The sequence below is a fragment of the Benincasa hispida genome, chromosome 3 (genome assembly GCF_009727055.1).
Source record: "Benincasa hispida cultivar B227 chromosome 3, ASM972705v1, whole genome shotgun sequence".
Classification (NCBI taxonomy): Eukaryota; Viridiplantae; Streptophyta; class Magnoliopsida; order Cucurbitales; family Cucurbitaceae; genus Benincasa; species Benincasa hispida.
The window spans coordinates 58,103,084-58,175,172 of record NC_052351.1 but is presented as its reverse complement, the minus strand read 5'-3'; the positions used below and the strand labels follow the sequence as shown (position 1 = coordinate 58,175,172).

Sequence of the window (72,089 nt, the reverse complement as noted above, 5' to 3'; positions counted from 1 at the left end):
GGCTCTCACGAGTACAGTGTTTGAGGGTCACCTTTAGAGCATGGGTCTATGGGACCGCCCGCGGCTGGACTAGGGAAAGTGGAAAATATTTTGTACTGGGCCTTAGTGCCCTAGTTATTGTTTTGTAATAGTTTTATGTACCCCTACTTGCTTTGGGACAAGTGGAAGATTATTGGGGCGATGCCCTAAACTCTCCTGTTCAATAGTTTGTAAACAGAGTTTTGAACAAACGCTTGTGATGTATAATATATGATATTTTCTTCACTTTTGTCTATGAACATTAGATGCTTTATTTGCTTTACCACAAACCAATAAACTATGATCCTTGGTTGTCATTTGTAACTTAAGCATGTATATGGAGACATATAGGTGGATCATGTCTTAAGTGATAACCAAAATGGTCTGTAGTATATGGATACAGAAGGAAAACCTTATCCTGGTAATGCTACAGATACGGCCTGCTTTGTAGAATAATTACAAGTGTCGTGACTTGCTACAGATGGTTTGATCCTGATCATTCATGTGGAGACATGCGAGCGGGGGAATGTTCGGACAACCGTTGGGGCAGCTTAAGCATGAGGCTCTGAAATGCATCTTCAACTTCGAAATGGAGGAAAAAACCTCTATTCGTGAACTTGTGCTGAATATGATGGTCCACTTTTAATGTGGTGGAGATGAATGGGTCATGCAACAATAAGGGCAGCCAAGTTAGCATAATCCTGCATTTGTTGCCAGATAGCTTCCTGCACTTTGTCAGCAATGCGATTCTGAACAAAGTGGACTATACCCTTACAACTCTCCTCAATGAGATGCAGACATTCCAATCCTTGCTGAAAAGTAAGGAGAAGAAGGTTGGTGTGGCAAATGTTTCCTCGTCAATAAAGAAGTTTCATAAGGGTTCAACCTCAGGAACAAAGTTTGCACCTTCTACTTCTAACACTTCCAAGTGGAAGAAGAAGAAGGCTGGTATAGGGAAGGGGAAGGCGCCTGCTAACCTACAGCCTGTCGCGTAGCGAGGAAGGCAACTAGCGCTGGTGACAAAGGAAAGTGTTTCCATTGTAACCAGGATGGGCACTGGAAGCGAAACTGTCCACGATGGATCAAGGAGAAGAAGAAGGCTAAGGTGAAACAAGGTAAATATGATTTACTGGTTTTGGAAACTTGTTTAGTGGAGAATGATGATTCTGCCTGGATTATTGACTCTGGGGCTACTAATCATGTTTTTTCTTCTTTTCAGGGGATTAGATCCTAGCAGCAGCTAGAGGCTGGAGAGATGATGATGCGAGTAGGCACCGAGCACGTCGTCTCAGCTGTGGTAGTGGGAGGGGTCCAGTTGACTTTACAGAAGAAGTTTATCATTTTGTATGATGTTTATGTAGTTTCCAAATTAAAGAGGAACTTGATTTCTGTAAAGTGTCTGATATAGTGTAATTATACTCTTAACTTTCAATTGAATAAAGTGTTTATTCATAAAGATGGAGTTGAAATCTATTCAGCAAATCTGGAAAATAATTTGTATGTGCTAATGCCGTTAGCAACGAGTTCCCTCCAGAACATTGAGATGTTTAAAACTGTCGTAACTCAAAATAAACGACAAAAGATTTCTCCAAAAGAAAATGCCCAACTTTGGCACTTTCGATTAGGGCACAATAATCTCAATAGGATTGAGAGGTTGGTGAAGAATGGACTTCTAAGTGAGTTAGAGGAAAATTCTTTACCGGTGTGCGAATATTGCCTTGAGGACAGAATGACTAAAAGACCTTCTACTGGAAAAGGTTATCGAGCCAAAGAGCCTCTAAAGTTAGTGCATTCTGACATTTGTGGTCTGATGAATGTGCGAGCCAAGGTAGATTATAAGTATTTCATCACTTTTAAGAATTATTACTCTCGGTATGGATATGTTTATTTAATGCAACAGAAGTCTAAACCCTTTGAAAAGTTCAGAGAGTTCAAGGCTGAACTTGAAAACACATTGGATAGACGGATTAAAACACTTCGATCGGATCGAGGTGGAGAGCTTTTGCATTCGGGGTTCCAAAACTAATGATAAAACATGGCATCGTTTCATAACTCTCAGTGTCGGGTACACCTTAGCAGAATGGTGTAGCGGATTGGAGAAACAGAACCTTGTTGGACATGGTTCGGTCGATGATGAGTTATGCTTCCTTACCAGATGTTTTGGGGTTTTGCAGTGGAGACTTTAGTGTATATTCTCGACTGTGTTCCTTCCAAGAGTGTTGCGAGAACATCTGTGGAGTTGTGGAACAGGCGTAAAGCTAGTTTGCGTCACTTTCGTATTCGGGGTTGCCCAACATATGTGCTTGAGGCTAATCCAAAGAAATTAGAACCACGGTCAAGGTTGTGCCTCTTTGTAGGCTACTCCAAAGGTACACGAGGGGGTTACTTTTATGATCCTACTGAAAACAGAGTGTTTATGTCTACGAATGCTACCTACCTAGAGGAGGATCATATGAGGAAGCGCAGTCCACGTAGTAAGATCTTGTTACATGATCTTTCCAACGAAACTACTGAAACTTCAACAAGAGTTGTTAAAGGGCCTACTTCATCAGCAAGAGTTGTTGATGATAGTTCATCTGGTAGGTCAGTTCCACCTCAAGAGTTGAAGGAACCTCGACTTAGTGGGAGGGTTGCAAACCCACCTGTTCGCTATATGGGTTTCACGGAAATCTTGGCTATAGTAGCCAATGGCGACATTGAGGGATTTGTTATCTTGTCAGAATACAATGGAGGATGTTGACCAGGATGAATGGCTCAAAGCCATGGATCTTGAGATGGAGTCGATGTACTTCAACTCAGTATGGGATCTTGTAGATCAACCAGATGGGGTAAAACCTATAGTTCGTAAATGGATCTACAAGAGGAAACGAGATGTCGATGGGAAGGTGCAAACCTTCAAGGCTAGACTTGTGGCAAAGGGTTATACCCAGGTGGAGGGAATTGACTATAAGGAGACTTTCTCGCCTGTTGCCATGTTGAAGTCTATTAGCATCCTCCTGTACATTGCCGCTTATTATAACTATGAGATATGGAAAATGGTTTTCAAGACTGCCTTTCTGAATGGTAATCTTGAGGGGATCATTTATATGGTGCAGAACAAGGGATTCATAGCCTAAGGTCAAGAGCAAAAGGTTTGCAAACTGAATTGATCCATTTATGGACTGAAACAGGCGTTTCGATCTTGGAACATTCGGTTTGATACTGCAATCAAATCGTACGGCTTTGACCAAAACATTGATGAGCCTTGTGTCTAAAAGAAAATCATCAACGGGACAGTATTTTTCCTAGTGTTGTATATAGACGATATCCTACTCATTGGGAATGATGTTGAACTATTGACCGCAGTTACGAACTGGCTAGTAACCTAATTCCAAATGAAAGATTTGGGAGAGGCTCAGTTTGTTCTTAGTATATAGATCTTTCGGGATCGGAAGAACAAAGTGCTAGCACTGTCTCAAACATCGTACATTGACAAGATGTTGCTCAAGTACTCAATGCAGAACTCTAAAAGGCCTACTGCTTTTCGGGCATGGAGTTATATTGTCTAAGGAAATGTGTTCTTAGATGCCTCAAGAGATTGAGGAGATGATACGAGTCCCCTATGCATCTGCCATTGGCAGTTTGATGTATGTGATTCTTTGTACTAGACCAGACATCTACTACGTTGTGGGGATAGTCAGTAGGTATCAGTTTAATCCAAGATAGGGTCACTGAACCGCAGTCAAGAACATCCTCAAGTATCTTCGTAGAACGAGGGACTATATGCTCGTGTATGGAACTAAGGATTTGATCCTTACTGGATACACGGATTCTGATTTTCAGACTAATATTTATTCTCAGAAATCCACTTCAGGGTCAGTTTTCACTCTTAACGGAGGAGCTGTAGTATGGCAAAGCATTAAGCAGTGGTGCATCATCGACTCCACGATGGAGGCTGAGTATGTCTGTCTCTTATACACATCTAGATGTGTATAAGAGACAGTGTAGCGGCTTGTGAAGCTGCTAAGGAGGCCATTTGGCTCAGGAAGTTCATGACTAATCTAGAAGTTGTTCCAAATATGTCTAGGCCCATCACCCTCTATTGTGACAATAGTGGAGCTTTGGCGAACTTCAAGGAGCCCAAGAGTCACAAGCGCAACAAACATATAGAGTATCATCTCATTTGCAAGATAGTTCCTCGAGGGGACGTGATAGTCACAAAGATCGCTTCGGAGCACAACGTTGTTGACCCATTTACGATGGCTCTCATGGCTACAGATTTTTAGGGTCAACTTCAGAGCATGGGTCTACGGGACTGCCCGCGGCTAGACTAAGGCAAGTGGGAGATTTTTTGTACTTTGCCTTAGTGCCCTAGTTTATTTTTTTGTGCTAGTTGTTTGTACACCCCACTCACTTTAGGACAAGTGGGAGATTGTTGGGGTCGATGCCCTAAACTCTCGTTGGGTCCTATAGTTTGTAAATACTGTATTGAAGAAATGCTTGTGATGTAATAACATATGATATTTTCTTCACTCTTGTCTATGAAACATGGGATGTTTTATTTGCTTTACTACAAACCAATAAACATGTATATAAAGACATACAGGTGGATCATGTCTTAAGTGATAACCAAAATGGTCTGTAGTATATGGATATAGGAGGGAAACCTTATCTTAGTGACACTACAGATGCAGCCCGCTTTATAGAATAGTTAAAAAGTGTTATGACTTGCTACATACGGTCTAATCCTGATCATTCATGTGGAGACATGCGAGCAGGGGCGTCCTATACAAAGAAGTTTGTATAAGACCGGACCACGAAGTGTTATAGTCTCATTATATAATGTCGTTCATGACAGAGACTTCACTTCATTAGGATGACCATAGGTAACACGACCTTAATCCTGAGTGAGTTGGGGACTCTTGCCTTTGAGGGTGGTCCTTTGATTTGCATGGGTGCAAGTGGCCAGATTTCCAACTCAAACCTACCACTTTGGGGATTCGTCTGCTTCAGGAGCTAGGAACTCAACTACACAAGATGGAATTCACTCCATCCCCAAAGTAGGGGTAAGTAGATAGATTGCTCCCTTAAGGGTTAATTTCAGGGCTTGAACAATGTCGTGCCATACACCTTCTCATGGCTCGAGAGGTGTCCATACATAGTAGGACTATGTTGTATTGTTCATTAGAGGGATCAGTCGTACTTAAGGAGTTAGATGTAACTACAGGGGCAAAATGGTAAATTGGCTCAGTTGTACTTATGAGTATATGTGAAGGGTTATCGTATTGTTGATTGGTTATATCCGATGGACACAGAAATATATCTAAGGTTAAAAGAGTGCAGCTATCGATCTTTAGTGGAGTGCCTGGCAGTTAACGGATGGTGGATCTCGTGGCTCAAGGGTTTATTCAACTATTCACGTACAATTGGAGCTTCAAGCCACAGGTTCATAAGGTCCCCTTGGTATCTTGATGACATGCAGAAATGCACGTCATCTTAGGCCTTTTATTTAGAATTATGAGGGCGGTTAAGCAGAATATGCGAAAATTATGTTAGGAATTCATAAGAAAATGAGTTTGCATTGTTCAGCATTGAGAACCTCATCTAACCCACTATTATGCGTTATTATGCGTTCAATTGTGTATTTTTGTAGCTAATGCAGGAAGTGGATGCAAACGCGGAAGACGGGTTACCACATAAACGACCGCATACGAAGAAACTCTCCATCGCAAAGGCGAGCGCATACGATCAACGCATGGGTGTTGTGGTAATCAACCGCATGCATCCATCGCATAGGAGTTGCGATCTTCAAGCAATTGCGGTCATCGTGTAGAAGTTGTGGTAATCAAGCAAATGCGGTCACTGCATGATTGCGGCTACACGATAAACCATAATAGTGGGATGAATGCAAGGTTGGTGGAATGAACGCATCAATGCATATCTCGAGAAAATCAAAAGATGATGTTGACATTTCACCTACCATGTCGTTAGCAGCAGAGATTCAGAAAATGACTAATACGCCGCGAATGTCAAAATCAGAGCAGTCCATTAATGTTGTTGGCGATCAAGCTCTATAAATAGAAGCCGCCGAGCATAATTTCAAATCATCCAGAGTTTTCACCCAAGGTTTCCTACCTTCTGGTGGATCCTTATGATCCAGACGAATGCGTTAGAAGAAAGCTTGAGAGTTCTTCATCTCCTTCATCCATTCCGAGTGACGACCGGAGCCTTCGACGGAGTTAGATCTCGAGAGAGTCAGCTCCACCGCCCTTCCATGGCACCACCGACAGCCTTGACACACATCTGCTGGAAGCAAGATATTGCTTCCAGCTGGTTTTTTTATTTTCTCTTCTTTTCTTATATTGTATTGTATTATATTTTGGATTAAGAAATTAATACGGATGCAATATCCTCTCCGAAGGTGCATACGTTGTGTAATAATAAACGAAGCTTATTCCTAAGTTACCCATTCTTGCTTATGCGTTCCAATCCGCTCTCTCGAGTCTTAGATTTGGTTTTTAGACTACTCTTCTGTTGGGAATGTCCTAGAACTCGCAGTTCGTGTTAAGCATTCTATTTAATCAATAACAATGACTTGTTGATTTTGCATCTTATTATGAAAATCCAATAAACGCATCCTTGGCTATAGTCTGAATGTTATAACTTTATGTCGTGACATAAACAGGATCAAGTTGACAGTATATAGCCTAAATGGTCTAATAAGTATATGGATGAAATTGGGTATCTCATCCTTGTAACACTATTGGATGCTGCCCACTCTGTAGTTGTTACAAGAAGTTGTAAGATGCTACAAATGATGTGATCCACAAATCGTTCATGTTGAGACATGAGAGTGGGGGTATCCTATGCAATGAGTTTGCATATAGACTGGACCACGAAAATAGTCACTTTTCTTTCTAAACGACCGTTTATTGTTAAAACTGACTATTTCATTTATTATATAACCTAGGTTAACTCGATCTTAATCCTGAGCTAGCTATGAAATCCTTTTTGTTCGGGATTATCCTTTGATCTGTAAACGGTGAGAGTAGTCCAACGGCAATGCTCAATAAGCTTACCATTTTGGGGATAAGACTGGATGAATGGATGGGGACATAGCCTTGCAAGATGGAATTCACTCCTACCCTATTTAAGGTTAGCAGATAGATTTTTCTCTTAAGTACTGACTCCAGGTCTTGAACAATCAGGGCCCCACCTTCTCATGATAAAGAAAGGATTTGATTCATAGAGATTATGAATCAGAATTGTTCATTAGAGGATCAGTAGGAACATAAGGAACAAGATGTAGTCACCAAGGTAAAACGTAATTTTAACCTAGCTGTGATTACGAACAACCTGTGAAGGATCGACTTACTGATTATGGTTATTAAGTGGACATAATATATCTACAGTGAGGGGAGTTCAACTATGGGCTATAGTGGAGTGTCCCATTAGTTAACGAATGAGGGTTAGATCGGACTAATGAGTTTAGTCAATTAATCTCGAATCGTTGGAGCCCATGATCTGTAGGTCTGCGAGGTCCCCCTACTAGCTCGTAAATGGATAAGCTTTAAGGTAGCTTTTGAGATTAATTTGAAACATTCAAATTAAACGGAACGAGAGAATAAATATTTAAATATGATTTAAATATAAAGATGATTATTGTGCAAAACTTAATTTAATATTTGATATTAAATTAATTAATTTTTTAAGTTAATTTATGAAATTAGTTTAAGAAAATTAAATTTTGTATTAAAATGATTTAAGATAATTTTTGTTTTAAAAAGAAAATGAAAAAATCATTTTGCATGTTGCACAAAAATGGAAAATCAAATGGAAAATGGGTATTTTCCATTACCATCATCTTTATGCTCACACACAAACCATGATCTTCTCTACTTTGATTCTCCAAGCATGAGCTGCAAGCCATGCACTCCATCTCTTTGCATGTTCATCCTAGTATATAAAGTAGAACGGAGTTATTGGAGAGGAGGATAATGAACAGAATTTTGAAAGAATTTTCTCTGAAGAAGAAGTTGTCTTCTTCAGTTGTGTTGTTGTGTGTTTCTCTGTTTTTTTACATCTTCAAGTTGTTCTTGAGTCCTACAACTCTGCCTAAAGCTCCAAGAGCATATTAGGGAAGGATTTGAGGTTGTTCACATTGATAACAAGCAAGGACAGCAGTTGGACAGGCATTATCTTGAAGAGTTCATTAGAGGTATGTTCAGAAAACCCATTTTTTAGAAGAGCATGCTTTAGTTTTTGCTAAAATTAGTGAATTAGAAAGCTTATGGATCCTTGATACTTCCGCTGCATGTTGTTTTACTCTTTCATCTTCCAAGTATGCCTAATTGATGAATGATGCGCTCATAAGACAAGGTAACCGTATAAACTTGGCTGACATAAGATTATTCCTATCTCTAGTGAATACTTGTTTACATTGCTTAATGCGACCAACCACTTACCCTCTCGGGCAGTTAGTTGTTACTGACTTTACTCATAGAGAAGCGTTGCATCCGCCTATAGACAGGCGTTGCTACAGCTTCACACTAAACAAATAAGGTTTTCTCACACACTCGCACAACACACACCTTCCGGTGGTTTACTACATGCTTCATATCTCTAATCCGCATGACTAAGTATGCGATACTCTAGCAATCTTACTAAGTGATGCAATGAGAGCTAAGGATGCTAAGTAAAGAAAGATGGAGATGGAATCGAAGAAAACACAGAAATGCATTGAACACACAATGTATTCATTTCTTAATCCAAAATGTAATATAATACAATATATGAAAACAAGGGAAAATGAAAAGACTAGCTGGAAGCAATGTCTTGCTTCCAGCGGATTTGTGTCAAGGCTGCCGGTAGTGCCATGGAAGGGCGAAGGAGCTGACTCTCTCGAGATCTAACTCCATCGAAGGCTCCAGTCGTCACTCGGAATGGATAAAGGAGATGAAGAACTCTCAAGCTTTCTTCTAATGCGTTCGTCTGGATCACAAGGATCCACTCGAAGGTAGGAAACCTTGGATGAAAACCATGGATGATTTGAAATTATGCTTGGCGGCTTCTATTTATAGAGCTTGATCGCCAATAGCATTAATGGACTGCTCTAATTCTGACATTCACGGAGCGTTAGTCCTTTTCTGAATCTCTGCTGTTAACGGCGTGGTATGTGAAATGTGAACATCATCTTTTGATTTTCCCGAGATATGCGTTGATGCATTCATTCCACCAACCTTGCGGTCATCCCACTATTATGGTTTATCATGTAGCCACAATCGTGCAGTGACCACATTCAATTGATTACCGTAACTTCTACACGATGGCTGCAATCGCTTGACGATCGCACCTCCTATGCGATGGATGCATACGGTTGATTACCGCAACACCCATGCGTTGATCGTATGCGCTCGCCTTTGCGATGGAGAGTTTCTCCGTATGTGGTTGTCTATGCGATAGCCCCGCTTCCGCGTTTGTTTCCACTTTCTGCGTTACCTACAAAAATACACAATTGAACACATAATAACGCATAATAGTGGGTTAGCCAAGATTCTCAATGCTGAACAACGCAAACTCATTTTCGTATGAATTCCTAATATAATTTTCGCATATTCTGCTTAACAGCCCTCATAATTCTAAATAAAAGGCCTAAGATGACGTGCATTTCTGTATGTCATCATAGCTCAATGGTGTTGGCTTTTTAGCCCTTAATCTCAAATTAATTAATTTCAATTAATTAATTAATCAATGTTTTGATGATAACAAACTCAATTTTTAATTACTGAAATCTTAGTATTTTAATATGTCCATAGCGTAGAGCTCGGAACAACGATTCCAACACCTCTTGAATCACTCAAATCGGAGCTAAAACGAAGACGATATGACCGAAACAAGTCTATAGAGAAAATACCGTGGTGGATGACGTGGCATAACCAGACCATTTGCATGTAGACATGTGGCAGCATATTGGTTGAATGGTGGATCATTAAGAGATTAACATATGATGGACTTTTGATTTTTGGATTGATTTAAAATAAAAAAAATGAAACTAAAAAGAAATTTAAAAGGAAAATAAATTTAATATTATTTTATGTTTGTGTCTAACAGCTAGTTTTTTACACATGGTATGTTTTTTATTTTTGGATTGACTTTAAAAAGAAAATGAATTAAAAGAAAAATGAATTTAATATTATTTTATGTTTGTGTCTAACGGCTAGTTTTTGACACATGGTATGTTTTTTTATTTTTTCGATTAATTTTAAAAAGAAAATGAAGTTCAAAAGAAAAGAAATTTAATATTATATTTTGTTTGTATCTAACGACTAGTTTAGTTTAAAATCTCCACAATTGATTTTTCTTTTCCAAAATCCAAGTGTCCAAATTAATTGTGGTTTCTAAAAATTTGTCCATCTCTATATAAACCATCTTCCTCTCTAATTTTTAAATCAACAAATTTTATATTTCATAATCCTCTAAAACTCAAAAGTTCCATTGTTGCTCTCTCTAAGTTCCCAATTTTCTTTTCTTTTCATCTTATTCTTGAGAGAGTGTTATTGTATTGTGAGGATAAACTTGTTGAGTGCTTAAACTTGTAAATCCACTCTAGTGATAGTTGTATTGTGTTCTTCAAAAATTCCAACATTTGTAATGGTTTGATCCTAAACTGTGGAAAGGATCAGGTTTGCTCTTGAACCCGTAAAAGGAGCGGTGATGTAACGGTTGGGCTCTAATCCGTGGAAAGAGTCGGAAAGATTTTATTCAAATTTCCAAGAAGCACTTGGGGAGTGCAGTAGGTCGAGTTTGACCAAACCACTATAAAAATTACGGTGTCTTCTTCTCTAACTCTTTCTTTTTTATTTTTTTTAATTAATTTAAGAAATTTATTATGTTTTAGTTTGTTCTTATTTATTTGCTAAAATTTGATAGTATTAAATTATCACATTTTTTGTCATCTTATTTGTTGCATAGTTTGAATTTTTCTTATTATTTATAAAAAGTGTATTAATTAGTTTAATTGGGTTAATTTAGAAAAAAAAAATTAATTAAATCCTATTCACCCCCCTCATCTAGGGTTGCCATATCGATCCAACAAATGGATTCAAGTTGAGAATAAGTTTTTGGGTCAGTTTAAGGTGTTCAAACTGACAAGAGGGAGTTTGATTATTATGATATGATTAAACTGATCAATTATATATGATATAGTTGACATGATGTATGAGATACATTAATTGGAGAAAAAAGATATAAATATGATTAATATTTAGTGGAGGAGAAAAGGACTATGATTTATGTGTTGCTTATGATGTGATATTAAAACTGTAGGTTATAAATATAATATGATTATATTTATTTATAATTAAACAATTATGAGATAATTATTGGTAGGTTTCTCCATAACCGTACGTGAAAGTGGGAGGCTGCATTCAGTTTTCATAACTGAAGGATAAAATGAAAACAATTTTCATTTTTGCTGTGAGATCGGATAATCGCTTGAGATTTGTACACTGTCCATCGTCTAGTTAACGAGAGCATACACGATAGCTCAAGTTTTCCTAAACGATCATCTAAACGATCAACCCCTATTTACTAAAAGATCGTGCACCTTTTTCTAAACAATCAAGCATTCGTCTATACGATAAACACAAAATTTCTCCCACTTGCTTGGTCATTGAATACGATCGTATTTTCCTCCTCCCCTCTACGAAATTCAACAGAGCCCACACCTCCTAGATTCTCACTCTGAGAATACCGGGGTTACTGAGTGGTGTTGTCCTCCTTGCTGCCTGTTCGTGTAGAATACCGTTCGGTGGTGAGCAACAACGAGATTTGGTGGACGATTGGCTTGGCGTGCACAACGACAGCGAGAGTTGCTGATATTGACGAGAGCGAGAGATATAGAGAAGAAAAGTTTATCAAAGGTGAGTTCTCTTGTTCCTTTGTTATTTTTTATTAAAATCATGTTGTAATTTTTTAGTAGATGCATAACTTATTGTATGTTTGTGAGTGCGGTATTTCTGTCACAATGAATTTGGAACGATCTTACTTCCACTCATAGGTCCTCTTTGATCAAAGTTCCTTCAAAGGCAAGGGTAAATAGATAAATTGTTTCTTTAAAGGCTGATTTTGGGTCTTGAACAATGTGGCTCCACACCCTCTTTTGGCCCCAGAGGAGTTTAGTCATAGTTGAACTATGATTTATTGTTCATTAGAGAAATCAGTGGTACTTAAGGAGTTAGATGTAACTACAAGAGCAAAACCGTATTTTGACCTAGCTGTACTTACAAGCAATTTGTGAAGGATCATCGTACTGTGATTGGTTACATCCAATGGACACAGAAATATATCTGTAGTGTGAAGAGTGTAATTGTCGGTCTTTAGTGGAGTGCCCGACAGTTAATGGATAGTGAATAATGTAATTAAAGAGTTTAATTAATCATTCATGTACCGGTGTAGCTTCAAGCTAGAGGTCCATAAGGTCCCCTTGGTAACTCAATGGGATTTAGTTGAGAATCAGTTTTTGGATTAATTTGAATGGTTCAAATTAATAGAGGGATTTAATTATATATGATATAATTAAGTTGTTTCAATTATATGTGATATAATTGTCATAATGTATTTGATACACTATAACTTAATGGGAGGAAAAAAATATTTGAATCTCATTCAAATATAGTTTCTATGAATTGGATTCATAGTTATCAAATTTAATATTAATAAGATTTATATTAAATGTCATATTTAAAAGAGAAAAGAAACTATAGTTTATATTGTATGTGATACAATATTAAAACGATAGGTTATATGTTATATTTGATATAACATATAATTTAATATACATAATGTGAAAATTTAGTTATCATATTTATATTTATATTATTATTATTATTTAAATAATAAAGAAGGGAGTTACAACTCCCTTCCATTCTTTTCTCTCCACCCACGTAAATGGGTGGTGGTTATTTTGGCAAGGAGAATAAAAAGAAAAATGTTTTCTTCTTCTTCTCAAGGTGGCTACTGGTTGGACGATTCAAAAAGAAAAATACATAAGTATTTTGTGTCTTTTGTCTTGGGTTTTTTAGAGTTCTCAATCTTCCTCCTTTACATTAAGTTTTCCCTCTTAACCAAAATAGTCAGAACTCACTAATAATGGGTAGAAATGCACGTTATTATAGGCCTTTTATTTAGAATTATGAAGGCTGATAAGTAGATATGTGGTGATTATACTAAGAATTCATGAGAAAAGTGAGCTTGTGTCGATCAGCATGTAAAATCTCAGCTAACCCACGTTTATGCATTATTTTGCGTCCCATTGTCTATTTTTGTAGCTATCGCAGGAATCGATCGCATGCATTGAATTTCACCATCGCAGAGGTGATCGCATACGTTCGACGCATGGATGTTACGGCCATTAACCGCATGCGTCCATCGCATAGAGGTTGCGGCTACATAGTATAACCATAATAGAGGGAGAACGCAAGGGTGGTGTAATGCGATGATACTTTGGAAACCAAGCATGAACGCATACCTCGGGAGTATCAAAAGGTGATGTTGACATTTCACTTACCACACCGTTAGTAGTAGAGATTCAGAGCAGGTCCATCAAGCCATTAGCAGCAGAATTTCAGAGAATGACCATTAAGGGCAAATCCTTGTGATCCAGACAAAAGCGTAACAAGACATTCTCTGAGAGTTCTTCATCCCTCCAACCATTCCGAGTGAAGACCAGAGCTTCGCCGGAGATAGATCCCGAGAGAGACTACTCCACTGCCCATCCATGGCACCATCGACAGCCTTGACACACATCTGATGGAAGCAAGACATTGCTTACATCTGGCCCTCCATCTCTCTTCTATCTCTGTATTGTATTACATTTTGGCTTAAGACATTAATACATTTTGTGATCAATGCATTTCTCTATTTCCTTCGATTCGAACTTCATTTACCTCTTCTTTATTATCCTTTATTTTCATTGCAACGACTAAGTAATATTGCTAGAGTATCGCATACTTAATCATGCGGCATAGATATATGAAGTATGTAGCAAACCATCGAGAGGTGTGCATTACGCGAGTATTGTGAGAAAATCTTCTTTGCTTAGTGTGAAGTTGTAGCAACGCTTGTCTGTGAGTGGTCGCAATGCTTGTCTATGAGTTAATCAGCGCGATTAACTGCCTGATAGGGTAAGTAGTGGACCTCACTAAGCAAAGTAAGCAGTGTTCCTAGAGATAGGAATAATCTTATGCCAACCATGCTTTATATGATTACCTTGTCTTATGAGTGCATCATTCATCATTTGAGCATACTTGAGAGAGTAGTCTATAAACCAAATCTAGGCTTGAGAGAGTCAGATTGGATCGCATAAGCAAGAATAGAAGCTTAGGAATAAGTTCTATTTGCTATTACACAGCGCATGACCCTATAGATAGGATATGATAGTATGCGGTCACATCGCATACGTCCAGAAGTAGGATATGATGGTATGCAGCCACCTTGTTTATGTGTGAGAGTGCATGAGAAAGAATAGAGACTTAGACATAAGTCCTATCGACACTATCGTATATGCATCGCATGCATCTTAGTCAATTGTGTATAGCATAATCACATAACTTGCGCTGGTTGGGGTTACACTTGCAATCAAGCTTATTGATGCGGTGAAGTCATCCCCGCCATTTTGTCTGTTTTTCCCATGCATCTTATTACGCGTTAACAGTTACCATGTCTCTAACTCTCATAATCATACTTCCATTGCTTAATTTGTTTAGTTAGGAGTAGGAGTAGTGCATAGTCCTTAAACTTCAATATTCTTTTATTTTTCGCCACAAACACATTACTTCATAACATTTAGCTACAAGTCCCTGAGTTCGACCTCGAATCACCCCGAAAAACTTGCAATGTCGTTATACTTGGCGAGAGAGCAAGAAAACTTATGGCAGGAACACATGGTCATCGCATAAATTCTTAGACGCAAATTGCATATCCCTTAGTCCAATGCATGACCAGCGACGCACGGAGAACCAGGTTATAGGTTTCTAATTCCAAATTCTATTCTTATATTGAATCGTTTTACAGTATTATGGGTTTTATAATTTGCATTCTATTTATGCGATGAATGGTTGTTGATGGATTTGTTGATGGATGTTTCAGGATAGAATGCTCTGTTTAAGGCTTTCTTTAATTTAAAATTTTGGTTTGTAAAAGCCCCTACATTTTTGGGCATTAATCTTGCAATCGAGTCTGTAATTTGTAAGTTTTAGTCGCTCGTGAGTTGCAGAGCATTGGTTCGATGGAGAAGACGGAACAGAGGTTCCAGATCATGTAGCTACAATTAAACAACCGGGTAGCTCTTGCTATGCGATCAGGTAGCTTTTTCTACACGATTGTGTAGCATTTGCTAAACGATCGCATAGCTAATGCTACGCGATCGCGTAGAGTTTGCTACACGATCGTGTGGCATTTGCTACAAGATTGCATAGTTGCTTGTTGAACGATCGCACGATCTTTAGATACTCATCGCACGGTTGCTAGTTACGTGATCGCGCAGTCTTTCATGCACATCGCATAGATGCTCGTCGCATAATTCATTTTCTACACGATCAGCTGCAAGGTGGTTCTTTGAAGGGCGGCTCGATTTGAGCGGTTCAAGACCCGATTCATCTGTTTCGAACCAGTTGGCTCATTTTTTGTAATAGTTAGCCTTTTGTTTTTTTTAGAGGTCCCATCCGATTCATCAACTGTTAGAGTAAATATACATGTGATGTATATTTTATATTATATGTCAATGTATGTCATATAGTTTTAAAATTCACCATAGGTTATGCATTTATGTTCATGCATCATTTTATATTAAAGTGTTATAATATATGAATATGCATGATTTAAATTACATAAAGCATGTTCATGCATAATATAGTATAAATGTTGTAGTATATGTATGCATGCATTATAGAATATCCATGCATCATTTATATTATAAGTGATATAATATATGGTTGAATGGATGTATGGAATGTATGCTATAGCATGATTCATTTCTTAGTTATATAATTGTTATATAATAGTAATGAATGAATATTGCATGAAGCATGACATTACCTTAGGTTAATTTATAAATGTTATAATTAACTAAAGTATGACAAGCATGCACTGGTTGTTTTTAATTGTTTCATTTATAAATAATTGTTATAATTAAATGACATTAGAATTAAATTCAATAGAGTTGCATGCAAACCTTAGGCTATAATCATTTTTAAAAATTGTTTTAAAAATATGATTGAGATAGACCTAGGATCACATTTCTAGTGAGATTAGAAATAAAAGTTTAATCTTTTAATCAGTTTAATAGGATTAAATTGATTCTTAATAAAAGATTAAATATGTAACAAATGTATCTATGAGGGACTTTTTCGCTAAGGTGGGTTCTGGCTAGGCTGGGGTACTTAAGTCGGTGGAAACGTCACACCCCTACCTGGGAACCTACCTGGATAGGTGAATTAGATAGATTTGTTACATGCATGCAAGTTTGATCAAAGTCTATTAAAGAGTTTAATGAGACATCAATCAAAATTGTTTAATTATCAAAGACAAGAGTTGTTTTTTAGCAAATTAAACAAACACTTAGATAAATTCAGTAGTTGGATTTTTCCTAAGTTAATTAATCCTAAGTAAAACACTCAGTGGGAGGAAAATGAGGTATGTGATACTTCAATTTTAGCCTCTACACGTATCTCCTTAAAAGTTCACATCATGAGATCTACTTTCGGCTTCGAGGCACCATGGTTGTCACCCTACAGGTGGCATTTGGGCAAGAGAGATTGTTTGTAGTAAGTGGGAATGGGATGTGTGACAACATATCCCTCGGTCTCTCTCATTAGGTTAAATAAAGTTTCATACATCACCTCGAGGCATCATGGGTGTCCCCCTAAAGGATGGTTGTATTGCATGACGCTTTATTTGATCTCTAGAAATGGATAAGGTTGCTTTAGTTTCGTATCCTAATCGGCTTTTCCCTACAATTGGCTCATTGGGGCAGAACTCTAGAACTAAAAATGGAGGATTACACTTACACAAAATTGTTAAGGATGTTAACAAATTCTGGACCGAACAATGGTGACTATTAGTTACAGTGACAAGGAGTTGTTTCTGTCTAATGGTTGAGAATGTCTCATTTCAGTGAAGGGGCACTTGATTACCCTACGGTGACTTTTTTCCTGCCTCACTGAAACAACATTGCAAAATAGATGTCACTTAAGGTACATTAGACTATTTTACTAAAAACTGATTGGTTTTCTTAAAGTGGTTTAATGCAAGTAGACTAAAACAGTTTGTTCTTTTTCAGCAATTTCTTATAATGGCTATTGCTACTTTAAGTTTACTAGCCGTTGATAAGTTAACGAGAGAAAACTACCCTAGTTGGAAAAACACAATCAATACTATTCTGATCATTGATGATCTTCGATTTGTCCTGATGGAGAAGTGTCCTCCCATTCCACTAGCCAATGCTCCTCGAAATGTTTGGGAAGCATATGAGCGTTGGACAAGGGCAAACGAAAAGGCCCAGCATATATCTTGGCAAACATTAATGAAGTCTTGACAAAAAAGCATCAGCCCATGCTCACGGCTCATGAGATCATGGAACCCCTGAGAAGAATGTTCAGACAATCATCTACACAGCTAAGGCATGAAGCTCTGGAATACATCTTCAATGCCCGTATGCAAGAAGGGGCATCTATTCGAGAACATATCTCAACATGATGATCCACTTCAATGTGGCAGAGATGAACAGATCGAGCAACGATGAAGCCAGTCAGGTTAACATCATACTGGAACTTTACCTGAAAGTTTCCTACATTTTCGTAGCAATGCTGTTTTGAACAGAATTAACTACAACCTGACCACCCTGCTCAATGAGCTACAGACCTTCCAATCCTTGTTGAAAAGCAAGGAGAAGAAGGGTGAAGCAAAAGTTGCTTCATCTTCCAAAAGGTTCCACAAAGGTTTGACCTCTAGAACCAAGTCTGTACCTTCTTCCTCCTGCACCAAAAAGTGGATGATTAAGAATGGTGGAAAAAGGAAGGGTACTAACCCAATAATTACTGTAAATAGGGGTAAACAACCCATCAAGGCTGACAAAGGAAAGTGTTTCCACTGCAACCAAGATGGGCACTAGAAGAGGAAGTACCCCAAGCATTTGGCAGAAAAGAAGAAGGCCAAATAAATTAAATATGATTTGCTTGTATTGGAAATCTGTTTAGTGGAGAATGATGATTTTTCCTGGATTATTGATTTTGGGGCCATTAACCGTGTTTGTTCTTCATTTCAGGAAATCAGTTCTTGACAGTAACTAGATGGTGAGATGACGATGCGAGTTGGAACCGGACACGTCATCTTAGTTGTGGCAGTGGGAGGTCTCCAGTTGATTTTACAGAAAAAATCTCCTGTTTTAAAAGATGTATTTGTAGCTCCTAACTTAAAAAGGAACTTAACTTCTATAAATTGTTTGTTAGAACATTGTTATAATATCAACTTTTCTTTCAATAAAGTGTTTATTACTAAAAAAAGTGTTGATATTTTTTCTGTAAAACTAGAAAATAATTTGTATGTGCTAAGGTCGTTAGTACCAAATGCCCTCCATAACACTGAGTTGTTTAAAATTATTGTAACTGTACATAAAAAACATAGAATTTCTCCTAAGGAAAATGCGTAACTTTGGCACCTAAGACTATGACACATCAATCTCAATAGGATTGAGAGGTTGGTAAAGAATGGACTTCTAAGCGAGTTAGAAGAAAATTCTTTACCTGTATGTAAGTCATGTCTTAAAGGCAAGATGACTAAGAGACCTTTTATGGTTCGATGAATGTAAAAGCTAAGGGAGGTTATGAATATTTCATCACTTTTGTTGATGATTATTCAAGATATGTGTACATTTATTTAATGCAACATAAGTTTAAATCATTTGAAAAGTTCAAAAAAATTCAAGACTAAAGTTGAAAATGCATTAAATAGAACGATTAAAACATTTCGATCTAATTGAGGTGGAGAGTTTATGGATTTAACATTCTAGAACTATATGATAGATCATGGAATTGTACCCCAACTCTTAGCACCTGGTATACGTTAGTAAAATGGTGTATCAAAAAGGAGAAATCGAACCCTGTTGGACATGGTCGATCTATGATGAGTTATGCTTCCTTACCTGACTCATTTTAGGGTTATGTAGTAGAGGCTGCAGCATATCCTGAACTTTGTTCCTTCCAAGAGTGTTGCCAGAACACCTGGAATGGTCGTAAAGCTAGTTTACGTCATTTCAGAATCTGGGTTGCTTAGCACATGTGCTTCAGGCCAATCCTAAGAAATTGGAACCATGTTCAAGGTTATGCCTATTTATAAGCTACCCCAAATGAACGAGAGGTGGTTACTTTTTTATCTTAAAGAAAACAAAGTATTTGTATCGAAAAAGGCTACTTTTCTTGAAGAATACCACATAAGAGAGCACAAGCCTAGAAGTAAGATTGTGTTGAATGAGATTTTCAAAGAAACTACTGAATCTTCAATAAAAGTTGTTGAAGAACCTAGTACCTCAAAAAGAGTTGTTTAAGTAGGTTCATCTAGTGGGTCAAATTCACATCAAGTGTTGAGGGAACCTCGACATAGTGGGAGGGTTGCAAACCCATCTATTCGCTATATGGGTTTAACTAAAGTCCAGTAGTGATGAAATACACAAGCTTTCAACGGAAGCAAATGGAATCAATAAGCACTCTAATTACATTTAATTTGAGTTCTAAAGCATGCATTTTCAGAAAAACACAAAAAGGGTTTCAAGTTTCATACATTTAATGAATTCTTCCAATTCTAAGCTGCTCTTCACTCCAATTCAGCTCCAAATCAACCGTGAGCCACCAAGAGATCTTTTCTACTATTCTCAGCCTTAAATTTGAGTGGTGGAACTCGAATTTAAGTGAATTTGTGAAGTTATTTTTCTGGGTTTTTAGAGGAAGAAGAAGATGAGTGCAAAAACTCTTTCTTCAACTCAAAGCGGTACCTCTTCCACTTCAATTCTGAGTGTTTTATCACTCTTCAGCATGCAAGCACTTCATCAGCCATGAATACCAATAGCTTGATCAAATTCAAGTGGAAATTGATGTGTGATCTTGCATGGAGAACACCTCATGCATGGAGGTGAAAGTCGGAAAACCCAACTTTCTCCATTTTTTTTTTCAAAATTCTTAAATTTCCAATTTCTTTTAATTAATTCTAAATTAATTAAAACTTGATTTAATAAATCCATAATTTAATTAAATCAAATTCCAAATTCTCAAATAGAATTAAAATTGGAATTAATTTGAATTTATAATTAATTTAAACATATTTAATTAATTAATTAATTATCAAATATTAAATTAATCACATACCTAATTTTAAACATGAATCCTATTCATGTAATTAATATTTAAATCAATATTTAAATATTATAAACTCTCAAAATTCATTTAATTTCAATAAACTAAACGTTAATTATATCATATATAATTATACAAACCCTAATTCGAATTTGAACCTATTCAAATTCAAACACTAGTTTCAATTTGAACATTTTCAAATTGAATTTCAATTTGAACAATTCAAATTGATATCATTCCAAATTCACTCAATTTATTAATTCAAGGTGTTCATGTTTTACGAGCTAGTAGAGGGACTTTATGGATCTACAGATCACGAGCTCCAACGATTAAGATTAATTGGCTAAAACTCTTTAGACCAAATTAATCGGTATTCGTTAAGTATCGAGTCACGCCACTGTAACTCGATAGTGGCACTCTCCTCAGTGTAGATATATTTGTGTCCACATGATATAACCATAATCAGTAAGTCGACCCTTCATAGGTTATTCGTAATAACGGTTGGGTCAATATGTTGTTTTACCCCCAATATTACGTCTTATTCCTTAAGTTCCTACTGATCCTCTAATAAACAATTGGTTTATGATCCAATCACTAAACCAGATCCCTCTCGGGACAATGAGAAGGTGAGACCTCTTTTTCAAGACCTGGATTCAGTACTTAAGAGAATAACCTTTCTTCTATCCCTAAATCTGGTAAGTGTGAATTCCATCTTGCACCCTATGTCTCCAGCTATCCACTCGGTCTTACCCCTGAAATTGGAGGCTTATTGAGCCAGCGCTATTGAGCCAACCCTCATCCATGCAAATCTAATATTGGAGGTAATCCAATCACTAAATCGAGTCCCTCTCGGGCCAATGAGTGGGTGGGGCCCAAGACCCGAAGTCAGCACTTAAGGGAACAACCTCTCTACTATCTCTAAAATTGGGTAGGAGTAAATTCTTTCTTACACCCTATGTCTCCAGCTACCTACCCAATCTTACCCCTGAAATGAGAGGCTCATTGAGCCGACACTATTGAGCCAACCCTCACCCATGAAAATTTAAGGATAATCCTAAATAAACAAGAGTTCATAGTTAGCTTAGGATTAAAGTCAAGTTACTTAGGTCACCACTTTGAAATAGTCTGTCTTGAATATTAAACAATGTTATAAAGTAAGAATGACTTATTTCTTGGTCTGTTCTTATAAAAACTCTTTGCATAAAACGCCCCCACTCATATTTCTCCACATGAACGAATTATGATCACTTCGTTTGTAGCATTTTACAATAAATGTAACATCTAGTAAGTCGGTTGCATTCAATAGTGTAATCAGAATAAGGTACCCAACCTTATTCATATACTATAGACCGTTTTGGCTATTTACCTGAACTTGATCCATTTTATGTCTCTACACAAAGTCCAAGTACTCATGTAATAACTATGGATCTTAGTTTATTGGATTTAGTATATACAAGTGCAATTTACATATTCAACAATAATTTTATTGACTAACTGGTAATAACATCTTTATCGTAAATAGAATATGTTTAAAATTACAAATTGTGAGTTTTAGGACATACAAGCCAACATGTAAGGGATTCTAGCTTTATGAATATTGTGTTATCTTTTGCTTTGAGCTTAGAGTCATTCATTTGTAACAGATGATTCATTTTTATTTTGGCTTACTCGAGGATGAGCAAAGTTTAGGTTGGGGGTATTTGATAGCGCCCAAAATATGTTATCTTAGTGTCTCTAATCTTGCCTGTTTATAATATATAATGTGCTTAAATGTTTATATTTGTACAAACTCGAGTAATACATGCATTTCGAAGTATTACGGTTTTTTAGGGTTAAGTCAGAGCAATTATGAGCTACAAAGGGCATCTGAAGCTTCAAACGGGAGAGAAAATGAAAAAACTATCGTAGGCAAGAGTGTCGTGGCGCCCTACGACACTGTGGCACAATGTTCTTAATAGAATGCTTAAAAAGGGTGCGTTGCCACAACATTGTTCCATTGGACCGCGAAATTATCGCACGATTATAAAAATTGTACTTTGGTTTTTAGGTTATATCTTTTGATCCAGGTGGCCATTTTTGGGCGAATGACCACTAGTTTTCTTTTTCTTTTCTTTTTTTTTCTTTTACTCTCTATCCATCTACAATATTAGACTTTAGGTTTTCTTTCATTTATTTATGTAATCAAGCAAAAATGATGTTGGATCTAGTTTTTCCATCACCATGGGAAAGTAATATCTATGGTTTTATAGTTTAGAGGATTTTGGAGGAACCCTTTGTACTTTTTAGGAGTATTTTGATAATATGATTAGATTTCTTGTTTATGGGTTTTTCTCTGGATTTATTGATTATGAATGACATTTTCTTGTTATTGATTGACCACCAATGCTTGATGGTGCAATTCGACATTCTAGATTAATATATTATATGTGACATGTAATTATAGGTAAATCTCTAATAAGCAAAATTTTAGATGGGCTTGTGATTTGTGGTCGACAAGGAAGAGTATTGTATTGCATATCTATCCTTTATCGCTTGTGATTTGTGGTCGACAACATTTCATTTGATTGCATATCTATCCTTCTATTTTTCATGCTTCTACTTTTCCACACTTTATTTCCTATTCCACATAAAACCCCCCATTTATCGCCTTAACTAAATAATTAACTTTGAGAAACTAGTCTTCATGCATCTCTGCGGATCGACCCGGTCTTGCCACTAGTATTACTAGTAGTATAAGTAGCATTGGTCGGTATAATATAAATTTCATTTGATTCATTTCCAGATTATAGTAAAAGATTACATCATAGTACTTATCAAAAGGTTCATAAAGGCATGAAACTGTTTAAATACTTATAACACATGGTCTTTAGTCTTCAAGGTATAAACTCATATTTTTCTTGAATGGTCATCAATGAACATCACAAAATATGACACATCTTTAAATGTTTTTATTTTCATAGGACCACACACATCATAATGTACAAGTCTACTACATTTGGTTTCCTTGAATGTTGAGACGACTTAAAAGTAACTCTTGTCTGCTTTCCTACTAAACAATAAGAACACTTTTCTAGGGTTGCACTTTTTATATCAGGGAGATGATTTTTCTTGGCTACTATCTTCAAACCCTTTTCACTAATGTGTTGAGTCTATTATGTCAAAGTTCAACACTCGTTTCATCATCCACTATATTTGAATATTTGTGAAAACCCTAGACGGAAGCGAGATTGTTTCCCATTTTCAAATTTACATAGAAAAAATATAATTCAGAACACTATTATGCATTCTACAAAGAAAATTTACAACATGCTTCATAAATCAATATAGAAAAAGAATTTTGGTTTGATTTACTAACCTCTTGTAGAACCTATTATTCATGAAAATTCCTTTGAATCAATCATGAACCATCCTTAGAACACAAACTCCAAAACATAGTAATACCCAAATATAACAGTGACACCACCACAAAAGAACCTTTTGTATTCTCCTTAGGGTTGAGAATATGCAAGAGGGGTGGGTTTGCTTCAATTTTGGTAGAGGTTAAAAGATGAGAGGAAATTTTTTGGCAATTGTTCATTAGGGAGTTCATGATGTTCTATGAATATTGTTTAGGGAAGAAGACCAAAAAAGATTAACTTCCTCCAACTCCCTTCTCACAATATATTGTTGAGAGAATTAAGGGGGAGGGAGGTACATAACTCCCTCCTTCTAATGAATTCAAAAAATGAATTTAAAAAATAATTTAGTGTATATAGATATATATGATAGGGGTCTTTTTAAATATAAAAAATATTTTAAAATATTTACACTTTATAGAAAAAAGTTCCAAAAGTACAAAGCACTTTTAGAACTTTTTGCTACAAAGTGTAAAGATTTTTGAAAATTCTCTATTGATAAGAATTTCCCTATATGATAACCAACTTATCACATAGTATACATTAAACTTTATATTATATCGAATATAAGACATAACCTATAGTTTTTATATTGTATCAAATACAATATAACCTATAGTTTGAATTCTCTCAATAATATATGAAATTTAATATAAATTAAATTTATATTAAATATATGAATCCAATTCATATAATTAATATTTGAATCATATTCAAATATTTATATCCTCTCAAGTTAAACTTTATATTATAATGTATCAAATGCATTATATTAATTATATCATATATAATTAATTCCTTAATTAATTTTAAAAATTCAAACTAATCCAAAATTATCTCAATAATTCCAGTTGAGGTACAGAGAGGACCTTATGGACTTGTAGATTGAAACTCCAATGGTACTTGGATAATTAGTCAAACTCCTTTAATTAAATTACCTAACTTCTATTAACTGTCAGTCACTCCACTAAAAACCGACAGTTAAATTCTTCACACCACAGATATATTTCTGTGTCTATTGGATATAACCAGTCAATAGTGCAATGCCCCTTCACAAATTATTCGTAAGTATAGTTGGGCCAAAATTACTGTTTTGTCACTATAATTACGTTTAACAACTTAAGTACTATTGATCCCTCTAATGAACAATAAGTTATAGTCCAATTATGACCAAACCGCTCTCGAGCCAAGAGAGGGTGTGATGCCATATTTTTTCAGCCCCAGAATTAGCCTTTGAGGGAGTAATTTATCTACTTACCTCGACACAAGAAAAGGAGTGAATTTCGTCTTGTGTACTTGTGTTCCCAGCTCCTCAATCAGATGAATCCCTAAAATGGTAGGCATATTGAGTCGATGAACTAGTCACTCTCACCCATGTAAATCAAAGGACCGTCTTCATAGGTAGGCATTCACAACTCACTCAAGATTCAGGTCATGTCACCTATAGGCATCCTGGTGAAATGTAAGTCTCTACTATTAATGATGTTCTATAATGAGAATATTCATTTCGTGGTCCAATCTCATACAAACCCTTTTCTATAGAACACCCTCGCTCATATATCTCTACATGAATAATTAGGATCAGATCATTTGAAGAACTTTACAAAAATTGTAACATCCACAAAGTGGGCGTATTCAGAGTGTCACCAGGATAAGGTACTTAGCCTTATCCATCTACTACAAACCATTTAGGTTATCACTTAAACACAATCCAACTATATGTCTCTACATACATGTTTAAGCTACAGAAGATAACCTTGGATGTCTGTTTATTAGTTTTGTGGGTTAATGCTACTAAATGTCGAATAAAATACCTCAGATTTTATTTAATAAATAAATTGTTTGTACAATACAATTAAAATTACATGACCCACGAGATTAGGGCATCAACCCCAACAATCTCCCACTTTTCCTAAGTCTAGTGGGGTGTACATCATAAAAGTCATACTAATATAAAAGTACACAAAACAAGAAAGTAGGACATATACGTGCCCAGTACAAAATCTCCCACTTGTCCTAGACTATATGTGGCATGTGCTGTAGACCCATACTCTACAGGTGATCCTCAAACACCATAGTCATGAGGGCCTTTGTAAATAGATCAAGAACCTTGTGTGCCGAAGCTATCTGCATTACGATCACATCCCCTCAATGAACAATATCTCGAATGAAATGGTACTTTCACTCTATGTGCTTCCCGCATTTGTGACTCTTAGGCTCTCGGGCATTAGCCACAGCACCACTATTATCACAATAAAGAGTGATGGGCTTTGACATGTCTGGAACCACTTTTAGATCAGTTAAGAATTTCCTGAGCCACATAGCTTCCTTGCCAGCTTCACAAGTTGCTACAAACTCAGCCTCTATTGTGGAGTCAGCAATGCACTCCTTTTTGGTGCTCCTTCAAACTACAACTCCTCCGTTAAGATTAAACACTGATACTGAAGTGGATTTCCTAGAATTTTTATCAGTCTGGAAATCAGAGTCCATGTATCCTATAAGCATCAAATCCTTAGAACCATACATGAGCATGTAGTCTCTCGCTCTCTAAATATACTTAAGGATGTCCTTAACGGCGATCCAGTGATCAAATTTTGGATTAGACTGATATCTACTTACTGTATCAACTACATAGCAGATGTCAGGTCGATTACATAACATCACATACATCAAGCTACCAACAGTCGATACATAGGAGATTCGTCTCATTTCCTGAATCCTTTGAGGTGTAATAGGACACTGGTCTTTAGACAAAATAAGTTCATTCCTGAAGGGGAGCAAACCTCTCTTGGAGTTCTGCATCGAAAACTTGACAAGCATCTTGTGAATGTATGATGCCTGAGACAGGGCCAGCGTTTTGTTCTTTCAATCCCTAAAGATCTGAATGCCCAGAATAAACTGCGCTCTCCCAAATATTTCATTTGGAATTAGGTCACTAGCCAATCTTTAATTTCAGTCAGTAGACTTATATTATTCCCAATGAGGATGTCATCTACATACAACATAAGAAAAGCTACTAAACTTTTGATGATTCTCTTATATATACAAGGCTAATCAACATTTTGATCAAAGCCATAAGATTTGACCGCAGTATCAAATCTTATATTCCAAGATCGAGAAGCTTTTGTTTTAATCCATAAATAGACCAATTAAGCTTGTAAACCTTTTGCTCTTGACCTTGAGTTATGAATTCCTCAGGCTACTCCATATATAGTCTCATCAAGATTGCCATTCAGAAAAGCAGTCTTGACGTTCATTTGTCAAATCTCATAGTAATAATATGAGGCAACAGACAAGAGTATCTAGATAGGCATTAACATGGCAACAGGTGAGAAAGTCTCCTCATAGTCGACTTCTTCAACTTGGGTTTAACCCTTTGCCACAAGTCTAGCCTTAAAGGTTTACACCTTTCCATAAGCACCATGTTTTCTCTTGTAGATCCATTTGCATCCTATACAATTGACTCTATCAGGTTGATCTACAAGATCCCAAACTAAATTGAAGTACGTATACTCTATTTCGAGATCCATAGCTTTGATCCATTCATCTTTACCAACATCATGCATTGCCTTCTTGTAAGACAATGAATCCTCAACATCACCATCAGCTATAACAGCTAAGGTTTCTGTTAAACTCATATAATGTATAGGTGGGTTCGCAACCCTCCCACTACATCGAGGCTCCCTCAACATTTGAGGTAGATGAACCAACTTCAACAACTCTTGTTGAGGTATTGGGCAACTCTTGTTGAAGATTTAATAGTTTCACTGAAAAGTTCACTTAACACTATCTTACTGTGGGGCTTATGCTCCCTTATGTGGTCATCTTTTAAAGAAATGGCATTTGTCGACATAAACACTTTATTATCTTTAGGATCGTAGAAGTAACCACCTCTTGTTCCTTTGGGGGAACCTACAAATAGGCACAATTTTGAACGATGTTTCAATATCTTAAGATTTGCCTCAATGTTCCAATTTCTTAGGATTTGCCTCAAACATATGTGCTGGGCAACTCTCAATCCTGAGATGGCGTAAACTACCTTTACGGTCATTCCATGATTCCAAAGATATTCCAGTAACACTCTTGGACAGAACACGGTTCAAAATGTAGGCTGCAATTTGCATTGCATAACCCCAAAAAGAGTCTGGTAAGGAAGCATAACTCATTATAGACCGAACTATGTTCAACAGGGTTCGATTTCTCCTTTTTTATACATCATTCTGCTAAGGTGTACTAGGTGCTGAAAGTTGGGATAAAATTTCATGTTCTATCAAATAGTTTGGAATTTCAATCCGTATACTCTCTACCTCGATCATATAGAAATGTTTTAATTGTTTTATCTAATGCATTTTCAACTTTAACCTTGTACACTTTGAAGTTTTCAAGGGATTCAAACTTATGTTGCATTAAAAAAACATACCCATATATGGAATAATCATCAGTAAAAGTGATGAAATATTCAAATCCTCCTCTTGCCTTAATATTCATCGAACCACAAAGGTCTGAATGTATAAGCTCTAAGGGCTCTTTAGCTCTGTGACCTTTTACAGTAAAAGATTTTAGTCATTTTGCCTTCAAGGCATGACTGACATATAGGTAAAGAATTTTCTTCTAACTCACTCAGAAGTTCATTCTTAACTAGTCTCTCAGTCCTATTGAGATTTATGTGTCCTAATCTTAGATGTCAAAGATGGACATTTTCTTTAGGAGAAATTTTTTGTCTTTTATTCTAAGTTACCGCAATTTTAAATAGTTTAGTATTTATGAGAGCTTTAGTTGCTAACAGTCTTAACATATATAGATTATCCTCCAATTTAGTAGAACAAATATTAATTTTGTAAATAAACACTTTATTTACAGAAAAAGATAAAGTGTAATTTTGTTCAATAAGACACTTTAGTTCCTCTTTAAGTCAAGAACTACATATACATTTTCCACAAAATATAATTTTTCTATAAAGTAAGTCGGAGTCCTTCCACTGCCCTCGTAAAGACCACGTGTCCAGTTCCTACACGCATCATCATCTCACCAGGTGTCAATTGCCGCCAGGAATCAATTCCCTAAAATGAAGAACAAACGTGCTTAGTGGCGCATGAATCTATTATCCAGGCTGAATCATCATTCTCTATTAAACAAGTCTCCAATACAAGTAAATCGTATTTACATTGCTTGGCCTTCTTCTTTTCTGCCAAGTATTTGGGACAATTCCTTCTCCGATGTCCCTCTTGGTTGCAATGGAAACATATTCCCTTTGTAGCCTTGGCCTTCTTGCCTTTTTGGACAACAGCTGGTGGGTTAGCCTTTCACTTTCCACCTTTCTTCTTCTTCCACTTTTTGGTGTCGGAAGAGGAATTCACAAACTTAGTTCCAGAAGTATAACCTCTCTAGACCTTTTTGGAGGACAAGGAAATATTTGCCTCACCCTTCTGTTACTTGACTTTCATCAAGGATTGGAAGGTCTATAGCTTATTGGTTAAGCATTGTTATGGAACTGTAGGAAACTTTTAGGTAAAGTTTCTAGGATGAAGCTGACTTGACTGACCTCATCAATGACAGATTCGTTCATCTCGGTCACATTAAAGTGGACCATCATGTTCAAAACATGTTCTCGAGCAGAGGCCCCTTTTGGCATGCAAGCATTGAAGATGAATTTGAGAACAACATGCCTAAGTTGAGTAGACGGTTGTCCAAATATTCCCTGCAGGGACTCCACGATCTCACAGATGGTGAGCATGGGCTTATGCTTCTTGGCCAAGACCTCGGGCCTTTTCATTTGCCCGTACCCAACATTCATATACCTCTCGAACATTTGGAGCTGAGACTAAGGTGGCAATGGGGTCGGGACGAGGCAGGGGAGGGTTCCCCGTCCCCGTCTCTGATGGGGAATTTTATCCCCATTCTTGCCCCCATCCCCATCATTTCAAGGCGGGGACGGGGACGGGGATTCCTCGTCGGGGAAATGGGGACCCATTCCCCATTTTCCCTTTTATTTCCCCATAGGGACTTTTTTTTATTTTTTTTATTTTTTTGTAAAATTATCTTTGGTTTTGGCTTAGACGCTTTAGTTAGACTTAGATTGGGTTAAATTAAAAACTAAGCTAAATGTAAAAAGTTAAATATCTAATATATATATATATATATATATATATATATATATATATATATATAGAGAGAGAGAGAGAGAGAGAGAGAGAAAATATTAAAAAATCAATTATATAAATATAGAAATATTTAAAAACCTAATAAGGGAGGGGTCGAGGTCGGGGATGGGACGGGGCGGGGACACCCTCCCCATCCCCGCTCTGTCCTTGGTTTGGGGACCCTAAAGAGGTCCTCGGTTTGACCCCATCCCCAATCAAACTGGGGATTCCTCGCCCCGATCAGGGCGAGTCCCCGCCGGGACCCGACCCTGCGGGGAATTTTGTCAACTCTTGCTATGACGAAGGACATTCCTCCACCAGGATAAATCATAAGTCATCGATGATTAGAACTGTATTGATTGTGTTTTTCCATGTGATGTAATTATTGTCGGTTAATTTGTCGACAGCAAGCATATTAAGAGTCGCAGAAGTCATATTGATAATATCGCTTAAACATACAATTTATTTATATTAGTAATCCATGCATTACCTATTTTGGAAAAACCAATCAAATTTAGCAAAATAATATAATGCATCCTATGTGACATCTATTTTGCAATGATGTTTCAGTGAGGCAGGGTACCGTAGGGTGATCAGGTACCCTTTCACTGAAATAAGATCATCTCAACCAATAAACGGAATAATTATTTCATTTTATTATTAGTCACCATTGTTCGTTCTAGAAATTGTTAACTAACTTAATATTTTCTTTTAAGTGTAACTCCTCATTTTAGATTCTAGAGTTCCACCTCAATGAGCCAACCATAGGGAAAAATCGATAGGGGGCAAAAACTAAAGTAGTCCTATCTATTGTTGGAGTTTAAGTAAAGAGTCACGCAAATGCCACCCGTAGGGGGACACAAGCAAAGGTACCTCAAGGCCGAGCATGAAAATTTATTACAAACTAATGAGAGAGACCGTGAGATGTATTGACACACGTCCCGCTCCTACTTATTATAAACACTCTCTCCATTTACCTTGGTATTGACCACAAACATCATCCATAAGGAGGACACAAGCAAAGGTGCCTTAAGGCTAAGTATAGGTCTCATGGTGTGAACTATGAGGGAGAAACATGATAGGAACATTTTCCTCCCACGAGCGTTTTACCTAAGGTTAATTTAACTTAGGAGAAATACAAGCTACTTATTTTTACTAAGTGATTGTTTGAGGTTACCCAATAGTAACACTTACTTTGGATAGCTAAACAATTTTTATTAATGTTCATTAAATATTTTTATCAACTTTTTAATCAACAATTGCATGCTTGTTGGAAATCTATCTAATTCACCTTACAAGTCAGTTCCTAGGTAGGGTTGTTCCATTTTCGTCAGCTTAAATACCCCAGCCTACACAGAACTAACCTTAGACAAAGGTCTCTTATGTTGGGGTTGGTGCCCTAAATCTCGTAGGGTTCTATAGTTTGTAATTGTATTATACAAACATCTTATTTAACTAATAAAATATGTGATATTTTATTTGACATTTAATTGCATTAAATCCACAAACCAATAAACTAACATCCAAGGTTGTTTTGTAGTTTAAACATATATATAGAGACATACGGGTAGATCATGTTTAAGTGATAACCTAAATGATCTGTAGTAGATGGATAAGGTTGGATACTTTATCCTAGTGACACTACGAATACGGCCAGCTTTGTAGTTGTAAATTACTACAAATGATTTGATCTTGATCATTCATATGGAGACATGTGAGTGGGAATATTCTATACAAAGGAGTTTGTATAAGACCAAACCACGAAATGTTTAGTGTTATTATATAACGCCATTCATAACAGAGACTTACATTTCACCAAGATGACTATAGGAAAAAAGACCTAAATCCTGAGTGAGTTGTGAACTTCTGCCTATGAAGCAGTCCTTTGATTTGTATGGGTGAGAGTGGCCAGATCGCCGACTCAACAAGCCTACCATTTTGGGGATTTGTCTGATTGAGGAGTTGGGAACACAGCTATACAAGAAGGAAATCACTCATTTTCCAATGTTGCGAAAAGTAGATAAATTGCTCCCTTAAAGGCTGATTCTGGGGCTTGAACAATGTGACGTCACACCCTCTCGTGGCCCGAGAGGGGTTTAGTCATAGTTGGACTATGATTTTCATTGTTCATTAGAGAGATTAGTGGTACTTAAGAAGTTAGATGTAACTATAAGGGAAAACGATAGTTTTGGCCCAGCTGTAATTACAAGCAATTTATGAGGATCATCATATTGTTGATTAGTTATATCTAATGAACACATAAATATATCTGTAGTGTGAAGAGTGTAACTATCGGTCTTTAATGGAGTACACAATAGTTAACAAATAGTGAATATGTTAATTAAAGAATTTAATTAATTGTTCACATACCGTTGGAGCTTCAAGCTATAAGTCCATGAGGCCCTCAATAGCTCAACGAGAATTAATGAGAATCAATTTTTAGATTAATGTGGAGGGAGTTACATAACTCCCTCATTCATTATGTTGTTGCTAGCAAATACCACTATTTTTTTATTTTGGATCTTCCAAATCATTTCGAGAGAGGTCCGGACCCATTTTTTTTTTTATCTTCGATAAAAAGATTCATTCTCTTCATAAAAAATAGGAGGTAGAATCAACATATATTTCTTTTTCGATTCATCCCTGAAGTTGAATACCTAATTCAAGAATTGTTTTTTATCCAATCCGTAGAAATCAATAGAAAAGGAAAATCCTTATGATACACCAGATCCAACTCGGTTATTGATAGAGTGAATAGATCTGTCATTCTTAAAATCTTTCTTCCGATTCAAAATCGTGGTGTAACGTGTATCCCCTCCTATTCCGGTCATGGAATAGATGAAATAAATAAATAAATGGATTTTTGTTCAAGAATGAAATCTTATTGAAACTGTCTATATCCAGTTCATCCTTCGAAACCTAATCACATCTCGAATCTGATGAAATATGATGAATTAAACTATATCTTACATAGCCTATAATTTTTATATTATATTAAATATAATATAACCTATAGTTAAAATTCTCTCAATAATATATGAAATTTAAAATGAATTAAATTTATATTAAATATATGAATCTAATTCATATAATTAATATTTGAATCATATCCAAATATTTATATCCTCTTAAATTAAACTTTATAATATAATGTATCAAATATATTATATTAATTATATCACATATAATTAATTCCCTCAATTAGTTTGAACAATTCAAATTATTCTAAAATTAATTCTCAATAATCCTTGTTGAGCTACAGATGGGACCTTATGGACTTGTAGATTGAAGCGCCAATGGTACTTGAACAATTAATTAAACTCCTTTAATTAAATTATTCAACATCCTTTAACTCTCGGTCACTCTTCTAAAGACTGATAGCAGCACTCTTTGTACTATAAATATATTTTTGTGACCATTATATAACCAGTCAATAGCGCGATGTCCCTTAACAACTTTCTCGTAAGTATAGCTGGGTCAAAATTATCGTTTTTCCTCTATAGTTACACCAAACTTCTTAAGTACCACTGATCCATCAATGAACAAAAAGTCATAGTCCAACTATAACCAAACCTCTCTTGGGCCAAGAGAAGTTGTGGGGACACATTGTTCAAGCCTTGAAATTAGCCTTTAAGAAAGCAATTTATCTATTTACCTCGACATTAGGGAAGGAGTGAATTCCATCTTGTGTAACCGTATTTCTAGTTCCTCAATCAGATGAATCCCCAAAATGGTGGGCATATTGAGACAACAAACTGGCCACTCTCATCCATGAATCAAAGGATCGCGTTCATAGGCAGGAGTTCACAACTCACTCAAGATTCAAGTCATGTCAACTATGGTTATCCTGGTGAAATGTAAGTTTCTACTATTAACGATGTTATATAATGAGATTATTCATATCGTGGTCAGAACACCCCCGCTCACATGTCTCTACATGAATAATCAGCATCAGATCATTTGTAGAATTTTAAAATAATTTTAACATCTACAAAGCAGGTTGTATTCCTAGTATCACAAAGATAAGGTGCCCAGCATTATCTATTTACTACAAACCGTTCGAGTTATCACTTAAACACAATCCAACTGTATGCCTCTACATACATGTCAAGCTACAGAAGATAATCTTGGATGTTTTTATTGGTTTTGTGGGTTAATTCTACTAAATGTCGAATAAAATACCTCAAATTTTATTAAATAAATAAACTGTTTGTATAATACAATTACAAACTACGTGACCCACAAGGTTTAGTGTATCAACCCCAACAATATTTATATCACTCTCATTGATCTTAGCCTACATATAATATAGTGAGGAATATTTCTCTCCCTTAGCTACCACCATAGAGCCTTTATTAAGCTTTCAGTTTTCGTTATAGAAGGCATTGCAGAAAAATTCTTCATCAAGCTTACTCGCAGAAATTGAATTCATGTGAATATCAGGAATGTGTTTCACATTCTTCAAAAGCAGCTTAGAACCATTCTTGTTCTCCAAGGGTACATCTCCAATGCCAACTGGTTTAGCTGATTCGTCATTATCCATCATAACACTACCGAAATCACAAGTGTATATAATGGAAACAAATCCCTCTAAGATGTAGCATGCATTGAGGTACCACTATTAATCACCCAACTGCTCTGTTGTGTAGCAAGATTTATAACATCACCGTCGAATAAAATATAGAAATCTTTGGTGGCTATAGAAATTGTGTCGGCATCTCATTCTTTTCTTTACCTTTGTTATTTTTATTTTTCCTTTTAAATTTTCAACAATGTTTCTTTACATGCCCTTTTGCATGACTATAATATTGTAGACATAATTTGTTTCTTTAGCATGAGGACAATGTGAATGAACGAACAAGTCCAAGTCCTATTTCCATAAACTTGATGACATGAAATGAATTCTAATCTTCTTATGATCTTATGTCATACAACGCATGGATGAATGATGACTTTATTTTCTTTATGTGATACTACTTCTAGATATGCGTTATTAATGAATGCTTTTGTAGTATGCTATGCATTGTCACAAGTTTCCTTGCGTTAGAACCAAGTATAATTCCACCGCAAGTTTTTCGATGTGATCCGAGGTCAAACATAGGGATTGTTTTAGGTTAATTGTGTTACAATTGTGATATATGCGACCGGGAGTTTTTTAATTTAATAAAAGTGTAGTTTGTACATGCGATAAAGTAAATTGTACAATAAAGTAAAGGAAAGCGATAAAAATGCGATAATGAAGTAAATTGCGATAAAAGTAAAGTGCGATGAAATAAACCTAACTTATGATGATACAAGATACAGGTTACATGATACAAGATACAAGATACCGAGGTTGAGACTGACTGTGAAGATTATACAAAGGTCGTGTTATGCGATGGCAAGGCTTATGTGCGAAGCAGAAAGGGAAAGGATAATTAATATAAACATCGCAAGTTCTTTAATTGCGTTAAAGATATAAGTACGGTTCCGCTTTCCCTTGGCGTACGCCTCTTGGTGATCGGCCGCGTTTCCCACATCTCTGTGGTGAAATAGGGACGAACGTAGTGAACGCAAGGTCGCTTCCATCTCTGGAAGTACTTCTTGCTTTAGTTAACGCATTCTTCTAACCTTCTCTCCTGTCTCTTATACACATCTAGATGTGTATAAGAGACAGGTTTATTGTTATGAAAATTTTGAAAATGGTGGAATAAATATTCCTTCTGTTATGCAATCAATCCGTCGAAAATGCACAACGGTTAGTTGTACACGTGTCAAAATCCTCTGCGATTACGTTGTTCATTTGCATCTTTCGATCGTGTAGCCGCATGCGGTGTTGTTTTTTTTATTACCGCACGCAATTGAAGTTGCGTTGATCGCAAAGCTCTTGATCGATTGTCGCATGCGTCGTCATCTGTCTCTTATACACATCTAGATGTGTATAAGAGACAGATTGTCGCATGTGTCGTCATTGCGTTGATCGTCTATTCATTCCTGAATGATGGGCGCAATGCGACGTAGATGCGTTAATCTTTTTCTCTTGAGCCATGGGTGCATACGGTGACTTGATATCCTGCAAAACAGACTTGAAATATTCTTTTCTACCATCGCAATGGTATTAGTGGGTGTATTGGCGACAACTTATAATTCTTGTATTTATTAGCTAATTTCCATACAATTGACACAACTTTCCTCTTTTTTGGCCCCAATATCTAAATAAAGCAGCATAAATACTTGTATTTCTACAAGTTTTCAAATATCACTCAACATTTAAAAATCAATCACTCTTACTTTTGCTTCTGTCTTTACCTGTCGGACCTTTACTTTTGCTCCTCTTTTTTTCAATAACGAGAACATATGACTATGAAGGAGAGCCCTGCGACTTTCTTCTCATCTCCTCATTCAATATGCTACTTTATACTAAGTTCATACTACTTAGTACTTCATTTGGGGCTAAGTTCAATAAGGAAGTTTTAAATGTCTCCCACGAGTTTGGCAATGTACGAAGGATCCATAACCTATGTATTTCATCCTCAAACTTGATATTTATCTTAGATAGTTGATTAATGATACCTTGGAATGTATTCAAGTGATCTAACATGGGTGTTTCATCTTGATACTTCAACGTTACCATTTGTTTGATCAGAAACATTTTATTATTACCAATTTTAGGGGAATATAGCGACTCAAGTTTGTTCCATATAGTTCATGCATAAGTTTCTTCACCAATATGGTTTAGAAAAATATCTTCTACCCAAAAGTCTCACGATTTCACACACTTTTCTATGACATAGTTCTCATTCCTTATATGTTTTACCATCATGCTTCTCTTTTTAAAAATCTGGAAGTTACAAATCATTCACATATCAAAATATCTTCCATCTTTCTTTTCCAAACTTGATAATTTGATCCATTAAGGGTAATCATCTTAGTTAAACTAGTATCTATGTTCAATATAAGGTAAACATAATTACTTAATCAAGACTCTAATACCACTTTGTTCCCAATGTTTTGAAGAAGGATTATTGTAGCTTCAAATCTTCTAATCTTAAATGTCATGGAACATCACCGGAACTTCAGTGCATGTTGGTTTTCTTTAAGGGATTAGAGAATACGTAAGTGGAGGTTCAAATTTAGTTTTGGGTTGGTTCAATTTTAGGACAAATTAAAATTTAGTTGGTTTAATTTTATTTGTTTAGCAATTAAGATTTCGTTAGCACCCTGCATTTTGAGGAAGAATCTCTTTGGTACCATTTTGCACATTTTTTTAAAATAAATGTAATTGTTAAAGATGAGGGTATTTATGATATTTATAAATTATTAATTAATTTGCTATTTATAAAAACCTTTTCAAATGCAACTTTATAGACAGACATTTCTCTTAACCACCAAGCCAACCACGATAACCACTGGACCAATCATGAAAGTCATCAATTAACCATCATGAGAAACCAAATCGAACATAGCTCAATTGACATTCAAGTATATTAATAACCACGAGATTCGTAGTACTTTTAAAAAACCATCATGAGAAAGTAGAGCAAAAAAGTTTATGAAAAATAAAATTCTATATCCTAGTACTTTTAAAACGATCTGTCAATACAAGATCAAATTAGAAATAAAACTTCAAAATTTTCTATATATAATAAGGCTCTTGCTCCATGTTCCAATTTCAACACATTCATCTCTGCTTCAAGGGGTTTGCATATAAAGATCATTTAGACAGAAGAAAAAAAAAACTAATCCATCTGTGAAGGAAAGAGACCCCTCATCGTAGATTAATGATAATTACTCAAAACAAAAGCATCCATCCATACAAAGATCTTTCTCCCCAGAATAGCCATTATTATACCTCGATAAATCAATTGCCAATAAGAATTTTAAACATTATAATTACTGGAGTCGAGTAATTTGTCTTCTTCGGTTGGGAGATTATTCATTGTAATTTGTATGTTCGACTTCGAGTTCATCTTGTTCCTTTCATTTTCAACTCGGAAGAAAATCCATTGGAATCTTCGGAAGATCTCTAGCGCTGTGATCGTGAAGACCGTAAGGTAATTGTGGCGAAGATGAGCGGATAACTTATACGTCCATGTACACCGTAATATCAGATTACTTCCAAGCACCCAGATGTAAACCTGAAAACCATAGATAAATATAATCCTTCCATTGGATGCTGCAAAATATCATATTTCTGTTCAAGTAGTTATCTAACTTGTAGACTTCTGAATTATAACATGAAAACTTTAATCATTTTATCATCAGTAATAAGCGAGTGCAAAACAATGAAGGTCATTAACATGGCTCTGCAGTAAAAAATTGTCCAGTTTTCAAGTTTGGGTTTATGCAGCTTTTTATGTCCCATGTTAAATCAACAAGGATTTGATCATATTAGAGAACCAAGTCGATGTATTATTATGGCCAACTTGTAAAAACAATTCAAGTTTATGCATCAACAACATTACCCATTTCCGCCCATATAAGAGATGTGAGAAAAAGTGTGGTCGGTTGAACTTGAAAATCCGGGTGAAAGTGCTGTCATAAGATAAAAACATAGGTCAGAAAATCATAAGACCACACAAGCTACAATTTCTCCAGAAACTTGTAGGAAGTAAACGTACAAGCACATAAAACCTCATAAAGGAAGTACATGATTTAGTCGACCGTGATTCGGTGGCTTTGGGGCTTTGGGGCTTTGGCTCAATGAATAGCAAGTAATTTATGCTCTCATGTGATGCATCAATGTGGTTGTGCTCTTTAAACAGGCACACATTCATTTTCAACCAGGCACACAACAATAGGAGAAAAGAAAACCAGACCCCAAAAAACCAAAAAGGAAAAAGAAAACAGAGGGAATACTTGCTCCCTTCCCCCTTTTTGTACTCTTTGGATTAATGCCATTGTTTATTTTTGTAAAAACAACGTAAAGAGTAAAAATAATAGCTAGGATACCTCAAGTCCCAATCGCGTTTCACATCCCAGTAAAATGAGTATGATGAGTTTAGAACACTAGACAGCAGCCAAAGGGGCCGATAAAAGCTGGTCCATCTATCAGGGAAGACGTGGTATTTAAGGGCAGAAAGGAAAATCACCGGTACTGCGGTTGAATATTTTAAAGCTGTAATGATGAGCAGATAGAGTTACTATATCATCAAGACAAGTGACAGATTTGAAGCATAAGGGTAACAACAAATTGAATGAAAATATGTGAGAATGAAAACTGCAAAACAACAATAATCAATTAAGGAATACAGATATAAGATACTAACAGAATAAACACAAGGTATTATTGAATGAACTCAAATAAATAAATAACATTTCGAATTGTGACTTTTTTTCAAGTGTTAGATGATTACTAATAAAGATGTCTCTGCATACGCAGGGGTAAAAAGCATTTCAAAACAGAACGTCATCATCTGCACTAAATTATGGTTCTGACAAATTTTAGGTATGCCAGTATTTAAAACCTTAAATAACAAGTATAAGTGCCAAGATTTATATATCCCCTTATGAAGCTAGTTTTGGATAGTAAGGCGCTGTTTGAAATCAAATTCTTTCTTTCATGTCTTGCCGACTGGAGCTCTAGGGATAAGTTACAAAAAAATAAATAAATAAATTAAAAAAAAAAAAAAAAAAAAAAAATCTTGAATGGGCTCTTTCCCCCTAGTTGCTGAATATTTTTTATGATGAACAAACTATAGATTACATATTCCAAAAATAGTTGTGGTGTTGCACACGCTGGCTTGAACACTCGATGATATTAATTAAAAAACGACCAAAAAAACCATGTACTCCATCATTCTTTTGCAACTAAGGGTTGGTCCTTAATTTTAAAAAGGCTTGGTCTAGCTTTCTGCCTCCCTTACTAAAGATTGGCAACTGGCTTCCTGAGGACCTCTCAGGCTGGTTGTTGGTTGAAAAAGCTAAGATCTTCTGCATAAGTGCAGTTAGTCCTTTCCTGTAATTCTTGAGGATTAAGAGAAATCAAAGATTTTCCCTTTTATCAAGAGGGAACTTTTAATTGAAGATATGAAATGCTCAAAAGATGCAAACTGTGGCGTGCAAGAAAATGAAAAGACATAATTACAAAAGAAATATAAATGCTTCTCAATCCAAACAAATATCTTGTAAAGAAAATTCAAGAAAGAAATTAGAAAGAAAACACCAGAAAGAAGAAGCCTAGCTAATTCAGAACGATCAATCTAATGAAATTGTATAATTTTGAAGATCCTCTGATTATGAAAAGAATCAAAGAATTCTTTCAAGGTAAACAGAAACACAAAGCTTTTGTGAGATGTTGCAGCTTACGACTCGTTGGAGTCCATCACAGGATTTTCCTGTAATCATATTATCTCTTCTTCATTTAACTTCCAATTGGGATCTTTTAGGTTATTTCCTCACTCCTTCCCATGGTTTGCTTAAAGATATTTCTCTCATAAAATATCTATTTTACCAGAAAAAGACCAACAAACAAACAAACAAGCAAACACCAATTTTGATAGAGGCAAAGAACAGAGTCATGAGATCTCACCATTCAGAAGTGTTGGTTTTTCCCCTGTATCCTTATATTGTCGAAGGCATTGGAACAAACGAAAAAGATAAGGCAAAACAAGGACCACAGGGATTGCAACAGAGTGACTTCCACAAACAGAATCAGCTTCAAACCATGCAATAGTGGCAACCTGAATAAGTTTGAGAAATACAAACACTTCAGTCAAAAAGATCCACATCTGGGTCAAGAACCATTGTTTCTATAAAGAAAAGCAGCACAATTCAGTATCCTTCAGCAAATTTAGCTGCAAGTAAAAGACTAGAATGTCATTTTGCAATTAAGACTAACGAAGTGTCACTACTTGGAACATAATAGCATATTTTTTCAACCCCTTCCACCAGTTTTAAAAATATGCGTTATCAACATATAAAAAGAAAAGACTACCAATTAAAGACCGATTAATGGAAAAGACACCTGCAATCCACTAATTATAAATAATTAGCCTTAAAACAAAAGAAGAAAACCCACCTGTCGGTGAATCATTCGACAAACTGATCTTTCCAAATCAGAAAACACCTGCAGGCCAAATCAGTGTTAAAACCATATCATGTAATTATGACATAATAGAATATTTTGACACAAAAATGATTCAGAAAACAGTTTTTAATTATGAATTCCCAAAAAGATGAAGCAAGAAATTAAAAGGGTTAATAGGTATGTTTGACATTTACAATTATATGCTTCCTAAAAACAGAAAAATGCTCAAACTCATCCTGGATACACAAGCACAGAGAAATCCACTTGCATAATTGCATTAAGCCTTTTGTTAGGAAAATAAACCCCAGAAGATGAACAAGAACGCCTAAATCACTCAACAATTGTCTGTCTTCTCTCAATCTCCCCTCCCTCTATTCAGTGTTTTTAAATGCCCAAGGCGTCTTAAGGCGCACAATGGCCCTCTGGAGCCTAGGCGCAAGGCGCACAAAAAAGCGCGGGTTTTTTTTGTGAGGCACACTATATATAAAAATATTACATATTACGTTAAAAAGAGAGTATAATTGAAATGGAAATATGGAAAAAAGGGACTCAAAACACAAGAAATTTTGCATTTAGGTTTGGTAAACTTGATCCTTTTAGTTAATAAAGAAGGAAAATCCTTAATTATTACTATTTTTTAAAAATAATTGAAAAGCCCCAAGGCGCAAGGCTTTGATCCTTGGGGCTTCACAAAAGGCACGCGCCTAAGGCGTGCCTTATTTTGTGAGCCTCGCTTTTCCAAGGTGAGGCGCCAAATCTGTGCCGCTTTTTAAAACACTGCCTCTATTTATAACCAAATATACTAACTCTCTAAGTAATTACTCTTTTGCCCTTCCTAATACCATATTACTCCTACCCATAAACCCCTGATAGTACCCTTACACCTTTCTCTTTGGTACTACCGCTATTATAAGTTGATAACGGACTTGAAAATTGTTGATTACAGAACAGCAGGATACCAACCTTTGACATTGACGTCAATATATCAGCTACAAAAAAGTCAGCAAATGTAATTGCCTGCATTGAGAAAACATTAACAAATTAAAATCCAAGATAGCAGCCTAACTTCAACAGTTCATGTAATATAAGAGGGAAAGAGCAGTCTTCCACAAGGTTTGGGCTGGAAAAGAACATTCATAAATCTTTTAACAGGTACAGTATATGCATCATGGTTTGATTACAAGGTTCCTGGATCTTTTTAAGAAAGAATTTTTTTTGGGTAATGGAAACTTTATTAATATGAATAAGGGGGAGACCCCGAAGAATTACAACATAGCTTGCCAATTATTGACTAAAAAGGATAAACTGAAATGAGTGAAAGGGTGCTGTAATTTATGCCAAGAAAAAACAATCGATAAAACGAACTCAAAAACCGAGCAAAAGAAGAACATGTATCATGAAAAAGTTGTTGTTCCTTTCACCCCATAAGCACCAAAGGAAAGCACAGATAAAAGCCAACCAAATGACCTTCTTGGTTCCACCAAAAGGATGTCCCACTAACACTGAGGCCAAAGCATCAAAAATATCATGAGGGCAAGTGAAATGCCGACCAAAATGAGGCAAGAGAAGGTTCCAAAAGCCAGTAGCAAACGAACAATGAAAAAATAGATGAACTGACGATTCAACATGTTCATGGCACATATGACACCAAGATGGAGAAAGAGACATGTAAAGCATACAATACTGCAAACGATCAGCAGTATTAATGGCGCCCCAGCTGAGTTCCCAAAGAAAGATTTTAATCTTCTTAGGATATCTATCCTTCCAAATCACCGAATAAAGATCAATCAAGTCTGAATCCAGATCACCTTCCAAATCAACCATAAGAGACTTAACAGTAAAGCCCAAAGATGGATCAAGAGGCCACAACCAAGTATCAAGGATAGCACGCAATCGGATTGGTGTCAAGTTAATGGATAATGAGGCTCACTCAACAATCTCTAACTCAGTAAGATTACGACGTAAGTCCAAATTCCATGCAGCCATATCTGAGTTCCAAACACTAGCAACTGCAACCTTAGGATGTTGTACAAGACGAAAAAACCGTGGATAGGTGGTAGAAAGGACTCCACAACTAAGCCAAGGGTCATTCCAGAAGGACGTAGATGAACCGTCCCCAATGCGACGACTAACCCAATTAGCAATCAACTCAGAAGACAAACAAATATACCTCCATGGTGATTTGGAAGAAGCTCCATTGACAGGGGAGGGCCAAACACAATCAGTAGCCTAATACTTGGCAACAATAAGCTGCCTCCATAAAGCATCATGTTCAGTTAAAAACCACCAAGTCCATTTCGCAAGAAAAGCCAAATTCCGATGCTTAAAATTGCCAATGCCAAGACCTCCCAATAATTTTGGACGCTGAGATACCATCCAATTCACATTATGAACACCACCATCACCACGAGAGCCTTCCCAAAAGAAATCAAGAACCAATCTATCCAGGCAGTTAATAATAGAGGAAGGAGCCTTAAACAAAGACAAATAATAAGTAGGGAAGCTAGAAAGAGTAGCTTGAATAAACGTGCGACGACCCCCTTTCGAAATATAAGAATACTTCTAATTATGGAGTTTATGCTGAAACCTCTCCATCACAAGCTACCAAAACAAACCAGATTTTGAACTACCACCCAAAGGAAGCCCTAAATAAGAAGCTGGCCAATAGCCCCTTTGACAGTCAAAAGAGCGCAACAACCAGTCAAAATCAAAATCAAAGACATGAATCCCAAGAAACTCACTCTTAGCAAGATTAGTTTTACGGCCAGAAACACACTAAAAAATATGAACAATGTCAAACAAGTTCCGTATGGCAGTTCTTTCAGCAATAGAGAACAACAAAGTGTCATCAGCAAACTGTAAATGAGTCAGAGTAAAACCAGAATGGCCAATAGGATGTGCACTAATATGACCCAATATAGAGCTATGATCAATAAGACGACTCAGACAATCAGCCACTAAGATAAATAATAAAGGAGAGAGAGGATCTCCCTATCTTATGCCTCGTGAGGGAAGAATCTTGCCACGAGGGCGGCCATTAATGATGATCGAGTAATTCGTACTAGAAATGCATCCTCTAATCCAGTTATGCCAGCGGCAACAAAAACCTTTAACCTGGAGTATATAATCAAGGAATTCCCAATCAACTATGTCAAAAGCTTTCGCAAGATCCAGTTTTAAGACAACCCTTGGTTTTTCTCTGAGAGGTCCAATCATCGATGAGTTCATTCGCCATCAGGGAAGCATCAAGAATCTTTCTATTAACTACAAAAGAAAGCTGATTGGGCGAAATGGTAGAAGGAAGCAGCTTTTTAAAGCGATTTGACAAAACAGGGCAATAATTTTATAAGCACAGGGAATGAGACTAATATGCCTGTAATCAGAAATAGATCTTGGGTCAATTTTCTTGGGTATCAAACAGATATAAGTCTCATTCCTTTTCACATTAATAATCCCAGAATTGTAAAAAATCATTAATGACTAACATCATATCAGATTTTAGAGTAGGCCAAAAAAATTTAAAAATTTCAGTCGTAAAACCATCTGGCCCAGGAGATTTACTAACTCCAAGAGAGGAAACAGCAACAAATACCTCATCATCAGTAAAAGGACGCTCGAGATCAATGGCTTGAGTAGGTGAAATAGGATTCCACTGAAGGTTTAGTGGAAGGAATCATTGACCCATGTCTTTTTTGAAAAGGGTTGAATAAAAAGACAAGAATTCAGTTTCAATGTCCTGTGAAGTCAAAAGACTTGTGCCATCCCTTGAGAGAATCTCCGTAATAGAGGACTTACGGCGTCGGCAGCAACAATTTTATGGAAAAACCATGTGTTTTCATCACCCTCTAGAAGCCATTTCAGCTTACAATGCTGCTGCCAATGGATATGATCTTGAATAGTCATATTTTCAATTTGTTCACGAAGAATATAACGTCTATTAATTTGTTCCTCATTAAGGTCCCGATTGTCTTCCAGGGCATCTAAATTAGTTGATCGTTAGACAAGGGAATGAAGATTAGTAATCTCACTGCGACGATTGGTATTCCAATCCCGGATAATACCTTTCAAACCCTTAAGTTTCATCATAAAACCATGCCCAGGCCAATCGGTTAGCAGGTGGCAATTCCACCAATTTTCCACCAAGGCACAGAAAGAAGGCACTTGAAGCCAGGAATTTTCAAATCTAAAAGGGCATGGATCCCAATCAATACGTCCAGAAGATAAAGCCAAAGGAAAATGATCTAATGTAATACGATCCAAGCATTTAAGAATAAAACATAAATAATATGACAATGTTTAAGTACCATGGAACAATTTTAGACAAGAATACATGTGATACTCACTTGACCTTAAAATTATGAAAGATAGTAAAATCATTTCACAAACTTCTTGAACCGAAGAAACATATTTTACAGACATTTATTTGCATAAAAAATTCAATACTGCAAGCTTTTCCTAACATTAAACACCAAACCAACTTTCAAAGCGAGAAAAACAGTAACAAATACTTTACATTTTTAACGCACTTGATCGAAAAACTTACCTGCAAGGGGAAAACTATTCGCCAAAGAGTCCTTAATAAGAAAAATCGAGATGACAAGAAAAATATTTCAAAAGGGAAAATCAAAATCATCACAACCGCGACATATAAGAGAACCTGCATGAAAAGTAAATAAACTTAATGTCATTTCATCAACAGATAACTAAAAACAGCTATACACAGGGCAACGGCTAATGGGAATTACAAAATATAATCATAATAAAGTGTGCTAATACCCTACTCTATGAAAGACATATTCATGGGGCAAACCGCAATGCAAACTTATATGCAACAAGCATATTAGTTATGCGATGCACGTCAAAAGAAGCTCAAATTCTTCACGGATTAGGGAGAGAAAGTGGCAACACTATGAAACTATATCAAAGTGAGTATCTTATCTAAGTCAGTATCTTTAGTGTCAAAGTGATAAATAAAATGATAATTACAGATAACTTTGGCAAGGAACAAAGCATCATACAACGGAACTTGCAAAAGGCCAATTCTAACGTGTCCAAATAAACAAAGAACTTGATTGCATTTCCGACAAATTAAAATATTCATCAAATACAAATAAAAGAGGGGGCGTCTATTACACTGGTTGTGATGCAGCTAGTGATACTTCGCCATGAGAATAAAGATAGAGGTAGGCTGTCATGCTAGTTGGGACAACAATAGTCATCCACATGGCACACTGCAAAAGAGATTTAGTCAGGATTATAGATTGAAATAATATATTTTAATTAAAGTTAATGGATATAGTAGACAAAGTATGAATAGCAGAAAATATATAATTGCTTCGAGAATGATTTTGAATGTTCAAGAAAATGCATAACTAAGATTTTTTTACCTTCCAAATTTCTCGGTGAGTTAGATGGTTCTGGTCAAGTTCAAATATCTTTGCATAATTGACGTTAGACTGGGAAAAAACCCATAAGTTAATTCCCCACAGCCAAACCATCATAGTCTGCAGTACCAAAACTAAAAAGTTAGTTAGTACAAAGGTAACAATGATAATAGTCAGAAACACATTCAAAAGGTATTTAGAAAGGAGAAATGCACTCACCACCAGAAGAAGAGGATTATAATACAGAAATGCTTCGTAGAGAAATAGGTCTTGCAGGTCTGCACTCATTCTCATAACAGAATCCCAGCCAATCTGTATTTCAACAATACCAGGTAAGGAGTGCATCAAATCAACTCATCTACTACAAACTACTGTTTTCAGTTAGCCATTAAACCAGATATGATCTAATAGAACTAACCTTGCAACAAAATAAACCCCAGAAGATGAACAAGAAAACCTGGACATTAATCTGAATTAGTATTCTAAACTGTAGGGGGAAGTAAATAAATAAACAGGTGACAAACGAACATAAAGGAGGGCACTTTTCTTGTTCAACATTAAAACTTACTACATGTGAATCCAAAAAATTATGAGAAAAAAAAAACAATTTTGGTCCTTATGGATCCAAAGTATTCCTAAATTTGACAAGTGTAGAAACTCTGCTAAAATTTATTTCCATTTGTGCTTTAGAATATTATATTACATGTGGAGCTGGGAATTCAAACCTGTAACCTCTTACTGGAAATAGAATGCTTTATCCACTAAGCTATGCTCATATGGGCAAAATTTAATCCCATTCTTTAGCAATCCTATCATTAAAAAATATTACTATTTATACAAAACATTGTGTCAATGTATGCAGTTGATTTTTTTTATTTTTTGAGATCCACAAAGCAATCTGGAACTTATATACAATTAAGGACTTGGAGGTTGGCCCCATTACTTAAAATCCAATTAGGGACTTGGAACTTGGCACCATTTCTCCCTTAGCTATTTTTTTTTAGGGAAGAATAGATTTGATTACGAAGAATACAAGAAATTTATTATCACTTGTTAAATATGATGTCTTGGAAGTTAGCACCATTACTCAAAATCCAATTTGTTGTTTCCCACTGCATCCAAGATCATAATCAAGACATGATGGATACATTTTTTTAAATATGGGATCTAAAACTAAGTTCTCTTCGAAAGGAGAAATTCTTATAAGAAGAACATAACATAAAAAGCTTAATGCAATACTTTTTTTGTTAGAAAAACAACTTAAATATTATGCATAAATACAAGTGGCAGTAAAAGCAATCAAACCTTGAATCTCCATAACAAAATAGGAGATGGAACTATAGCTGCAGGATTCATTGTTAATATAGTACTCTTCAAATCATTGGCCTCCATTGAATGCAACAAAGTTTCGTTCACACCATTACCTGTCTCAGTACCAGACAAATATTCTGTAGAAAGAATGCATCGCAAACACAGATTAGACACTAGAAAATAAATGATTGGAAAAAAAAAATCACAATTACCAAAAGGTATTAAAAAGAGGTATACCCAAATCAGATACTACAGGTCTGCTTCCAGACTTTCTTAAATGTGGACTACTATTGGCAGGAACTGCCACTGGACATCCAAACATAGATTAAATGGAAAGAGTAGATGTTAATTTCACCACTCAAACCTTGTCAATAACCTGCAATCATGCACTAATGCATATATATGAGAGATCCTAAGAAAGCAATAGATGGAATTTTGCTCTAACACTGGTGAGTTCTTGAGCCATATTCTTAAAAGGAGGTTCATGGATTGGCCTAGGTTTGATTGAGATTTTTTTAACCCATTCCAAACAACCTAACTTTGCAAGTTCGGTTGGGTCACTGGTTTTAATTACCATACACAAAAAAACTAGTAAAATAAAACTTTAAAGATTGGCCATCACTCGCTTAGATATTCATAAATGAAAAAACTATAAACTACTGTTTAATTAATTCTGTCAATACTATTAAAACAAATATCTCTTATAAGTTAGAACTCCAGCAATACTACAAAACATAGTTGTCTCAAGTAATATAACCATAACCATCTTCCACCTGATATTAAGATAAGATTATTGTATCAATAAAATTTAAAATAACTAGCACTTTGAAAACACACAATCGTGATTACAGCATAAGCAAATTTCAGCACACAAAGGCCAATGCACAAACTAATTTACAGCACACAAAATTCAAAAGCACGCGCAAGCAAATATAACTCAAAGAACTCATGTATGGTTTTACCAATATTTTTCTTTAGTTTCAATTGAGTGAATAATTTCTTACATAATATCCAGTACTCTCATGCCCTAATGCTGTGTGTATTTCATACGTTAAGAATCAATGATGTTAAGAAGCCCTTACGTGTATATCCTACCATGTTTGGGTAGGGATGTGAAAAACAAAACAAAACAAAACAAAAACCAGAGCACAAGTTAGACGTGGGGATTGGAGAAACTTTGAAACGTGAGGATGGGAGTGATCTCTTGCCTCTGAAAGATCATTTAAGGAAAAGGCTCCGGTTTCTGAAGAGGAATGGCCAAAAGAACAAGGAACTATGGGATCAAAAGAATGAATGCCCTAGATTCTTGAGCTGGGGCGTGGAATTGGGGATGAGCTCAGAAGAGGAAGCCCTGCGGAACAAATTATCATTCTACTACAAGTCTTCCACAGAGATAATTGGAGTTCGCTAATCCCACTTTCAAGAACCCTTCTCAATCCCAATTTTCCTCTCTAAGACTAAATGTACATAGAATGACACAACTCTAAGCCACCATATCTATCTATATAATTGACTGATCTCGAACTGCAAGGAGAGCAAGACAACCAAACAACACAAAACTCAACAGAGGCATCTTCTTAACCAAGATTAACAAAATTTAGAGGCAAAAACTGAAAACAGCCTCCAATATAGCAATACCCAGAACAAAATGAGAAGAATTAAGCATCACAGATCTACACCCAGCTCAAAAAATCAAAGAACTTCAACAAGTACGACATGACAAATCACAAGGGAAAAAAGATTAACAAAAACAGAGTAATGGGGTTGGATCAGATCCAAAGAGACTTACGGCGAAAGATTCAATTGTTTTGTGTAATTGGATTTGAAGCAATTAAGTCAACAAAATGTAAAGCTTTTAGAGTCCTCTGGATCGCCCCCCACCAAATCTGGCGCAAAGAGTTGAAGGCGAATTAAGAATTCCTGTATTGTTTTATTGTGTTTTGTGGGGTTTGAGTGAAGATTAAGCAGAAGAGAAAGCGTGAAACGCAAAGAACAGAACGTTCTTCATGCAAATTTTGAACTCTCGGGGCCAAAGAACTGGCTTTGCAATTGCGAACGGATTTCGACTCTCAGCTGGCTTCCGTTTCTGAATTTCCTTTTCTTTTTCTGTTTTTTTTCCCCATTATTTTCCAAAGAAGGGAAGTATGAATGTTTTGCGATAACGTAATAAAATAAACATTTTGAAAACATTTTTGCTTGAGGAAATTTTTTAAAAAAATTAATAATGTTAGAATTAGAATACCATAGAGGAAACTAAAAGAAAAATAAAAATGTTTTCTTTAAAAAAAATTAAAAATTAAAAAAAATGTTAAAACACCATTTTGGTCCATATAATTTAATACTTATTCAATTTTAGTTACTTTTCAGATATTTAATTTCAGTGTTTAGATTTTTAATAAATCTTAAATTTAGTCTCAATTATTGGTTTAATATTGATTTTTGCAAAAACAATTTATTATATTAGCATTTTATAACAAATTTTGAAAACATATTCACATTTTATATCTTAGATAAAAACTATTATTATTATTTAATCAATTTCGATGGACTAAATTTGAGATTTGTTGAATCTATGGAGCATAAAATGTGACACTCAAAACTTTTAAAGTGTCTAACATATACGAAATTTTCAATTTTTTTTTATAGTAGATCCATAAATTTAAAAACATCAAATAAATCTGTAATCTTTTTCTAAAAGAAAAAAATTATGTGTTATTCAGACATTTTTAAATTAAGTGATACATTTATGTTTAAGATTGGATTTATGTATAATAGGATTAAAATTTTACATTGGTAGATAAAAAAAATTATATTTATGTAAGGTAGATAACTTTTTGTACTTTCTTACATTTACTCTATCACCATATATGGTTTCATCTCAATTGAATTATCCACAAGTTTCAAAACTATACATATCAATGAAAATATCGAAATTTCAATTTTAGGGAAATATCGATATTGATAAAAGTTTTAGAAAATTTTATGAAAATTGTTATAATTAGTTAATATTTTTTTTTTATTGTAACTAAATTATACTATAATTTATCCTTTTTAAAGTAAGACAACATTTAAATGTATATTGCAAGATATTTGTGTAAACGTCAATGCAAGAGCATAAATTTTAAAAAATAAAAAATAATTACAAGATAATATCAAATATTGAATATTAATTACAAAATTAATCAACATGAAATATTTGCATATAAAATAATTGTAAACTGTTTATTATAAAACGAAGTGGATAAAAAAAATAAAAATCATAAGAATAAATATAATACAACATAATGAAAAAGAAAAAAGGAAAAGAAAACTCTAGAAGTAAACAGAACTTGATAGAAAATAAGATGAATATTAAAGAATTTACATCAATTCTAGTCTGGGGTGAAATGATGTGAAAATTCAATGTAGATGATTTAAATGAAAATATATGATTTCTTGAAAATAAAAATTATTGATAGTAAAAGAGAAAAAAAAAAAATCATTGATCTAGCATAGCTAATTGCTAATAAAAAAAATTCAAAATTTTGACGAAATTTAATGGGAGGAAAACTGAAATTCCCCCTACCTAAATTGTAAGATTACCGAAATTTTAAACTAAGTGCAAACTAAGTTACCAATTTTTTTAATACAATTGAGACTAGGAAGATTGGAACTAGTTACCAACATAGTCAGATGTGAATTGAACTATACTCGATTTATTGTCAATTTTTTTTTAATATATAATCTTCAAATGAAAGATTATCTCCATAGTGATTTGATCATTTAATGAGTCGTTTCTATTGTGATTAATCAGGTAAAATGATTAATTTTCTTCTAACCTAATGTCCACTCTTGCTAAAATGACACCATTAATTTACCCCTAATTGTTCCTTAGGATGGTAACATTTACAACCGAAAAATCCACGGTCATTTTCACCGAAAATTTCCCTTTCTCTAACTATTATTAGAAATTTGGAAAAATTACATTTTGATCCTTAAGTTTTGGGTCTAATTTTTATTTGGTCTTTAGATATCAAAATGTTACACATTTAGCTCTTATGTTTTGATTTTGGTTTCAATTTAATCCATAAGTTTCAAAATATTTTAATCTTGCCCTTAACATTTGAGTTCTATTTTAATTTGGTCCCTGAATTTCAAAATTTTACATTTTCAACATCGATTTTGTATTAAATACCCACTTTCAATCATTGACGTCAATGTCTACTATTTAATTTAAAATAATTATGAAGTGAAATTTTGAATTTAGTTTTAAAATTGATGAAAAATAATGAAACTTAATTAATTATAATTCATTTAATTATTTTAATTTTATTTACATTAACCCTACAAACAAAAAACGAGCATTTAGTGAAAATCGAGATTAAAAATGCAAATCTTAGAATCTAGGGATTAACTTGGGGACTAAAAAATTAAAATCAAACTCAAAATTTAATAATTAAATGTGTAATAGTTTGAAATCTAGGGACCAAATAAAAATTAGACAAAAAAAACCTAACAACCAAAAAGCTATTTTTTCCTATAAACTTTTAAGTTTTTTACTTTAGCACTTACATAATTATCCTTATGGATTTCAACTTTCTCAGTTTCAATTTTCCACCCTCTAAATCTTTTCGAATCAACGTGAGTTTAATTAGCATGTTTTTAGTACAAATGAGAACATTGAGGATTTAAATCTTTCGATAACAGAAAAATACATGTCAATTACCACTAAGCTATGCTCGTTCTAATGAGTTTGACATGTCTATTACTACTAATTTGAACACCTTAAATTATAATATATTTGGACTTTGATTACATCTTCTTAACTTTAATCATAATTTTGTTTGGTTACATAAAAGTGATTCTACAAATGATAAATTGCCCTAAAAGAAAAGAGCAAAAATGAGAATCTTTAAATCTCTAATTTAGGATTGTTTGATTCAACTTTTCAAGTCTTTAATTTTTTAAGATAAGTAATTTTGGAAAAAAATTGAAATGTTTTTATCGAAGGAGTTTAAAGAAAAATGGCTTTTTAATTTTGAAAAACATTTTTTTCTCTAACCAATCCAAATAAGCCCTTTGCATAGGGTTGGCAACGAAGCTGGGGCGGGGCGTGGGGGCGGGCGGGGGCGTCCCCATCCCCAACCCCATGGGGAAATTCACCCCCATCCCCGCACCTGTCCCCGCCATTTGAAAGTAGAGACGGGGGCGAGGATTCCCCATCGGGGAACAAGGTCCCCATGGGCCACATTCCCCGTTCTCCGCAGGGATTCTCTTACTAGTTCCCCGTGGGGAATCCCCTACCATATTCAATTTACGGCCTTTTTTTAGTTTTTTAAGTTTGGACTTGGCTTCTTGGATTTAGAGTTAGAAATTGGATATTTAATACTGGGCTTCAATCTAACACTATACATTATAAACATATATATATATATATATATATATATATATATATATATATATATATATAATATATATAATTATATATATTATATATATATTTTATATATTATAGATATATATTTATAAAAATATAAATATATCAAATTGGGGTCGGGGATTAATCGAGGTCGAGGACGGGGGTGGGGATACCGCCCCCAGACGGGCCCCAAAAATTTTCTCCGATTTGACCCCATCCCCTGTCAAACCGGGGATTCTCCGTCCTGATCGGGGTGGATTCCCCTCACGAGGAATTTTGTCAACCTTACCTTTGCATCATTTGAAAAATATTTGAATTTTTTCAGGTGGAACTTGTAATCTTTTAATATGAAGAGTTGTTAGGAGTTACTTCTTTTTAAATCACATTTAAACTAATTATTGGAAAATTAATTATAACCAAATTAATTATTTCAAAAGTTGTTTTTAGTTTTTTTTTTTTTTCAGGGGTGATACACAAGAAGCCCAAACATTAGGCCATATTATCATAAATGTCCAAGGTTGATGTTTTTATCATGAGTAGATCAATGTTACTTAAGGAGTAATAGGTAATCACGATGGTAGATAAACATTTGGCTTAGATGTAATTACGAACAACTCACGAATGGTTGATTTGTTTGTAATGATTATATGCATGCATAAATTGTCTTACAAAACCTAAAAGTACAACTCTAGGCCTTTAATGAAGTAATCTATAGTTAATGAATGAAAATTGATTAATTAAAGAGTCGGATGAATTAAAGCTTATAATTTGTAAGTATATAAGGTCCCCTTACTTGCTTATACAAACAATTAAGGATCAACTTTGTCGAAGAAAAATTTAAGGCGTTCAAATTAATATTTAATGTATTTGATATATTGAATGAGAGAAAAACATATTTATTATATTTAATACATTATATAACAAATAAAATTACCAATGTATTAAAAATACATTAAATAAAATTATATATATATAATTTGAACAAGATTCAAATAAAAAAATAATATATATTAGATGAATTAAATATTTGAATGAGATTCAAATTATTTAATATGTTTATTTTAATATAAGATATATATATGGGTTGGTTGCACAAATAACAATCAGACTCAAAATAATAAAAGATGTGGAACAAGGGTAAACATATTAGGGATATAGTATAGAATTAGTGCTAGATATCATTGGTAGCAGCAATAAGTGATAGCTATATAGGCAAATGACTAAAAAACCCACACACAGCCCACCATTTCATGCTTCTTCTTCTGGTTTTCTCAAATTGAAAACTATCACTAATAGCAACTATCAATGATAACAACTAATAGTAGCTATCAATTGCTATCATTGATAGTTGCTATCAACGATAGCTTTCAATTTGAAAAATATTAATACAACCTTAAAATAAAAATACTTGAAATATCACCTTTTAATTTGCTATCAGTTTTCAATGGCTATCATTGATACACTTGATCAATTGAAATCAAACTTGAAATATTAACACCTAAGGCTATCAATGGATATCAATGATAGACTTTGATAATTAGTTATCAACTTTTGAAAGGAAACCATGATCTTTTAAAGGTTAACATTTAAAATTATAAATGATAGAAGTCTATCAACAGGAAGTCTATACGTGACTATCTCTAATTTTTACCTAAGTCATATCACCAATATCATTAATATCATTCATTTTATTGATATATACCTAAGTCATATCACTGATATACGAATATCATTGATAGGTTCAATCAGTGGCATTCATCGGTAGCTTTTAATAGTGGCTATCAATGATAAACTTTCGTCAAATGGAATTGACTTTTATATCATTGATATCATCGAATATCATTTATATCGTAGTTATCGGTGATAGCTTCTATCATTGATAACATGCTATTAGAGATAACTTATGTCATTCTTTTTTACCATCAAATAACATGTCATCGTTGATAGCTTTTATCACTAATAAACATGCTATTAGTGATAACTAATAGACATTCCACTTATCTTTAATTTGAGTTTCAATTTTATTAATTAAATTCACTAAGTTGGCTATCAATGATAAACTTCTATAAGTCACTATTAACTGTGAAAAAAATCATGAAAAAATTAAACTATCATTGATAATAATAACTGTAAAAAAAAACATTAAAAATTAAACTATCAATGATAGAAAATATTAGTGGCTATCAATAATAGACTTTCATTTACTATTTATATTTAATATTTCGTTATAATAATCAAACTTAATGATTAACTTGTTGGTGTTAAATTACTTATGAATTGTGTATTTTCAAGTTTTGGGTACGAAATGCAAAAAGCAAAAATCGGAGAAATGATAGAAAATAAAAAAGAAAAAAATAAAGGGAAGAAGAAGGAAAGGAAACAAAATAAAAATAAAATAAAATAACAAATGGAAGAAGCAAAATTCGGAGAAAGGAAAGAGAATAAAATAAAATAAGAAAGGAAAGAAGCAAAAATCAAAGAAATGAAAGAAAATTAAAAAAAAAAAAAAAAGAAAGAAGCAAAAACCAAAGAAAATATAATAAATAAAGAAAAAGATAAAAAAAAAGGAAAGAATAATGTGTGCAACAAGACAATTGGAGGGTGAAATTGGAAATTTGAAAAAACCTAGTCAACACTTCCATATTTACAAATATTTTTAATATGTGATATATTTTTAGATTTTTTTTCTTAATTTACTATTGAAAAATATCCAATACATACATACATTTTGTAGAGAGCAATTTTCTACCAAATTCTCCCAATTTTTCTTTCTCTTTTAAGGAGACTCCTACAAACCTTGGTTCTTATTCGAGTCATAGTGAGTGTAACGACCCAACTGTCTAACATATACTACTAGGACGTTACTATATGCATGCATAAGCTTAAAAATAAATCTTTTGCAACTTAAGCAAAAAGAAACAAACATTTTTATTTAAAGTAAATAATTTCGACAAATTAAAAGTTTAAATTGACAGGATGTATAAGCATGCAATAGAAGCAAACATAATCAATAAACAGTCTAATTGCATTTAATTTGTGTTCTAAAGCATGCAAAATCAAATTTTTCAGAAGAGAATTTTGAAGAATATCATACCTTTGAAGAATCCTCCAATTCCAAGCTGTTTTCCCCAAATTCTTAACTTCAAATCTATAGTGAACCACCAAGAGATCTTCTCTATTATTCTCATCTTTGAATTTGAATGGTGGAACTAAAAAATGAAGTGAGTTTTTCAAAGGATTGGAGTGGATTTTGGTGATAAGAAGAACACAACTGCATAAAACTTTTTTAGTATTCAATCTCCACTCAAATCAGTAAAATTGAAGAGTTTTATTATTTCTCTTCATGCAGGCACCCAACATTTGAGTCAATGCCATGTCAAGTTTCAAGAAGAAGTGGGCTAGGTGGGATAATTGAGAATAATCATCTCCTCCTTCAAGAAATATTGGATTTCTCCACTATGGTGATTTGATTTTCAATTTGATTTTCAATTTTAATTAATTAAATTTAAAATTTCTAAAATAAATTTCTAAAATATAAAATTAATTTGATTTTTAATTAATTAAACAAATTTTATTAATTAAATAATGATTTAATATTAGATATTAAATTAATCAAATACCAAATTTTAAACATGAATCCTATTCATGTTATTAATATTTAAATCAATATTTAAAGATTATAAAATCTCCAAATTCGTTTAATTTTGATAAATTAAACGTTTAATTATATCTAATATAACTATTCAAACTCTAAATTCAATTTGAACACTTCAAATTGATAATATTTCAAATTCACTCAATTTATTAATTCAAGGTGATCATGTTTTATGAGCTAGTAAAGAGACCTTATGGACCTACAGATCATGAGCTCCAATAATTTGAGATTAATTGGCTAAAACTCTTACCAAATTAATCGATATTTGTTAACTACTGAGTCACACCACTATACCTCGATAGTTGCACTCTCCTCACTATAGATATATTTGTGTCTACCGGATTTAACCATAATCAGTAAATCGACCATTCACAAGTTGTTCGTAATAATGGATGGATCAAATGCTATTTTACGCCTGAAATTACGCCTTTTTCCTTAAGTTCCACTGATCTTCTAATGAACAATTGGTTTGTGATCCAATCACTGAATCAGATCCCGCCAATGAGAGGGAGGGGCCCTTGTTCAAGACCTGGATTCAGCACTTAAAAGAATAGCCTTTCTCCCATCCTTAAATCGGGCAGGCGTGAATTCCATCTTGCACCCTATGTCCCAAACTATCTACCTGGTCTTACCCCTGAAATGAAAGGCTTATTAAACCGACCTGTTGAGTCAACCCTCACTAATGCAAATCTAAGGATAATTCCGAATAAACAGGATTTCAAGTTATCTCAGGATTAAGATCGAGTTACCTAGGTCATCTAAGAAAAATAGTTATTCTTAAATAGTAAATAGCATTATAAAATAAGAGTGACTTATTTTTTGGTCTGATCTTATGCAAACTCATTACATAGGACGCCTCCACTTCTCATGTCTCCACATGAATAATTTAGGATCACATCGTTTGTACTATTTGCAAAGCGGGCTGCATCCAATAGTGTTACCAGAATAAGGTACCTAACCTTATTCATATACTATAGACCATCTTGGCTATTTACTCGAACTTGATCCATTTTTATGTCTCCACATAAAATTCAAGTATTTATGTAATAGCCATGATCTTAGTTTATTGGATTTAGTCTTTACAAATACAATTTACAAAATTTAATAACAACTTTATTGAATATATGTCGAATAACATCTTTATTGATAATAGAATATATTTAACTTTACAAACTATGAGTTTTAGGACATTCAACCTAACATAAATAACATAAACCTTGGTTCGTGGTACCCCTAAACATGATTTAAAAATAAAATAAAGCAAAAAAATTAAAGAAATAAAAACATTCGTTTGCTAAAAACTGGAACATGAAAGACATGGGAAAACATATGCGGAAGCGTCGATCTAGTCTCATGGGTACGGTTACAGATTCTTCCTATCATGCGCATTTCTATCCTTGCCCTTACCTGAAAGACATAGTATAAGAAAGGATGAATATAAAATACTCAGTAAGTGACCCACTATTGGACCTAGTAGGTGAACATGTTGACTTTCCTATCTGGGCACTGATGTATATTTTATAACATAGTAGTCTGGTGATCTCAAGGGAACATAAATCAGTCATAACTTGAAGAGACACAAATCAGTCATAAGTGGTGAACTTGAAGGAACACAAATCAATTATAAATGGTGATGGAAGGGACACGAATCAGTTATAAGTGGTGAACCTGAAGAGACACAATCAGTCATAAGTGGTGAATAAGTCATAAGTGGTGAATCAGTCATAAATGGTGAACCCCAAGGATCAAAAATCAATTATAAGTGATGAATCTCAAAGGAACACAAATCAGTCATAAGTGGTGAACCCAAAGGATCATAAATCAGCCATAGGTGGTGAACCCGAGGATCACAAACCAGTCATAGATGGTGAACGCGAAGGAACACAAGCATAAAATGTACTCAGCTCGAGGACGAACCAATAGTAAGGCACTTACCTTGAAATTAGAGCCCAAGTAACAAACAAATTAACCTCCTCCCTAGCTTAGGTAAACTTTAAATCATTGTCCCTAACACAAAACAAAACATCTCAATTTTAACCTTTGGGGTCCAATTCCATTACATACAAAATTTATTCCGATGGAACTCCAAACACTTAACCACGTGTGTTGGTCCAACAATCACCTCCAAATTTAAGTCCAAAAGTGGAGTATTAAATTCAACTTTCAACTCTGCCCAACTTAAATCATACCAGAAACCACTATCCAAACCCAATAAATTATCCAACTGTAAGCACAAAACAAAGATGTAAAGATCAAGACTCAACTCCTGAAATCAATAAGTAAATGAAAAACAAACCATGACCTTAAACTCATCAATTTCCAGACCCAACCTTGCTAGAAACACAACGAATCTACTAGACAACCTCTCAAAACATTCCAACCTTCAGTCTAGCAACCAAAATACGATGGGTAATTTAAAATCCAACAAAAACCCACTTAAAAAATCAAATAAGTAACCAAATCTTGAATGAGAAAACCTTCCAACATTCAAAATACATAATATCTTACCCAAAACTAACTTTGGTGAAAACAATCGATGGCGACGAGGAGCTACATGCGGTGGCCGGTAGCATCGGACAGAACCCACACCTAATGACGAATGACGTTGGATGCAAGCAAATGCGTAACTCGTTCATGCTCAGATCTGGGGTCGCTCGATGACGCAGACGACTAGAGCTTTTTGATCGGCAGCGTAGGCTGGCTTGGTGGCGCGACCTGCAGGGTAAACGGATACTGTGCAGCAGACAGCTGGTAGTTGAGATCAAAAGAAAGGAAACACTCGACTACCCTTGAATGAGGAAGAAAGAGATGAGAATTAGGGTGCATGCGAACCACGAGATTTAATATAAACAATAAATAAATAAATATATATATGAAGGAACCATTGAAGGTTTTTTAACGGAAGCCTGGGATTAGACCAAATATCCAAAATTTACAGAATATAAGTTTTACAGCAAAAATATTCAGATTATGCATGTAAAAGATAAATCTAACATGCTTTAAAACATAGATTTCATAATAGAAAATGGGTTTACGAAACCTTACCCTTGAAGAACCCTTCTTCTTGCGATTTCTTCTCCAAATCTTGTCACGAACAATCTCGAACCCTTTAACCATCAATGAGGACACCACCACAAATGTTACTTCTGTATTCTCTGGGTGAGAATCCAGGAGTTTTGTGGGCTCTGGCTATTTTGGAAGAGATGGATGTTTAGAGAGATGAGAGGAAGTGATGAGATTCCAAAAATCTCATAACATTTCTGTGTATCTGTCTCACACTTTTGTAAAATCACATCAGAAAGAAGAAGAACCTCTTCTCATCTCCCTACTAGCATGTTTTAGAGAGAAAAGAGGAGTTACAACTCCTTCCCAAAATAGTTTTTAAAATAAAATAAGTTAGTTTTTTTTCATAAACCAATTTAATATATATTTATATGATAACTACCTTATCATATAATATATATATTAAACTATATGTTATATAACACATAATCTATAATTTCTATTCTCTCACCAATGACATTTATTATAAATCCCATTTATTCACCATCCGTTAATTGTTGGCACTCCAATAAAGACTGACAACTGCACTCTTCGCACTATAGATATATTTTTGTGTCCATTGAATATAACCAGTCAACAGTACAATGACCCTTCACAAATTTCTCGTAAGTACAGTTGGGCTAAAATTACTGTTTTGCCCTTGTAGTTACATCTAACTCCTTAAGTACTACTGATTCATCTAATGAACAATAAATCATAGTCCAACTATGACCAAGCTTCTCTCGGGCCAGGAGAAGGTGTGACACCACATTGTTCAAACCCCGAAATCAACCCTTAAGGGAGAAATTTAACTACTTACACCGACATTAGGGAAAGAGTTAATTCCTTTTTGCGTAGCTGTGTTCCTAGCTCCCCAATCAGACAAATTCCCAAAATTGTAGGCTTGTTGAGTCGGCGATCTGGTCACTCTCACCCATACAAATCAAAGGACTACCTTCATAGGCAGGAGTTCACAACTCATTCAGGATTCAGGTCATGTTACCTATGGTCATCCTGGTGAAATGAAAGTCTCTATTATGAACGACGTTATATAATGAGACTAAACATTTCGTGGTCCGATCTTATATAAATTCCTTTCTATAAAATATCCTCGCTCACATGTCCCACATGAATGATTAAGATAAAGATCATTTGTATCACTTTACAACAATTGTAACATCTACAAAGCAGGTCATACTCATAGTGTTACCAGGAGGAGGTATTCAGTCTTATCCATCTATTACAAATCATTTAGGTTATCACTTAAACATAATCCACTTGTATGTCTCTACATACATGTTTAAGCTACTTGGTTTGTGGTAATGTAACTAATTTGGAAATAAAACATCACATATTTTATTACATAAAAAAAATTTGTACAATACAATGACAAACTATAAGACCCTACGAGATTTAGGGCATCCACCCCAAAAATCTCCCACTTGACATAAAGTTAGTGGACTGTATAATGTAAAAGTCAAACTAAAATACAAAATACACAAATCAATAAACTAGGGCATAACACGCCCAGTATAAATCTTCCACTTGCCCTAGTCTAAATGTGGCTTGTCCCATAGACCCATACTCTGTAGGTGACCCTAACAAACCTTTATCATAAGGGCCTTTGTAAATGGATTAGCAACATTGTGCTCCGAAGCTATCTGTATGACAATTACGTCCCTTCGATGCACAATCTCTTGGATGAAATGATACTTCCGCTCTATGTGCTTCCTATACTTGTGACTTCTAGGCTCTCGAGAATTAGCCACGACACCACTATTATCACAATAAAGTGTGATGGGCTTTGACATGTCTGAAACAACTTTAAGATCAGTCAGAAACTTCCTAAGCTAAACAACTTCATTAGCAGGTTCACAAGCCGCTATATACTCAGCCTCCATAACATCATTGCTCAATGTGACCTGTCTCCTATAAAGCCACAAAGAAATTTTCGTATTTCTCTAGTCCCTAGTCCAGTAAGGCTATAAGATTCTTCATCTTTTGAAGAGAATCAGATAGGTCAAGTTTTGGATTTTTAATTTTGTTTGAAAAAAAGGAAAAAGAAAAATTAAAAGACTCAAGGACTGACTCAACTGAAAATAATGACTCTGAGTCAACTGACTCAACTGACTCTTGAGAATAAGAAGAACAAAACTAAAAAATATAGGATATACCAGATGACAGAACAGGGTGAGATTTTTCAACCCCTAACTCCATCACATGGAAATCGATGGGTTTAGGCTAAGATTCTCCATAGTTCTCACAAACTGGTTCTAAACATGGCATGCTATCCTCCAACTCATCCTCATGTTGACATAGATTACCTCATTGTTGCACGCCTCGGTGATGTCATAAGATGTGTGTAACAGAGGTTCCCATCCTCTCTCAACTGAATCAGAAGATTGAGTGACTGAGTCTCTCAAACTCTGAAGATATGTTCCAACCTCAGTCTGAAGTCTAAAGCTCTCCTTGAGGTCACAGATCTCCTACTCAAAACAATATTGTTAATAGCAAGTTGTCTAATCACATCTTCTAATGACATATGTGAGTCGACAATGTGACATGCATCGTCATGTCAGATGTGGCAGGGTATGAATCATAGTGGAACTAGTCCCATCCTAGGTTTCCATAGCCATAAGATTCCTCCCATCTAAGCCGATGAAAATCGTCATCCATATAATTAGGATACCCTCCCATGGAGTAGTCTCATGGCATAGGGCTCCACTGCAAACTTGGGCATGCTTGCTTAGGGTGATCAATCCTACATNGTCATCCATATAACTAGGATACCCTCCCATGGAGTAGTCTCATGGCATAGGGCTCCACTGCAAACTTGGGCATGCTTGCTTAGGGTGATCAATCCTACATGCTTGCATCTGCTACGGGTTACCTGCAACCAACTAACTAACCAAAGAAGTTAACTCAGTAAGTTGATCTCGGAGGTCAAGAACCTCGTCACTAAGTCGAGATGCTCCACTCGATTGTTCCTATCCTTGTTAATGATATTTATCCATGCTTAAAACACTGACACGAAAAAGGAAACAAATCAAAAGCAAAAGAATACTCTAACTAAAAATTTAAATAACGAAACGTTAATGGCTTCCTCAGCCATTTTTTTATTGGCCCGAAACTTACGTCGTTAATAAGCTTCAAACTTGATCAAAAGAAAATTTATATATACCAAACTACTCATATTACTACTGAAATGTAACAATAGTGGTAAGTTTGAGTCGATCCATAGGGAAGCGCGATTTGATTCGTTAAGTTAATTTCCTAACTAGAGCGGTGAATGGGGGTTTTGGTGTAAAAAAGATAAATACACGAAATTAAAATAAAAGGGGTAAATGTAATCTAGAATAAAAGTCTATCTAATTTCTAGAGCAAGAGAGACTTTCTTATGCAATTTCATTCATTAGGCATCGGTTAATTACACTGAATCTAGCAACCCCTCAACCTATTAGAAAATCTAATAGCCCAATTAGCCAAATTCGATATTAAACCAAAATATCCCTACCTCAATTTACAACTCTTCCTTCTTAGCGACATACAAGTTAAAATTGAATTGCATTACGTAAGGATTCAATTGTTGAGATATACTACAAGCCATAAAAGCCATATCTTATAGCATGATTTATTTAGAAAAGATTATATTAGCGCATACATGCATTTGGTCAGAAAAAGTCTAGGCTTTACACAAACGATCCAAATATGCTAAATCAATCAATATATGCATAGGCTATGATGACTTTGCAAACAAGAATTTCAATAAACTAATTTTTCAGATCAATTTATAAAAATTTCATTAAGATTCAATCAAATCATCTCAAAGAGTTCACAACAATTCATTTAAATTAACTAGGAATCCTTCAAAAAATTAAGCATAGAACTCTTGCTCAAAGAAATTAGATAGAAGTTACCTCTTAATTTATAGAAAAATCTGAGATACACATCCAATTTGTCGATTATAACACAAAACAAAAAGAAAAATTAACCTAAAGATACTAAAATCTAAAGGGAAAAGAAAAGGGTTGAAGCTTAACCTTGACCTCCATCAATTCAGCCCCCAAAAGTTAGCATCCTTTGACCTAAAGACGAAGGGAAGTATTTATAGAAATTATCGCAATGTTGCAACGCTCGACAAAAAAAGGCCATGAAAGTCAAGGAAATGTTGCAATGCTGCCGTTGTTGCCAACTCAAAGCATTGCAATGCTAGAAGTGGTGTTGCAATGCTCCTCTACACATCAAGCTACTTCCTTGCAACATCAGGTGAGTGTTACGGCTTCATATAAGGTGAGCGTTGCGACGCTGAAGTAGAGGTATCTTGGTCTTTTTCATTCCTTTGAAGCCTGGATACTCAAATCAACTCCAATTTGCTTCAAATTAATCTCAATCAGCTCCAAATTGCGAATTCTACCTCTTGATTGCATACAAAATAGAGAAATAAACACGTAAAATCCAATAACGAGCCTGAACTAAACTAGGAATAATAGCTATTTTTGAGAGCTATCAATACGCAATCTCGTATAAAAAACTACGCGATCTCTTAGCAAAAGCTTTCTTCCTCATCGTAGCATTGCTTTGAATTTCCTCTGAAACTCTCTGGGAACAGCACGAGCGACTTGAAACTTTAAATTACAGACTCGATCGCAAACAAATAAGCCCAAAATAGGGGTCCTTACAAATAAATTTGTAAATGAAAGTAGTAAACTAAGAGTGCCAATCCGGTACATTATCCAATAATTTCAAACACCTACATTCTTAAACATTCATCATATGAAAAAAATTACACAATGCTTAAATCCCACAAAAAACTGTAAAAATTAATCTGAAAATTTGGAAAAAATTGGGTTAAAAATGCCGCTCTGACACCAATTGAAAGATCCATGTGAAGGGTCCGCAGGGGAAGCGGATCGTCCAAATTCTAAAAAATTTACAAAATGCAATTTTACAGAGAAATAGAACAGATCATGCATTTAATTAAACAAAACATATAACATGATTGAAAAACTAAGTAAAGAAAAAAGTGAATAGAAGACCTACCCTTGAAGAATGGAATCTTCATGTTTTCTCTTCATTGTAAAAAACATGAACACCAAAAAGGGCATTACCACAAAAGCAACATTGGTATTCTCTAGATGAGAATCCAAGAGGAGTGACCTCTAACTATTTTGGTGAGGGAAGAGATTGAGAAAGGAGAAGAAAAGAAAAGCAAGAGAAAGCCTGAGATATCAGAACACCAAAAAAAAAAGATTCTTTATTTCTTTTCTTCACCACATAGAGAAGAAGAAAGTGTAACTAACCCACATACACGATCAAGAGAGAAAGAGGGGGGAGGGAGTTACAACTCCCTCCCAAATAACATTAATTAAATTAAGTTAATTAATTAATTAAATAAATTATTTATATATATCCATATGATAACTATCTTATCATATAATATATATTAAACTATATGTTATATCAAATATAACATACCTTTTTCTTACTAATGACCTTTAATATAAATCACCTTTATATTAATTTTAACCATATGAATCCAATTCATATAATTAATATTTGAATCATATTCAAATATTTATTTCCTCTCATAAATACTTAATACTATAATGTATCAAACATTATAGTAATTATACCATATATAATTAAATTAAATTAATTATATCATATATAATTAATCCCCTTGATTAATTTGAAAAATTCAAATTAATCCAAAAATTTACTCTCATTAAATCCCGTTGAGCTACCGAGGGGACCTCATGGACCTGTAGCTTGAAGCTCTAATGGTATGTGAATAATTAATTAAACTCTTTAATTTAAATATTCACCATCCATTAACTGACGGGCACTCCACTAAAGACAGTCAGTTGCACTGTTTGCACTATAAATATATTTTTGTGTCTATTGGATATAATCAATCAATAATACAATGACCCTTCATAAAATTGCTCGTAAGTGCAGCTAGGCCAAAATTACCATTTTGCCCTTATAGTTACATTTAACTCCTTAAGTACCACTGATTCCTTTAATGAATAATAAATCATAGTCCAACTATGACGAAACCCCTTTCGGGTCAAGAGAGGGTGTGGTGCCACATTATTCAAGCCTCAGAATCAACCCTTAAGGAAGCAATTTATCTACTTACTCTGACATTGGAGAAGAAGTAAATTTCTTCTTATGTAGCTGTGTTCCCAGCTTCCCAATTACACGAATCTCCAAAATGGTAGGCTTGTTGAGTCAACAATTTGGTCACTCTCACCCATACAAATCAAAAGACCACCTTCATAGGCAGGAGTCATAACTCACTCAAGATTCAGGTCATGTTACCTATAGTCATTCTAGTGAAATGTAAGTTTCTATTATGAACGACGTTATATAATGAGACTAAACATTTTATGGTTCAGTCTTATACAAACTCCTTTGTATAGAATATCCCCGCTTACATATGTCTCCATGTGAGGATTAGATCATTTGTAGGACTTTCGACAATTGTAACATCTACAAAATGGGTCATACTCGTAGTGTCACCAAGATAAGGTATCCAACCTTATCCATCTACTATAGATCATTTAGGTTATCACTTAAACATGATACACCCGTATGTCTCTACATACATGTGTATACTACAAGATAACCTTGAATGTTAGTTTATTGGTTTGTGGTTAATGCAACTAATTTTGAAATAAAACATCAAATATTTTATTACATAAATAAAATGTTTATACATTTCAATTACAAACTATAGGACCCAACGATTGTTGTAAAGTGTTGTAAAGTGCTACAAGCGGGGTATTCTATACATTTCACGTGGAGACATGCAAGCGGGGTATTCTATACAAAGAGTTTGTATAAGACCGGACTACGAGATGATTAGTCTCTTTATATAAAGTCGTTGATAATTGAGACTTACATTTCACTAGAATGACCATGGGTAACATGACCTCAATCCTGAGTGAGTTGAGAACTCCTGCTCAAGAGAGCAGTCATTTGATTAGTATGGGTGAGAGTGGCCAGATTGTCAACTCAACAAGCCAACATTTTTGGGGATTCGTCTGATTGGGGAGCTGGAAAGTCAGCTACACAAGACGAAATTCACTCCTTTCCCGAAGCAAGGTAAGTAGATAAATTGCTCCCTTAAGGACTGATTCCAGATCTTGAATATAGTGGTCACACCCTCTATTTGGAAGAGAGAACTCAGTCATAGTAGGATTATGACTTATTGTTCATTAGAGGAATCAATGGTACTTAAGGAGTTAGATGTAACTATAGGGACACAATGATAAATTGACCCAACTGTACTTACGAGCGATTTGTGAAGAGTCATCACATTGTTGATTGGTCAATGGACACAAAAATATATCTGTAGTGCGAAGAATGCGGCTGTTGATCTTTAGTGGAGTGACCAACAGTTAACGAATGGTGGATCTCGTGACTAAAGAGTTTAGTCAGTTATTCACGAACCGTTGGAGCTTCAAGCTATAGATCCAGGAGGTCCCCTTGGTAGCTCAATGGGTTCAAGTTGAGAATCAGATTTTGGGTTAATTTGAAGTGTTCAAATTAACAAGAGGAAATTCAATTATATGTGATATAATTAATATGATGTCTTAGATACATTAATTGGAGGAATTAATATAAATATGATTTATATTAAATACCATAAAATAGAAAAAGAACTATGGTTTATATATTTCATATGATGAAATATTAAAACTATAGGTTATAAATATAATATGATAAATTGGTTATCATATTTATTTATAATATATTAATTATATGATAACTAATTTTTTTCTCCAATAATCGAATTGACTGGGAGGTTATTGGAAGTTTTATGGTAATCGTGAGATAAAAAGAAAAACTGTTTTCCAAAATTAGAGAGTTAATTCATTTCAGAAATCTCACAAAAAAGGCTATCAAGTAAAAAAAGTTTTTACTAAACAATAGCATTGAGAGCATGCACGATAGCTAAGAGTTGACTATACGATAGTTACTTGCTAATCGTTGCTACAAGATTGAGTAGCAAAGTTTATGCAATAGGCTTCATTTTCTAAATGATTGAGTATATCGTTTATACGATATATAGTCTTCATATCTCCCATTTACTCAATCGTTTACTCGATCGTATACCTCCTGTCTTCCTCAATCTAAGATCATATAGATCCCACAACTCCTGAATTCTCATACTGAGAATACCAAGGTAATACTTGTGGTGGTGTTCTAATTCAGTTCGAGGATTGTGTTGGACTCGGTTGGATTCGAGGTGCATTCAGACGATCGTTGTGTTCGTGTTCATGCTGTTTACTGAACGATCGAGGGATACTTGAAGAATAATTCTTCAAAGGTATGCATACTCTATCCTTTGAATCCTCTTGTAGCATGCTGTAATTTCTGTCTATACATAATCTGTTCGTTTCATTAAGATTGTAGTAGTTGTGTTCATTATGAATAGAATTTGGAACGATCCACTTTCACTGCTTATGGAGATATCAGTTTTGGATTTCCTTCACATAAGGCTACCTACCGCAAATGCATAAGAACTTTGTCTCATCTTGTCAACCTCTTGAGGTGTCTTAGGACACTGTTCCTTAGACAAAATAATTCCATGCCTAAAAGGTAGTAAACCTTTCTTGGAATTCTGCATCGAATACTTGATAAGTATTTTATCAATATATGATGCCTGAGACAAGGCTAGTGTTTTGTTCTTATGATCCCTTATTATTTGAATCCCTAGAACATACTGTGCTTCACTTAAATCTTTCATTTGGAATTGAGCAACCAATCATTCCTGAATTTTTGTCAGAAAACCTACATCATTCCTAATAAATAGGATATCATCCACATAAAACACCAAGAATGCTACTGAACTGTTAATGATCTTTTTGTAAACACAAGGTTCATCAACATTTTTATTAAAGTCATACCACGCGTCAAATCTTATATTCCAAGATCTAGATGCCTGTTTCAATCCATGGATGGACTGATTTAGCTTGCAAACATTTTGCTCTTGACCATATACTATGAATCCTTTTGGTTGAGTCATGTAGATTATCTCTTCAAGATTACCATTCAAAAAGGCAATCTTGATATCCATTTTCAATATCTTCTAGTCATAATATGTGGCAATGGATAAGAGAATCCAAATAGATTTTATCATAGTAATAGGTAAGAAGGTTTCTTTATAGTCCACCTCCTCAACCTAAGTATAACCCTTTGCTACTAATCTAGCATTGAAGGTTTGCACCTTTCCATCTACACCTTTTTTCCTTTTGTATATCTACTTGCAACCTATAGGTTTTACCCCATCAGGTTGGTCTACAAGTTCCCATATATAATTGGAGTACATAGACTCCATTTCTTGATTCATGGCCTTAATCCATTCATCCTTGTCAACATCTTCCATTGCCTTCTTGTAAGACAATGGATCCTCAACTATATCATCAGACATGATGTTTCTGGGCTTCTGTTAAACCCACGTAGCGTACCGCCACTATGTCGAGGCAATCTTAACTCTTGAGATGGATTAGCTTAACTAGATGAATTGACATTAACAACCCTTGTTGATGTACTAGTCTCTTCAACAATTCTTGGTTAAGTCTCATTAGTTGCTTCATAAATATTTCTTAAAACTATTTTTCTTCGTGGTTAGGGTTCTTTCATGTGGTCTTCCTCCAAAAAGGTAGCGTTTTTCGATATAAATACTTTATTTTTACTTGGATCAAAGAAGTACCCACTTCTTGTTTCCTTTGGGTAGCCCACAAATAAGCGTACTTTTGAACGAGGTTCCAACTTTTTAGGGTTTGTCATGAGCATGTGGGCTGGACATCTTGAAATCCTGAAGTGGCATAAACTACCTTTGCGACCTCTCCAAAATTCCAAAGGTGTTTTAGAAATACTCTTTGATGGAATGTTGTTCAAGATGTAAAGAGTAGTCTTCACTGCAAATCCCAATAATGAGTCAGGAAGTTGAACATAACTCATCATAGACCGAACCATGTCCAACAGAGTTTTATTTCTCATTTCCAATACACCATTCTGCCGAGATGTTTTAGGGTCTGAGAGTTGGGACATTATTCCATATTCTATCATATAATTCTAGAATCTTAAATCCACTCTTTACCACAATTATATCGTATTCTTTTTATCTTTTTACCTAATACATTTTCAACTTTAGTCTTATATTCCTTGAACTTTTCAAGTGCTTTAGACTTGTGTTGCATTAAGTAAAGATACCCGTAACTTGAATAATCATCTATGAAAGAAATGAAATATTCATACTCTCCTCTTTCTTTTACATTCATTGGACCAGAGAAATCTAGACGTATAAGCTCTAAGGTCTCTTTATGTAACACCCAAAATTTTGTTAGTAATGTAATTTTAGTAATTTCTTTTAATTGGGGGCGTTTTTGGAATTTTAAGTGTGATTGCAGGAATTTAATTATTAATGTTGGAAATTATTTACAATGGAAATGAATGGTAGGAGTTAATTCTTTTTTAAAGGAAGGGAATTTAAATATTTATGTGGATTAAGAAAAGAATAAAATAAAAGATATTTTATTTTTATTCTTTCGTTTTCTTTTCTCTTTCTTTTTCTTTTTTTCCCTCCCTTCCCTTTCTTCTTCCTCGAGTAGACACCCCCCAGTCTTCTGTTCTTCAGTGCCGCCTGAAACCCTAACTCCCCGCCACCACAAACTCCCAGCCGTGCTGCTCACTTTCGGGACCCTAGTCATCCGCTTGCCCTCACGTTGTTCGCCGACCCTCACGCCCGTGGACCTACTAAAACCCTCGCCGTTTCGCCCAACCGGAACCCACAGTCACCACTCGCGCTCCGCCCCGCCGCGCCGCTCGTAGTTCGCCCATCGAAGCCACATAGGATCAGTGACCTGTATCCTCCAGTCGCGCCGTTTGTCCAACCCAGCCGCGCGTCAGATTGGCCGTTCATGGGTTCCGTGCCATTGCCCAGATTTGTCCAATCATCCACTGCTGTTTCTCCGCCCGGCCAGCCACGCTGATCCATCACCGCCCAGCCCCTGCCGCCGTCAATTGTTGTTGGTTCTATGGTTTGGTAAGTTGTTTGGCATATTTGTTAGTTTTGGGTTACCCACTTGATTTTGGTTTGGATTGTTAATTTACCTATTATGGTTGGATGCTAGATTTGGAGTTTTGGAGGAGAATTTGTGTGCTATCTAACGAGTGTTGAAGTTCCTTCTTCGTGACGTTTTGGTAAGTTTAAAGGCTTGGTAAACCTATATTGGATCAGTTTGGTGTTGAGCCTTTGTGTGTTAGTGAGGTTGTCGTTGGATTTAAAGAATATATTTGGGCTAAGATTATTTGAAGTTATTTGAGATTGTCGGAATTTAAGACCTTAACCATTATTATTGAATTTGTTTAGATTGAAACTTTTGTTTGGGAGTTTTGGAACTACTTTTGAACCAAGTCACGTTTTCGGTAAGTTAAATTGGGGACACTTGGGCCAGTTTGGTTAATTGGTTTTGGACCGCAAAGGATTTATTTAAATTTTGGATTTTATTATTTTGGGTCATGGTTGCTAAACTAAACTTTGAAATTTATAGGGTTGATTCAAATCTTCCAACGGTTGTAAGAAGATTAATTGTGTGGACTAAAATTTGTGACCAAATTCGAGATGAGTAATCTTACTACTGGAAACTACCCACGGGCTAGGACTACATGTATGCTAGCATGATAGATTGATATTATGATAGAACGATAGCATGATAGACTGATATTATAGTATAATCGATGTATGTTTTCGTATGAGGATCTAAAAGATTAAATGCGCATATAGATACTTGAATGCTAGCATGAGATGATAGTTGATTCCATGAGATTATATTTGATCTGAGGATGTTGAGACGTATATGTATTTTATAGAGCCATGATGTTGAGATGTATATGTATGCTGTAGAATTATGATGTTGAGAGGTATATGTATGTTATAGAACCATGTTATGATACTTGAACTGTTGAGATTGTAATAGTGTCCTCATTGATTAGTTAGATGCCCACTAGATGTTGTGTTTCCTTCGGGATTCACTAGAGGTGGTGGTTTCCTTCGGGATCCACCAGAGGTTGTGTTTCTCTCAGGATTCACTAGAGGTAGTGCATTCCTTTGGGATTTACCAGAGGTTGTGGGTCCTACGGGACTTACTAGAGGTAGTGGGCATACTTAACTACAGTAGGATAAAAATCAGTTTTTCATGTATGAGTTCCATGAGGACTAAAGGAGTAGTTATGTTTCACCAGAGGTAGGCATCTAGAGGACATAGATGTCTAGCCTGACCTCAGTAGTGGGGTTACTTACTGAGTATTCTTATACTCATTCTTTCTCATGTTATTGTTTCA

At 35.0% G+C, this 72,089-nt stretch overlaps 1 protein-coding gene and 1 long non-coding RNA gene across 4 annotated transcripts in view; one reads left to right on the top strand and one right to left on the bottom strand.

The window, feature by feature from the left end:
* Positions 1-37,662: 37,662 nt before the first annotated feature.
* LOC120073816 (SPX and EXS domain-containing protein 1-like) lies at positions 37,663-49,790 on the bottom strand. Of its 3 annotated transcripts, none has more exons than XM_039026677.1 (14): positions 49,427-49,790; positions 47,875-48,013; positions 47,632-47,774; positions 46,745-46,783; positions 46,546-46,638; positions 46,330-46,446; positions 46,078-46,173; positions 45,486-45,599; positions 41,906-41,959; positions 40,934-40,981; positions 40,445-40,595; positions 38,866-39,031; positions 38,379-38,448; positions 37,663-38,051 (listed from the first exon to the last, which is right to left on the bottom strand). In XM_039026677.1, the coding sequence occupies exons 2-14, from the start codon at positions 47,957-47,959 to the stop codon at positions 37,794-37,796; spliced, it is 1,434 nt and encodes a 477-aa protein (XP_038882605.1). In that variant the 5' UTR covers positions 47,960-48,013; positions 49,427-49,790; the 3' UTR covers positions 37,663-37,793. The 3 variants fall into 3 exon arrangements, with proteins under 3 accessions (XP_038882605.1, XP_038882606.1, XP_038882607.1); XM_039026678.1 differs by having other exon boundaries at positions 47,875-47,943; XM_039026679.1 differs by lacking the exon at positions 47,875-48,013.
* Positions 49,791-70,288: 20,498 nt separating this feature from the next.
* Positions 70,289-72,089, top strand: part of LOC120073908 — a 2,027-nt gene continuing 226 nt past the window's right edge. The window contains exons 1-2 of the long non-coding RNA XR_005480843.1: positions 70,289-70,791; positions 70,880-70,949. This is a non-coding gene — a long non-coding RNA (uncharacterized LOC120073908). The remainder of the gene's footprint in view (positions 70,792-70,879; positions 70,950-72,089) is intronic.

Coding starts and splice junctions, on each gene's coding strand:
- LOC120073816 (XM_039026677.1), bottom strand. CDS start 47,959: ATGTTTGGATGTCCAGTGGCAGTTCCTGCCAATAGTAGTCCACATTTA. Junction 46,639..46,744: donor GGGGTTTATTTTGTTGCAAG/GTTAGTTCTATT, acceptor GTTGAAATACAG/ATTGGCTGGGATTCTGTTAT. Junction 46,174..46,329: donor CTCACCGAGAAATTTGGAAG/GTAAAAAAATCT, acceptor TCTCTTTTGCAG/TGTGCCATGTGGATGACTAT.